The sequence below is a fragment of the Lathyrus oleraceus genome, chromosome 4 (genome assembly GCF_024323335.1).
Source record: "Lathyrus oleraceus cultivar Zhongwan6 chromosome 4, CAAS_Psat_ZW6_1.0, whole genome shotgun sequence".
Classification (NCBI taxonomy): Eukaryota; Viridiplantae; Streptophyta; class Magnoliopsida; order Fabales; family Fabaceae; genus Lathyrus; species Lathyrus oleraceus.
The window spans coordinates 225,965,815-226,037,903 of record NC_066582.1 but is presented as its reverse complement, the minus strand read 5'-3'; the positions used below and the strand labels follow the sequence as shown (position 1 = coordinate 226,037,903).

Below are 72,089 nucleotides of genomic sequence, written 5' to 3'. Positions count from 1 at the left end.
GTACATGAATAGGATTTTCCATCCGTACTTGGATCAGTTTGTTGTGGTGTTTATCGATGACATTTTGGTGTATTCGAAATCTGAAGAAGAGCATGCTGAGCATTTGAGAGTGGTTTTAGGAGTGCTGCGAGAAAAGCAGTTATTTGCTAAACTGTCTAAGTGTGAATTTTGGTTAGAAGAAGTTAGTTTTCTTGGTCATGTGATTTCAAGAGGTGGTGTTGCTGTTGATCCTTCTAAGATAGAAGCGGTATCTAAGTGGGAAGCTCCGAAGTCTGTTGCGGAGATTCGAAGTTTCCTTGGTTTGGCTGGTTATTATAGGAAGTTCATTGAGGGATTTTCTAAGTTGGCGTTACCGTTGACGATGTTGACTAGAAAGGGGCAAGCGTTTGTTTGGGACTCAAAATGTGAGGAAGGTTTCCAGGAGTTAAAGAGAAGGTTGACTACTGCTCCTATTTTGACGTTACCGAGTTCGTCGGAATCATTTGAGGTTTACTGTGATGCTTCATTGTTGGGCTTGGGTGGTGTGTTGATGCAGAATAAGCAGGTTATAGCTTATGCTTCGAGACAACTGAGAGTTCATGAGAAGAACTATCCGACACACGATTTAGAGTTGGCAGCTGTGGTGTTTGTTCTGAAGTTGTGGAGGCATTATTTGTACGGATCGAGATTTGAGGTTTTCAGTGACCATAAGAGTTTAAAGTATTTGTTTGATCAGAAAGAGCTGAATATGAGACAGAGGAGATGGTTAGAGTTTCTGAAGGATTATGATTTTGGGTTGAATTACCATCCGGGTAAAGCAAATGTAGTGGCTGATGCATTGAGTCGGAAATCATTACATATGTCTATGTTAATGGTTAAGGAATTGGATTTAATTGAGCAGTTTAGAGACTTGAGTTTGGTGTGTGAGAGTACTCACAATAGTGTTAAATTGGGAATGTTGAAGTTAACAAGTGGTATTTTGGATGAGATCAGAGAGGGTCAGAAATCTGATATGCTTTTGGTTGATAAGTTGACTTTAGTGAATCAAGGCCAAGGTGGTGAATTCAGAGTTGATGAGAATGGTGTTTTGAGATTTGGTGATCGGGTGTGTATTCCGGATGATACAGAACTTAAGAAGAGTATTCTTGAAGAAGGACATCGTAGTGGGTTGAGTATTCATCCTGGAGCTACGAAGATGTATCATGATTTGAAGAAGTTGTTTTGGTGGCCGGGAATGAAGAAAGAAATTGCGAGTTTTGTTTATTCCTGTTTGACTTGTCAGAAGTCAAAGATTGAGCATCAGAAGTCGTCTGGGCTAATGCAACCGTTGGCTATTCCAGAGTGGAAGTGGGACAGTATCAGTATGGATTTTGTTTCTGGTTTGCCGAGAACAAGTAAGAATTTTGAGGCTATTTGGGTGATTGTTGATAGATTGACGAAGTCGGCTCATTTCATTCCGATCAGAATGGATTATCCGTTAGAGAGATTAGCCGAGTTGTATATTGAGAAGATTGTAAGCTTGCCTGGTATTCCGTCGAGTATTGTTTCGGACAGAGATCCTAGATTTACATCGAAGTTTTGGGAAGGTTTGCAGAGGGCTTTAGGAACTAAGTTGAGATTGAGTTCTGCATATCATCCGCAGACTGATGGTCAGACTGAGAGGACTATTCAGTCACTAGAGGATCTTTTGAGAGCTTGTGTTTTGGAAAAAGGAGGTGCTTGGGATTGTTATTTGCCTTTGATTGAGTTTACCTACAACAATAGTTTTCATTCGAGCATTGGTATGGCACCGTTTGAAGCTTTGTATGGTAGGAGATGTCGGACACCTTTATGTTGGTATGAGTCCGGTGAGAGTGCTGTGGTTGGACCGGAGATTGTTCAACAAACTACGGAAAAGATTAAGATGATTCAGGATAAGATGAGAATTGCTCAGAGTCGTCAGAAGAGTTATCACGATAAGAGGAGGAAGTCACTTGAGTTCCAAGAGGGAGATCATGTGTTTCTTCGTGTTACTCCGATAACTGGTGTTGGGCGAGCCTTGAAGTCGAAGAAGTTGACACCTCGATTCATTGGTCCTTATCAGATTTTGGAGAGGATAGGAGAGGTAGCCTATCGTATCGCTTTACCGCCGTCGCTTGCGAATTTGCATGAGGTTTTTCATGTGTCTCAGTTGAGGAGATACATTCATGATCCGTCGCATATAGTCCAAGTAGATGATGTACAGGTGAGAGATAACCTGACTGTTGAAACATCACCTATGAGGATAGAGGATCGAGAGTTGAAGCAGTTGCGGGGTAAAGAGATTGCCTTGGTGAAGGTAGCTTGGGGAGGACCAGCAGGTGGCAACGTGACTTGGGAACTGGAGAGTAAGATGAAGGAGTCTTATCCAGAGTTGTTCGCTTGAGGTATGTTTTCGAGGACGAAAACTCTTTTAGTGGGGGAGAGTTGTAACACCCCGATAATAATAAAATAATTATTTGAATTGAGTTAATAATTTAATTATTAATTTAATTAAATAATTGGAAATTTTTATTATTATTATTTTTGGATTATTATTATTGGAAAGTATATATATGTTGGAATAAGGAAAAGTTCTCATTTGGAAAAGCATTTCACGTGAAAACAGAACAGAGAAGCATCGTGAGAGAAAAGGGAAAAAGGGCAGAGAAGAGGAGCTGAAGAGCAAAGGTTGGAGATCGAAAGCTTGAAGCTCAAAGATTCTGCCGGATTGTTAAGGTAAGGGGGGTTTATCGTCGATTAATGGGTATTATGGGATAATATGTAATGGGTAGTGAGAAACCGTTGAATCGACCCTAATTGGGATTTGGAATGCTGAAAATTTGTGATGAATAGGTTAAGTGAAAACCGTAATCAAATTGATAATTGTGTGTGTAATCAAACCGATAAATTGGTGATGAATGGCGACGAGTAAGTTTGAGTGGGAAGGGTCTGGAATGGGCACATGAGATCCCTGCCCAAAGAAAACGCGTCTGGTGAACTGTCATGTTCGCCTAGCGAACATAACCTTCGCCTAGCGAAGGAACGCGCCTCAACCTCGCCCCAGCGAGATTGAGAGGTTTTGCTACTGTAATGTTCGCTGTGGACTCGCTGGAGCTTCGCCTAGCGAGTGAGTGCTAGCTGTGTTTTTCACCAAAACAGAATGAGTTCGCTATTACCTTCGCCTTGAGCTCGCCTAGCGAATTAATTTACCAATTTCCTGGAGCTGTTCGCCTTGAGCTCGCCTAGCGAACCAGAGCTTCGCCACTGCCTCGCCTAGCGAGCAAGGCAGAAGAAGTGTTTATACATGTGTTGCTGAGGTGTTTCATACATGTGTTGAGAAAGTGTTTTATACCTGTGTTGATGATGTGTTGATACATGTATTGATGATGTATGATGATATGCGAAATGTTGTGAATGTATATATTATGCATGTATTTGTGAATGGACTGTTGTATGGCTTAGAGTGTGAGCATATGTCCATTGTGAGTTGTTGTTGATGCTGCATTGCTAGATGATTAGTGTGCATGGCATAGCCTGTGGGGCTGTAGCTAATTCCCATTGTGAGGAATTGGTGAGTGAAATGTTGTGAATTGTTGTTGATGTTTGCATGCTAGATGATTAGCTTGCATAGTCTAGCCTTTGGGGCTGTAGCTAATTCCCATGGTGAGGAATTAGTGAGTGAGTCATTAGATCTCAATGAGTGGGACTAGTGAGCTTAGTAGCCGTATCCAGAGGGATCGGTGAGCTTGAACTATATGTTCAAGAATAGTCGGTACCGCATGTGTAGAGTCTCATTGCATAAGAATATGTATGGCGTATAATATGAATGGATGTGTTCCAATATTATACGTGTGTTGTGTTGTTGTTAAATATGATTTGAGATTATACTGGTATTGTATATTGATGTTGAGAATGATGTTTAAGCCAATGAGCTATTACTGAATGTGTATTGCAATTAGGGTGATTGATGTGTTAATTACTTGGCATTACATGTTGTTTTATAATGCTTATTATATTGATTGAGGAACTCACCCTTACAACTATTTTTCAGGTAACGAGAAATGAGTTGAGTAGAAGCAAATGCTTGGAGTCTAGTGTAGTCTCCCTAGTGGGTCATGCTCTGATAGATGTAACATCGGGCGGGAAAACTTTGACTATTGTTGTTGTTGTTGAACTAAATTACATGTGATGTTACATGTTTTGCATGATTGAGTTGATCTCTATCCGCTGCGTAATTGTGCAAATACTTTATATTTAACTTTAAATAAAAGAGCATGATGGTTATATTGTTTAAATGGTGTGGAATGTTTGTGTGACACCCTTGGTGCACTATTACTCTGATTATATGTTTATTATTTTAATTAAATTCTTGGGGTATTTTAGAAGGGTGTTACAGTGTTCCCCTCTTCCCGTTATCTTGAACGGAGGTCCCGTCAATAGTCACAATTATAGCTTGAAATTCTTGTCCCTTGAGGAGAGAAGGATCATTCTCTTTTTAGGGTAGTTCGAGGTTATAGATTGTTGTAAAGTGATTAAGCTTTGGCGAAAGGGTGGTGGTCATCTGGCTGCCTATATAGGTAAGTGATTTTTGTTCTTTCTGCCTGTGGGCTCTCATATCCTTTTCTAACCCATATTTTTTTTATGTAGCTCAAAGGGCCAAGTCCTCAGTCCAAAAGAACATGGAGAGATGGGAGAGGATCAAATCCTCCAATTCAGGCATTAATAGTCCGAAGAGCCATCCCGGGGGGCTGACCATCCGTGGGCAGAAAATAGTGGTTGAGACATCTGCCATGGGGTTTCCAGAAGCTAAAACTAAATGTTTAGTGGATGAGCTCTCTTCTATTAAGGATCAGAAAGTAGAGCCCACTAGAGGCGTAAATCTTACGCCTTGGTCGAGCGATGTCAACCCGAACATGCTTCGCTTCAAAATCTCACACCTCCTACTTTCTAAAGAGTTCCTTGCATAGTACCAGACGCTTTGTTCAAAAACTTCTTCCGTTATCAATAATATGTAAGGCACGCTCCTATTAAGGGCGTTGATGCTTCAGGATGTTGAACAAGGGTGGTGTGACAAGGATGTGAATGACTTAGAGGCGAGGCTCTATGAGAAAATGAAAGCCTACAATGAGAGTCAGCGGTTGATGTAGTCCCTCCGACAAGATTAGGAGAAGTTGGAGAAAAGGCTGAAGGATGCCCATGCTAAAGCCAATGAGGTCTCCGCAGAGAAAAATATTTGCAGGACTCCTTAGATACAACTCTCCTCCGTCAAGAAGGTTTGGAGAATGAGGTCTTAGATTTAACTGACAAAGTGGTGTCGGTTGTCAGGGTATCCTTCAAGTGGGCCAATGAGTAAGTCATGTTCTTATACCCTTATCTCGATTTGAGCCTTTTGGATCTCTTCAATGTTGTGAAAGGTGGGGTGTTGTTTACCAATGTTTTTGGTAAACAATCACTTAGTTTTAAATTTATTGCTTGAATGACCAAACTAGTAAACCATGGGGGCAAGGTATGCTAAATATCCGGGAAAAGGAAGTGTGCATTAATGTTGTCGGATACTTGCGTTGAAATGTTGTCGGATACTTGCGTTGAAATGTTGTCAAATACCTATGTTGAATACTGACTATTATGTAAAAGTGATTAAGTTTGAAAGTAAACGCATCAGTGATTTTGACTAAGTCGAAATTAGGAACTTGAATAAGAAAAAAAACATAGATGAAATAAAAAGAAACTTTACTTGCATCAGTAAAAATTGGTAGGCAAGTACTTTTTCTTCTAAGACCCGCTTCTCGCTTGCATATGGGTACTTTGAGTTGGTATTAAATTTTACAATGATTTTTCCACCCTGAATCCTAACAGTAGAACCTCTATTTATAGTTCTACAAAACTATCAATCTTCAATATTCAAATGTTTTCCATCTGACACGTCGCATATGCATGCTCTACCTGCCTTCGATTGATCTCCATGTGTCTTTGGTTTTTGGATAGGACCAAAAAATAGTTGTTTGGTTTTGAAATTTGAATCTGCTTTAGTCGAACCTCCTTCGACCTGTCGAATTGATGAATAACCAAACCTTTGAAAAATTTCCTCCAAGGTATCTTGTCGAAAGGCATGTAACATTTCCTTATGTTTGTGCATAAATTCCAGCTAATTCCATTGTCGAATTTGTACATAGGAATTTATTGGCTACAAATTTCCCCCCAAAAATGCCACTTTCGATTCATCTTTGAAAGATAAGTGGCGTTTTTTAAACTTCACCACTATTCAAAGTTGTACGCTGATGTCATTGTCATCACGACTACTACCTATAACGTCCTTTCGAGACGTGCAAGTTCAGAAAAATCCACCATGACTCTGAGTTCCTAGGAAAATCGTGGGCCACACACACACAATCCCAACTTCCCACTTTCTCACCCTTCGCGGGACACTTGTTAAAAAAATCCGATTTTATTTTCTTTTAAAGGAAAAATAAGAAAAAAAATAAAGGAAGGATGATTTTCTCCCCAAAGACATAAATATATTTCTTCCCATCTTCTTATTCTTTCTTCCATTTTTCTTCATCTCATACAAAATTAAAAGTTTCTTTATGCAAAAATTCAAACTCCACTCACTCCAACTCCAATGGAATCAACACCAACTCTAGACTAGAAGATAATCAACTCCATACTAGAAGATTCCTCTTGCTGCCTCCATCACTACACCTATTCTTGCTGGAAATCAATTGCATGTCCCTTAACCTCCTCTTTAGGAAGAAAAAACCATTATTTGGAAACCTCATGTATTAATTCATTTTACCAATTCTAACATCACTAATGCCTTTTCTGGTCCTTTCCCTAATCTTAACGTGAATGTAGAAAGGGTTAGTGAGTTCTTCCCTTGTTACCACCATACAAAACCTCTTGCAGCAGTAGATCAACCCCTAGATTTTATTTATATGTCTACCTGTATCTTTTGCTCGACTCCGTATACCAACCACTCGAACTATCTTAATTGGTTAAATAAGGTAGAACCCAAGAAAGAATAGGTTTGGAAAGATCAAGGTCTTTTCGACCTGATCCAATTATCTAGGGTAGGTTATGTATACAACCAAAACATGTATCTCAAGGAACTTCACATTTGGTAGGGTTTGACGAACACCTTCCAACTATGTTGTGGCATGATTACATAAACATTTTTTGATGTGGCTGCCATTATTGTTATTTGACCAATGGGCGAAGTCTTTGGCTCGTCTATCCAAAATGAAGATAATATTGGCTTTAACTCAAAGTGTGATAGATTTACAAACTTCATCGTTGATCATTTCGACGAGACATCCAAGGAATTTTTTGAAAAAGAACACATTGCCTTTTTGTCCTTGTGGCTGTCACACTTTAATTTTTGCTTGAGTTCTTTGCAAGTATCTAAAACATTCGTCACTCTATCCAACCAGCTACATTCTAGAAGAAACGTATGTTTAAGCCAGTTAATATTAGCATCACTTTATGAAGCTTAAAATTTGGCATCTAATGCCATGAAAACATTTAGCCTCACCAACAATCCCAAAGGCACACTTCTACTGTTTGTCCCTTATGGCTCCTCTAACTCTGGCTTAATGCCACGTTTGAGTCATATTTGATGGCTAACAAACCCAATAAACCTGCGAAGAACCCCAAGGACTGACCAATTAAAGGAAGTAAACTAACCTTGCTTACTCATGTTGACAAAGGGCTTTCGACACAAGAGAGCTTCATTGAATATTACATGATGTTTGCAAAGCGTTACATGTTTACTTCCCACATGGATCCCTTCTTGGAAAGAAGTTATGGTCCTGCATGGTTCAAAAGAGAATTCCATGCACTCGATGTTGAACACCAAGTTAAATCCAATGAGATCTGTAATGCTTTTCTGACACGAAAACTATTTTCAATAAGGTTTTCGACCAAATAAGGACAAACGGGTTTTGTTGGGTATCAACCCAACCTTATGGTCGACAACATGCTTTATGTCATCTCAAACCCAACTCCTACTTCTAGCGCAAGTAGGACCTATGCCTGAGCACTATCGAAATGTATGAAGAGACATATTTTGAACTCCTTACCGAAAAATCTGAAGAAAATTTAGAGCTTACCCTTTTCAAAGTCCAAAAATCCTTCTATTGCACTCGAGAGTCTGACACCTGGTTGAGGGACTATCAAACTGAAAAATTTGTTGATGTGATGACCAAGACACATCATCTAACTGAAGCTTTAATTTCTTTATAGACCAAGTTTAAAAAAGGTATAGGTACGTACATTAAAGAAATTTGCATTTTCCAATGCTACTTCGAAACTGTGTACACTCCTCGTGACCTTTGTTTGACGATCTCTGAGGTAGCTTCTACTTTAAAAGAAAAACTTATTCATAAAATACCAAAGCTAAAACTTCCTTCCTATGTTAAGGATAAATATATTTTTGCTTTGTTTTTCCATAAGCCAAAGTTTCCACTCTTGCCTTCGTCTGAAATGGACTTGGCATTTTCGCCCATATTCCCAATATGGTTTGTTTGTGTAAATGATTTAAACGACATAGAAAATGGTTATAAAAACCCTGCCCAAAGAGTGGTTCCGACCAAGAACGATATACACAGCTATCGGGTTCACCTTCATGTCGACATCAATCATGTTGAAGTCTTACCTGACATTGATGATGGTGAGGCATCAAGGTATGTTGAATTAAACTTTTCTTACCTTTATGTCTCTTGGTCTAACTATGTTACACTTCTTTACAGTTGTTTCTTTGAGGAAAGCCATGAGGGATGTTGTTGTCGTAGGTGACTAATCTTGCCAAGCGTCACGGGTAATACTAACATTTTCTTCTAATCTTACATTTTTAGATAGAAGCAATCTAACTAATATTTCAATTTATAGAGTAAAAAAAGAGACTGTTTCGACTACTGGTTCTCCCAAAGGGAAGGCAAAGAAAAAGGAGGAAACCCTATCGAAGAGGAAGTTGCAAACTAGGTTTCTATATCTCCTCTTTTTATTTTCAATGGCAAGGCTCAAACATTTTATATGAACGATACTTCTCTCTTTTTGGGCCGAAAGCATACGAACACTAAGACTGCTTCTCTTCATTCATCGAAGAAAAGCAAGAAGGGCTCGCATATTGAAGCGTCAAAGAAAACTCATGTTTAAACCTTAGACTCGTTATTTCTCCTTTGATTGTGCTTCTTCATTTATCTTAGTTCATTTCTCTTTTTTTCTAGGAAACTCAAGAGATGGAGTAAGATGACACCAAGTCATCCCTGAAGTGTAACACCTTGTTTTCCATATAGGATATTTTACCGTATTCTACTGATTAATTGTGTTTATTTGTTGATTTATTTATTTGTTAGAATGTTGTAGGGCTGTGAGTCCTTAAGCTAAGGGCATGGTAAAATAGTAATGAGTGTATAGAATAATTTAGAATTATTTTTATTAAGTAAAATAATAGTTTTGTTATATTATTTAGTAAAAATAAGAAAAACATAATGATTAGGCCAAATATGATATTCTAGGAAAATTAGTAGGAGGAAGGAATAAGAAGTATTTTAAGTTGGGATAATTTCATAATTTTGAGAAGGTTAACCCTAAGTATAAGTTTATGAGATAAACCTAAGTTTAGGGATAATTTTTACCGTACATAGGATTTGGAAACAAAAGAGAAGGAGGAAAAGTTGGCTAGAAGTACAAGGAGAGGAATTCAAGGGATAATTTCATTGCTTTCTAGGGAAATCAATGTAAGGGGGGAATTGTAACACCCCGAATAAAATAAGAGAATTATTTAAATTAAGTTAATAATATATTTATTAATTTAATTAAATAAATTGAATTATTGGATTATTATTATTATTATTATTTGGAATAATAATTAGTGGAAAATATATAAGTTGGAATAAGAGAAAAGGGTTTTCATTTTTGGTAAAGAGTTTTCACGTGAAACAGAGAAGCGGCTGAAAAGTGGAAAGTGGAGAAAGGGCAAAGAGGAAGAGCTAGAGAGCAAAGGTTGAAGAACGGAAAAGCTTGAAGCTTAGAGATTGCCGGATTATCTCAGGTAAGGGGGGTTTATCGTCGTTTACTGGGTATTATAGATTAACATGTCATGGGTAGTGATAAACCGTTGAAGTGACCCTAATTGGGATGTTGAATGCTGAAATATTGTGATGAATAAGTTGTATTAAAGCTGTAATTGAGTCCGTAATTGTGTGAGTCGCGTTCCCCCGAACGTATAGCTTTTTACGGAAATTGAATCGGAGGTCCGGAAGTCCTCCAACGGCGGAAAATGCGGAGAACTCTGCATTCTGCCTTGTGTTAGCGCAGGAACTGCTGTTTTGTCTGCGTTAACCGGTTAACCCAAGGCGTTAACCGGTTAACACTGTTATATTTTGTGGAAATGTGCTGTTTTGCCTGCGTTAACCGGTTAACCCAGGGCGTTAACCGGTTAACACTGTTGCGTTTTGCCAGAAAGTGTGTTTTGTCCTGCGTTAACCGGTTAACCCAGGGCGTTAACCGGTTAACACTGTTGGAAATTTGAAAAATTGATATTTTTAATGTTGTGAACCTAATTGGTGATTGGCCTATTATAGTTAATTGTGATGAGTAATTTTGTTGGATTTATGTTATGAAGTGTTGATACAAGTATGTTGCTGAGTTGTTCCGTGTACGGAAAGTTGTTGAAAATACTGAGTTGTAGGCTTGGTGAGCCAAAGTTGATTATAAGTTGATGTTGTTGAAAACATTGTTGTATTTCTATTATTATTATGTTGTCGACAGTTTAAAGTCGTGTATGCCATGTACATTCATATGCATTAAGTCGGAGCTTTGCTCACACCACGTTGGCCTGGATTGGCAAATTTTAAGTTGAAAGTTGAAGGCTTATGCCTTGATGCCCAATAAAATGGCAATGATTTTAAGTTGGGAGTTTTACTCCGAATGGTACCACATGCATGACGAGTCAAGTCTCATTAGAGTTGCATTGTGTTGGCTTGTTGTATGGATATTTAATTTAATTGAGGAGTGGAATTGTGTTGATATTAAGTATGATGTTTGAGTTGATGTGCCGTTACTGGATGTATGTTACGATTAGGGTGGTGAAATGTGTGAATTTACTTAGCATTACATGATGATTTATAATGCTTATTATATCGATTGAGGAACTCACCCTTACGACTATTTTTCAGGTAACGAACAAATGAGTTGAGTGGAAGCTTATGCTTGGAGTCTAGTGTAGTCTCCTAAGTGGGTCATGCTCTGATAGATGTAACATCGGGAGGGAACATTTTTAATATTGTTGTTGATGATTGTTGAACCAGTTTACATGTAGTATGTTGCATGTTTTGAATGATCGATCTGATCTCTATCCGCTGCGTATTGTGCAAATGTTTTATGTTTTGAGTTAATGAAAGAGCATGACAGTTATTATGGTGTGAAATGTTGTGTGACACCCTTGATTGCATATTTACTCTGATTGATATGTGTTATTTTAATTATATACTTGGGGTATTTTAGAAGGGTGTTACATTAGTGGTATCAGAGCAGGTCGGTCTGTCCGGCCAGTTGTCGTGTCGTTACTGTCTAACAATTGTGTATTGTTACTAATCTAACTTTTAAGTTGTGTTGTATTGATAAGTTGAAATGGCTGGAAGGAATGACGCTGCAATGGCTGCCGCAATGCAAGCGATGGCACAAGCTGTGCAGAACTTGCCAAATGCTGGTGGTGATGCTGGATCACGTAGCTTGGCGACTTTTCAGAGAGAGAATCCGCCGGTGTTTAAAGGGAAGCATGATCCAGATGCAGCCTTGGGATGGTTGAAAGAGATTGAGAGAATCTTCCGTGTTATGGATTGCACTCCAGCTCAGAAGGTTCGGTATGGTACTCACATGCTAGCAGTCGAAGCTGATGACTGGTGGCTAGAGACTTACGAGAGGTTGACCGTGGCAGGTGAAGTCATTACTTGGGATGTATTCCGTAGGGAATTCATGAGAAAGTATTATCCGGAAGATGTCCGTGGTAAGAAGGAAATTGAGTTCCTTGAGCTGAAGCAAGGAAACATGTTTGTCACTGATTATGCTGCGAAATTTGTGGAGCTGTCCAAATTTTATCCTCATTACACTGGTGCTGGTGCTGAATTTTCAAAGTGCATCAAGTTCGAAAATGGACTGCGCTCTGAAATTAAGAAGGTTGTTGGGTATCAGAAGATACGCATTTTTACTGAATTGGTTGATAGCTGCAGGATATTTGAAGAAGACAATAATGCTCATTACAAGATTGTCAGTGACCGCAGGGGCAAGCAACATCAAAACCGTGGAAAGCCGTATGATGCTCCAGTGGGAAGAGGGAAACAAGGAGCTGCTCCGGCTCAGAGGACCAGTAGGGGAGGTGCTCCTGCTGGTATAGTTTGCTTCAAATGTGGTCAGGCTGGTCATAAGAGTAATGTATGCACTGCTGAAGTAAAGAGGTGTTTTCGCTGTGGTAAGACTGGCCATGCAATAGCTGATTGCAAGCACAAGGAAATGATTTGTTTTAATTGTGGCGAAGAAGGGCATATTGGAAGTCAGTGTCAGAAGCCAAAGAAATCTCAAACTGGGAAGGTGTTTGCATTGACTGGAACTCAAACCTCCAGTGAGGACAGACTTATCCGAGGTACGTGTTATATTAATGGCTTTCCTCTTGTAGCTATTATTGACACAGGTGCGGCTCATTCCTTTATATCTTTGGATTGTGCTGTGAAACTTAAGTTAGAGATATCTGAGATGTTTGGTAGTATGGTAATTGATACTCCTGCGAAGGGTTCAGTGACTACTACTTCGGTTTGTTTAAATTGTCCTTTGAGTATTTTTGGTAGAGACTTTGGGATGGACCTAGTGTGTCTTCCACTAGTGCAGATTGATGTTATTCTGGGTATGAACTGGTTGGTGTTTAACCGAGTTTCTATCAACTGTTTTGATAAGACGGTGGTCTTTCCTGAGATTGAGGAGGGAAAGAGCTTGTTTCTATCAGCAAGGCAAGTGAATGAGGAAGTAGCTGATGGGGCAGAGTTGTTTATGCTGTTAGCGACTTTGGAGGCTAAAGATAAACTGGTGATTGGCGATCTAGCCGTGGTGTGTGATTTTCCTGATGTGTTTCCGGAAGAGGTGAATGAATTACCGCCAGAGCGCGAAGTGGAGTTCTCGATTGATTTGGTACCTGGTACTAGGCCGATATCGATGGCTCCGTACCGTATGTCTGCTGTTGAGTTAACTGAATTGAAGAGTCAGTTGGAAGATCTATTGGATAAGAAATTTATTCGTCCGAGTGTGTCACCGTGGGGTGCACCAGTGCTATTGGTTAAGAAGAAAGAAGGTACTATGAGATTGTGTGTGGACTACAGGCAACTGAATAAAGTGACGATCAAGAATCGGTATCCTTTGCCGAGGATTGATGATTTGATGGATCAGTTGGTTGGTGCAAGTGTGTTCAGCAAAATAGATTTGAGATCTGGGTATCATCAGATCCGTGTGAAAACCGAGGATATTCAGAAGACTGCTTTCAGAACAAGGTATGGACATTATGAGTATTCTGTAATGCCTTTTGGTGTGACTAATGCGCCTGGAGTATTTATGGAGTACATGAATAGGATTTTCCATCCGTACCTAGACAAGTTTGTTGTGGTGTTTATTGATGATATTTTGGTGTATTCGAAATCTGAAGAAGAGCATGCTGAACATTTGAGAGTGGTTTTGGGAGTTCTACGAGAAAAGAAGTTATTTGCTAAATTGTCCAAGTGTGAATTTTGGTTAGGAGAGGTGAGTTTTCTTGGTCATGTGATTTCAAGAGGTGGCGTTGCTGTTGATCCTTCTAAGATAGAAGCGGTATCTAAGTGGGAAGCTCCGAAGTCTGTTGCTGAGATTCGAAGTTTCCTTGGTTTGGCTGGTTATTATAGGAAGTTCATTGAGGGATTTTCTAAGTTGGCGTTACCATTGACGATGTTGACTAGGAAGGGGCAAGCGTTTGTTTGGGACTCAAAATGTGAAGGAGGTTTCCAAGAGTTAAAGAGAAGGTTAACTACTGCTCCTATTCTGATATTACCGAGTTCGTCGGAATCATTTGAAGTTTACTGTGATGCTTCATTGTTGGGTTTGGGTGGCGTGTTGATGCAGAATAAGCAGGTTATAGCTTATGCTTCAAGACAGCTGAGAGTTCATGAGAGGAACTATCCGACGCACGATTTAGAGTTGGAGGCTGTGGTGTTTGTTCTGAAGTTATGGAGGCATTACTTGTACGGGTCAAGATTTGAGGTTTTCAGTGACCATAAAAGTTTAAAGTATTTGTTTGATCAGAAAGAGCTGAATATGAGACAGAGAAGATGGTTAGAGTTTCTGAAGGATTATGACTTTGGTTTGAATTACCATCCGGGTAAAGCAAACGTAGTGGCTGATGCATTGAGTCGGAAATCATTACATATGTCTATGCTAATGGTTAAGGAATTAGATTTAATTGAGCAGTTTAGAGACTTGAGTTTGGTGTGTGAGAGTACTCACAATAGTGTTAAATTGGGAATGTTGAAGTTAACAAGTGGTATTCTGGATGAGATCAGAGAGGGTCAGAAATCCGATGTGCTTTTGGTTGATAAGTTGACTCTAGTGAATCAAGGTCAAGGTGGCGAATTCAGAGTTGATGAGAATGGTGTTTTGAAATTTGGTAATCGGGTGTGTATTCCGGATGTTATCGAACTTAAGAAGAGTATTCTTGAAGAAGGACATCGTAGTGGCCTGAGTATTCATCCTGGAGCTACGAAGATGTATCATGATTTGAAGAGGTTATTTTGGTGGCCGGGAATGAAAAGAGAAATTGCGAGTTTTGTTTATTCCTGTTTGACTTGTCAGAAGTCAAAGATTGAGCATCAGAAGCCGTCTGGGCTAATGCAACCGTTGGCTATTCCAGAGTGGAAGTGGGATAGTATCAGTATGGATTTTGTTTCTGGTTTACCGAGGACAATTAAGAATTTTGAAGCTATTTGAGTGATTGTTGACAGATTGACAAAGTCGGCTCATTTCATTCCGATCAGAATGGACTATCCGTTAGAGAAATTAGCTGAGTTGTATATTGAGAAAATTGTAAGTTTGCATGGTATTCCGTCGAGTATTGTTTCGGACAGAGATCCTAGATTTACATCGAAATTCTGGGAAGGTTTGCAGAAGGCTTTGGGAACTAAACTGAGATTGAGCTCTACATATCACCCGCAGACTGATGGTCAGACTGAGAGGACGATTCAGTCATTGGAGGATCTTTTGAGAGCTTGCGTTTTGGAAAAGGGAGGTGCTTGGGATTGTTATTTACCTTTGATTGAGTTTACCTACAACAATAGTTTTCATTCGAGCATTGGTATGGCACCGTTTGAAGCTTTGTATGGTAGGAGATGTCGGACACCTTTATGTTGGTATGAGTCCGGTGAGAGTGCTGTGGTTGGACCGAAAATTGTTCAACAAACTACGGAAAAGATTAAGATGATTCAGGAGAAGATGAGAATTGCTCAGAGTCGTCAGAAGAGTTATCATGACAAGAGGAGGAAATCACTTGAGTTCCGAGAGGGAGATCACGTGTTTCTTCGTGTTACTCCGATAACTGGGGTTGGTCGAGCTTTGAAGTCAAAGAAGTTGACACCTCGATTTATTGGTCCTTATCAGATTTTGGAGAGGATAGGAGAGGTAGCCTATCATATCGCTTTACCGCCGTCACTTGCGAATTTGCATGAGGTTTTTCATGTGTCTCAGTTGAGGAGGTACATTCATGATCCGTCACATGTGATCCAAGTAGATGATGTACAGGTAAGAGATAACCTGACTGTTGAAATATCGCCTATGAGGATTGAGGATCGAGAGTTGAAGCAGTTGCGGGGTAAAGAGATTGCCTTAGTGAAAGTAGCTTGGGGAGGACCAGCAGGTGGCAATGTGACTTGGGAACTGGAGAGTCAGATGAAAGAGTCTTATCCAGAGTTATTTGCTTGAGGTATGTTTTCGAGGACGAAAACTCTTTTAGTGGGGGAGAGTTGTAACACCCCGAATAAAATAAGAGAATTATTTAAATTAAGTTAATAATATATTTATTAATTTAATTAAATAAATTGAATTATTGGATTATTATTATTATTATTATTTGGAATAATAATTAGTGGAAAATATATAAGTTGGAATAAGAGAAAAGGGTTTTCATTTTTGGTAAAGAGTTTTCACGTGAAACAGAGAAGCGGCTGAAAAGTGGAAAGTGGAGAAAGGGCAAAGAGGAAGAGCTAGAGAGCAAAGGTTGAAGAACGGAAAAGCTTGAAGCTTAGAGATTGACGGATTATCTCAGGTAAGGGGGGTTTATCGTCGTTTACTGGGTATTATAGATTAACATGTCATGGGTAGTGATAAACCGTTGAAGTGACCCTAATTGGGATGTTGAATGCTGAAATATTGTGATGAATAAGTTGTATTAAAGCTGTAATTGAGTCCGTAATTGTGTGAGTCGCGTTCCCCCGAACGTATAGCTTTTTACGGAAATTGAATCGGAGGTCCGGAAGTCCTCCAACGGCGGAAAATGCGGAGAACTCTGCATTCTGCCTTGTGTTAGCGCAGGAACTGCTGTTTTGTCTGCGTTAACCGGTTAACCCAGGGCGTTAACCGGTTAACACTGTTATATTTTGTGGAAATGTGCTGTTTTGCCTGCGTTAACCGGTTAACCCAGGGCGTTAACCGGTTAACACTGTTGCGTTTTGCCAGAAAGTGTGTTTTGTCCTGCGTTAACCGGTTAACCCAGGGCGTTAACCGGTTAACACTGTTGGAAATTTGAAAAATTGATATTTTTAATGTTGTGAACCTAATTGGTGATTGGCCTATTATAGTTAATTGTGATGAGTAATTTTGTTGGATTTATGTTATGAAGTGTTGATACAAGTATGTTGCTGAGTTGTTCCGTGTACGGAAAGTTGTTGAAAATACTGAGTTGTAGGCTTGGTGAGCCAAAGTTGATTATAAGTTGATGTTGTTGAAAACATTGTTGTATTGCTATTATTATTATGTTGTCGACAGTTTAAAGTCGTGTATGCCATGTACATTCATATGCATTAAGTCGGAGCTTTGCTCACACCACGTTGGCCTGGATTGGCAAATTTTAAGTTGAAAGTTGAAGGCTTATGCCTTGATGCCCAATAAAATGGCAATGATTTTAAGTTGGGAGTTTTACTCCGAATGGTACCACATGCATGACGAGTCGAGTCTCATTAGAGTTGCATTGTGTTGGCTTGTTGTATGGATATTTAATTTAATTGAGGAGTGGAATTGTGTTGATATTAAGTATGATGTTTGAGTTGATGTGCCGTTACTGGATGTATGTTACGATTAGGGTGGTGAAATGTGTGAATTTACTTAGCATTACATGATGATTTATAATGCTTATTATATCGATTGAGGAACTCACCCTTACGACTATTTTTCAGGTAACGAACAAATGAGTTGAGTGGAAGCTTATGCTTGGAGTCTAGTGTAGTCTCCTAAGTGGGTCATGCTCTGATAGATGTAACATCGGGAGGGAACATTTTTAATATTGTTGTTGATGATTGTTGAACCAGTTTACATGTAGTATGTTGCATGTTTTGAATGATCGATCTGATCTCTATCCGCTGCGTATTGTGCAAATGTTTTATGTTTTGAGTTAATGAAAGAGCATGACAGTTATTATGGTGTGAAATGTTGTGTGACACCCTTGATTGCATATTTACTCTGATTGATATGTGTTATTTTAATTATATACTTGGGGTATTTTAGAAGGGTGTTACAGGAATCACCTTCAATAAGTGCTTTTGAAAGAGGGGTAGGGTAGAGGAGTCTTTAACCTTCAATAGGGTGTTTTGAGTTAATCATTTCCGAATTTGATGTTATTATAATGTTGTTGGTTGAATTGATGATGAATTTTCATGCATAATTATGTGTGATTTTCCTGTTCTGGAATTGTTAATGTTTTCCTCCATTGATGGACTTTCGAAGGTTTTTGAGTTAACATGATTTTGGGAATATGGGGTTTTAATGTATGAAAATTGATGAAATCTTGCAATGTGAATATGCTATAATATCTATGTTATGTTTTGGGTCGATTTTGGATCGAAACTCCATATCAGAATTTGTATCATGTTTGTCTAGATGTGCTTAGCACAGGATTTTATGCTCAGCACACTTGCACTTAGCATAGTACTGCATGCTCAACGTTGTTGTGCTTCAGACCTGTGCTCAGCACGAGCATGGCTGGTTTCTTCACCTGTTACGGCCAGGCAGATTTGAGGTCAAATACAGTTTTTATTGGAAATCCACCACAACCTATGGAGAATTTTTATCAATCTTGACGAACAAGATTGTTATCACCACATAATGACAATGAAAAGAAAAGAATAGTTGAGAAAGAAAAGAAAGAATGAAGGAGAAGAAGAATATTTTCTACAGAGTTTCTCTCTGCCGACAACTTGTGGAAAACTTCTTTATTCACTTTGCAACTATAAAATTTTGTGAATACAATGTTATGACTTCTCTATTACAAGAATAAGGGTCACTCCCTCTATTTATATATTTAGGTTAACTTACTCCCTAAGTCAAAGCCCAAAACTATAAAAGCCCAAAATAGTTAACACTACTAAAAATATGCCTAAGTTGAAATCATGTGTGAAATAACATGCTTTGACACTTTGATACACTAATATAACTCAACACACTAGGTGATTCGACACTTCCTTATTCTGTTGAGCAACCTGCTTTGACACAAGGAATTACAATTCAACACACCACCTAATTTATTGTGTCTAAGCTACCCACATTCATCATAGCTCTTAGTCTTCTGAACACTTTGACTTGCACTCCCTTCGTCATGATGTCTGCAATCTGATTCTCAGTTTTGCAGTGTTCCATATTCATCTTCCCAACTGCTACCTGCTCTCAAAGATAATGGAACCTCATCTCAATGTGTTTTCTTTGACCATGTGCTATCGGATTCTTCACCAGATTGATAGCTGACATGTTGTCGGTCCTCATGGTAATTGCTCCATGACTCTTCACTGTTATCTCTTCGACCAGATTCACCATCCATGTTGCTTGACATGCACAAAAGGAAGCAACTATGTATTCTACTTCGCACGACGATAATGTCACTACTGGCTCCTTTCTCGAACTCCAAGCAACTAGTGCATGACCTAGAATAAACATATAGTTAGCTGTGGATTTTCGATCCTTAGCATCACTACACCAACTTGAGTCAGTATATCCCACTAGTTTGCATTCTTTTCCTTTGTCAACTGCAGGAAACAAAATGCCATAATCGAGAGTTCCTTTCAGATACCTTAGTATCCTCTTCGCCGCTGCTAGATGTGATACCTTTGGGTTATGCATGAATCTACTCACCATACCTACACTATATGCTAAGTCAGGCCTTGTGTGGCAAAGGTATCAAAGTGACCCAATAAGTCTTCTATATTTGGTTGGGTCGACATCATCTTTATCTAAATCTTTCGACAATTGTAATATGGGCTCAGCGGGAGTCAAAGTTTGGTTGCAATCTTGCATTTCAAATATCTTGAGTATTTCACCCGCATACCTTCTTTAATGAACCATCAAAACTCTTCCACTCTTGTAGAATTTGATGCCAAGGAAATATGAAATGTCACCCAAATCTGACATTTCAAATTCCTTGTTGAGATCACCTTTGAAGTCTTCGATCTCCTTCTTGTAGCTACCTATTATCAACAAGTCATCAACATAGAGACATAGTATAACAAATTCACTCTTACTTCTTCTTACATATACTACATGTTCAGTTGTGCACTTCATAAATTCCTTCTCCCTTAGAAATCCATATATCTTCTTGTTCCAAGATCTTGGAGCTTATTTAAGTCCGTACAGGGCTTTATGCCGCCTGTACACCTTTCTTTCTTTGCCTTATTTCAGAAACTCAATTGGTTGTACAACATAAAATTCTTCTTCTAAGGGGCCATTCAGGAATTCACATTTCACAGGTGCAAAAACTTCGTCAAAGTCGATTCTTTCTTTCTGAAGAAATCCTTTCTCCACAAGTCTCGCCTTATGTTGAATCACTTCTCCTTTGGTATTCAACTTCACCTTGTATACCCACTTCACATCGATTGCCTTCTTGTCTTGGGGAAATTCGACAAGTGACCAACTGTTGTTGACTTCGATTGACTTCAGTTCTTTGTTCATTACTTTCATCCACTTCGAATCTTTCAATGCCTCAGCTGCATTGACTAGCTTGACATCTGCGTAGAAAGCATAGTGTACCAGCTCACCTTCTTCATTGACCATATCATCTTATGTAATCATATATTCTTGCAACTTTGTAGGCATGTGTCTTATTCTTTGAGATCTTCTTGGACCTGCTTCACCTCTGACTTCTTTTTGAATTTCTATTTCGACGTCACTATTGCTTGTTCACTAGGGCGAGCAACTTGTATCCTACAGTCGAATGATATCCTATCAGGATCATCTGACTCAACTTGTCATCAAGTTTTCTTCTCAAATGATCTGACACATGTCTATATGCTATAGATTCAAACACCTTCAGATGACTCAAGCTAGGCTTGACACCAAACCAACATTCTTCCGGCGTGATTCCTTATAGCTTCTTCGTCAGACATCTGTTCAGGATATATGTTGCAGTCGACACAACTTCTCCCCATAATTCCTTGGACAGATGCTTGCCTTTCAACATACTTCTCATCATATTCATGATGGTTCTATTCTTCCTTTCTACGACTCCATTCCGCTGTAGAGTGTAGGGTGGCCCCACCTCATGCACAATCCCTTATTTCACACATAATACATTGAAGTCTTTTGACACATATTCTCCACCACCATCAGTCCTCGGAATCTTGATCTTTCGACCGTTTTGTCTTTCGACCATAGATTTAAACTTGGCAAATACCTCAATCACTTCACTTTTCTTCTTGATCGGGTAAGTCCATAGTTTTTGACTGAAATTATCTATGAATGTAACAAATTATTTGTTACCTCCAATCGAATCCACCTGGATAGGACCACATACATTAGAGTATATGACTTCAAGAATTGCCTTTGAGTTGCTTCATGCATCCTTACTGAAGTTGTTCTTATGCTGCTTCACCTGCACACATTCTTCACACACTTTGTTTGGAATGTCGATTTTTGGTAATCCCGAAACCATATTTCTACTCTTCAAATCTATGATATCTTTGAAGTTGAGATGGCCAAGTCTATAATGCCATATTCATTCATCTATGTTGGCTACTGTTTCACTTCTAATTGTGTGTCAAAGTATAATAGTTAACTTATCTAATAAACAGTTTGTTTAAAGTAGAAGAAGTCTTTCTCCTACGTTCTTGAGGAATGAAGTCTTAAAACGAGGGTTTAAGCAGGAAATCTAACTCTAGATAGATTGAGCAAGGAAGTTTTGAACCATAGGGTTTAAGAAATGAAGTCTTGAGTTAGAGGGTTTAAGCAGGAAGTCTTGAGCAGTGGCTTAAGTAAGGAAGTCTCATTCATAGTTGATTGAGCAGGAAGTCTTAAGCAGTGGCTTAAGAATTTGTCTTCTGATTGGTTATAGTGAAAAGCTCTTGTTGAGGCAATGTGACTGGACCACTCTCAGTTGGGGAGAGGAGCCAGGATAACTTTTATGTGTTGACTGCATTTACTTTTGAACTTTATTTTCCGTTGTTATTATATATATATATATATATATATATATATATATATATATATATATATATATATATATATATATATATATATATATATATATATATATATATATATATATATAATCTGTCAACAGACTCTGAACATAGTTAAGAATTTGAATCTTTGAATTCAAAAGCGGAACGATTTTTTTAACACATAATTCAACCCCTCTCCCATTCTTGTGTATTTTTCTCACCCTCATTTTTTGTTATTGTGTATGCTGAATTAAATGGAAAATAATTAAAAAAAATTATGTGATGTCATGAAAAGGTATCCAAAAGTCATTGGGTACAGTTTTGAGGGTGTCAAGAGAATTAATCCATCAATTTACAGGCATTGAATATTACATGAAGAGGATTATAAACCCTTTATTGAGAACCAATGGAGATTGAACCCAAAATGGAAGAAATTGTTAAAAAGGGAAGTACTTAAGAGATTGGGTGTCAGGGTGATATATTTAATTTCTAATAGAGAATGGATAACTCATGTTCAAGTAGTACCTAAAAATGGAGGTATCACTATTGTGAAAAGTGATAGAATTAATATGATGTTACTATGACATTTATAGGGTGAAATTGTGTATTTGTTGTACAAAACTAAATAAATCAACTCATAAAGATCATTTTCCTATACACCTGATAACTCACTATCTATGAGAGATTCAAGCATATAAAAATTGATTTTATTTTGTTGTTATCAAGATTTATTAGATTAATTCAAGTTCATTTTATTATTTTTGTTCATTTTGTGTAGAGCATAATAGGTGCTCACTTTTGTAAGTTTTATGTGTTTCATACTTGTGTAGGACTGCTTTATGACAAGTTCTAGCACGACAGAACTAGAGTATCACTTCAACCTAAATTTCTAATAGGTCTTAGAACCAAGAGAGGTTATAAGGAATGAAGGTATGTGGCATTAATGAAAATGTGACATAAGTATGAAGAATGAAGCACGAGTGAGATGGAAAACTGAATGGATAAGATCAAATACTATAAGAAAAATTATACATAAGTTGTTGCACACAAAGTTATGCGTGTTAGACGATAGTACCAATCTAGAAGGGGGGTTGAACAGATCAGTATTTAAAATTTAGCGCTTTTTAAAAATGTTTTCAAAGGTTGCGAAAGCTTCCTAGATCACAATCGTCTAAACGATTCGTTAATGGAAAGATCGGATATGCGTGAAACCAAATGGAATGACTAAGATAGAGATAATCAACTACTATCTTAACCAATCTATTAATCACCCCAATCCTTGATATAGTTACCACTAATGATGAGTTAACACAATAAGAGAATAAGTAAAATATTGATAGACTTATGTGAGGTTAAGTTTATCAAACACTTGGTGTGCACTTCACACCACGTCTCAATTTCACTCAAATTGAATGTGCAGAATTTTACTTAGTTGCAATCAAAGTCATTGCACCAATTTATCAAACAACTTCCATGCACAACAATTAAGCGAGATTAATTTTACTATTAAATTCACACAAGACTCAATTAAGGCAGAATTTAAAGAGTTAAGAGAAAGAGAGAACAACACCATATTTGTTTAGGCAGTTCCTCTTTCTCCCTCGCTTAGGGTACGTCTGCCCCCACTTCCAAAACTAGAATTGAGATATTTATTATTAAATAGCAAAGTTAATACAAGAGAAGAAATTATCACAACCAACCAACCCCAAGTGTTGTTGCAGATCCTATTCACTTCTCTCCCCTTGATTCGAGTTGAACCAAGTCCTTCAAGCGTTCCAAACATACCTCCGGTTGTAGCTACCTTATTGCAAGAACTCCACGTTCTCCAGAACTCTAGCTCGACTGATTTCGACCGGATCTGCGTGAAACCTCCGGTTGTAGCTACCTTATTGCAAGAACTTCACGTTCTCCAAAATTCTAGCTCGGATGACTTCAATCGCAAGACGCTTGAACCCTAACCTTCCTTCACAATCCTCAGGTTACTGTTACTTGTTTGAACGAACCCACCATTCTTCAAACCTTTCACTCAGCTGAATCTATGAAGTAAAGATTAGTGCATAAACCCCCAATTCTTGGAGGACAAAATCCCAATGGTTTTATTCAAGAAAAACCCACTCAAAGCCTCTACCCAAACTAAGATTACACTATCCTATTTGGATGTTTTCACCATAGCAATGCACAATGATCAACAAAAATTGTTATGTGTAGTTGTTGAGAAATGCAATGAAGAATGAAGATGAAGGGAACTTTAGTGTATATCTTTCACTTTTATTGTTGTTTTTTAAAGAAGAGACTATAGAATATTTATATGATGCATGGACCAAGTAACATACATAACATCATAATTTTGCAAAAATACACGGCAGAAAATTGAGTACCAACAGCGACCACTCAACTTGTTCACACAGGTCACTCGACCTGTTCAGACCCAAGGTAAAACTACTCAAGTGAAGCAGGCAATGAGTCGACTCAAACAGGGGATGAGTCGACTCAAACAGGGGTTTCCAGAGTTGAGTCGACCTATGACTCAACATGTTTAGACTCGTGGCAACATGGTTCAAATAAAACAGGCAATAAGTCGACTCAAACAGGGGATGAGTCGACTCAAACAGATTTTTCCAGAGTTGAGTCGACCTATGACTTGACATGTTCAGACCCGAGAGTTACGCTCCAAGTCATGAGTCGACTCACAGGCTCGACCTGTTCAGACTCGAGAGTTACACTCTAAGTCATGAGTTGACTCACAGTTCTACCGCTCCAAGTTATGAGTCAACTCAAAGTTCTTAAACTATCAAAAATGAGTTTTTGAGATGTATTTTGGTCAATTCAAGCCATTCTCTTATAAACCAAGGTACTAATGATGATCAAGTGCATTATTTACATCTATGATATGCTCCTATATGCATGGACACATTTCACTTATACTTTGAGCATGTTGGAGGATGAATGCATTCTATGATATGATGACACCGTCCAAAGCACACATTATGAACAACTAAAAAGGTTTGACATCATTAAAATAAGCACACATATATAAGTTTAAAATAGATCTGAGATATCGAGAAACCAAGTTCCATACGGACGTGGAAGAAAGGCTCTATCGCAAGTGGTTTTGTGAAAATATCGGCAAGTTGATTTTTGTTATCAACATGTTCGAAGATAATATCACCTTTCTCGACATGATCCCTAAGGAAGTGATGCCGAATTTCAATATGTTTAGTGCGTGAATGTAGTATAGGATTTTTGGTTAAATTGATAGCACTTGTGTCGACTCAAGACCCAAGGCAAAACTACTCAAGTGAAGCAGGCGATGAGTCGACTCAAAAAGGGGATGAGTCAACTCAAACAGGGTTTTTCCAAAGTTAAGTCGACCTATGACTCGACCTGTTCAGACCCGTGGCAACATGGTTCAAATGAAAAAAGAAATGAGTCAACTCAAACAGGGGATGAGTCGACTCAAACAGGTTTTTCTAGAGTTGAGTCGACCTGTTCAGACCTGAGAGTTACGCTTCAAGTCATAAGTCGAATCACAGACTCGAGAGTTACGCTCTAAGTCATAAGTCAACTCACAGTTCTACCGCTCCAAGTCATGAGTCGACTCAAAGTTCTTAAACTGTCAAAAATGAGTTTTTGAGATGTATTTTGATCAATTCAAACCATTCTCTTATGAACCAAGGTACTAATAATGATCAAGTGCATTATTCATATCTATGATATGCTCCTATATGCATGGACACATTTCACGTATACTTTGAGCATGTTGGAGGATGAATTCATTTTATGATATGATGACACCTTCCAAATCACACATTATGAGCAACTAAAAAGGTTTGACATCATTAAATAAGGACAAGGGATATTTGCCCTCACAATACGCACTGCTTGCGTGTCTGTGTAGTAGACTTGCCACATGATGTGTTCTCCCCTGCATGTTGGAGTTGTACTACGTGAAGCAGATTTGAAGGAAATGAGAAGGAATATGCTAACTTTATTGGGCCAAAATAATTAATGTTCATAAGGCCCATTATCCAATGACAAGACAAACCCCTAAACTTTAGAGGGTATAAAAGCAACCTCTTGGACAAAATGGAAATGGGTTCAGAAGTGGAAAAGACTTAGGAAATCACTCAGAGAAACATGATATTGAAGAAAAATAATTTTTAATCATTAGTGAAGAGTTCCTTCCATTCTCCCTCCATTGAAGAAGTTTTGAGCATCTCGGCGTGACAAAACTCGCCTCCTGTTGATTGAAAGGAGTAGAGTGTCATACTTAGGTTTATATTTTCTTTTTATTTGTGTTTAGAAATGTTGAATGTAAGAACTTGTGTTTTTGTATTTCTTTTGCTCATCATGAGCTAAACCTCTTTATGTTGAGCAATGCGGAGTTTAATGAAAAATAGTATTTTGTGTTTAAATGGCGTGGTTTGAAGTGATGCATTTTACTATGTGAAATAATGTTATACATATATTTATTTGCTTGATAACCTTGGAAATAGGTAAAAGTTTGTTAAGGATAGGGATAGCTATTAACCAATGAAATTAATAAGTAAATATGATTGAAAATTATAGGATAGACATATTCACTATATTAGTCACTTTAGAGATAAAGTACTACAACCATAGAGAAAATCAAGAGTTAGACATGCTTTAATGTTATTATGAGACCTCGAGAGTTGTTCCCTTGACTTAATTCACATGCTTTAATGTTGTAGACATATACCACTATATAATTTTCAGCCTCATCTATCACGACAGATCTCATAAGATACACATAAAATCCTAACTTCATTAGATGGATCATTGCCCAACATGTCTCACTATTGAGTTAACTTCTTCATTATTACTTATTGTATTTCAACCTAAATATGTGACAACCCATTATTATTGTTACTTTTTCTCATGGATATTCACAAGATTTTATTATGGGAATAAATTTAAGTTATTACAATCTATGTGGGGTTGATACTCTTACATTTACATCAGTTGTTACTATTTGATTGTGTATACTTGCACATATCAATAGTTTTCACAACACCCCATGAACGATCAAATGTTATAGAGGCTAGAAAATCATTCACATTTTTATTATTTGGATAGTTCATCCTAGCGGCCTAGATAAAATGAACTTTATTTGTCCCTTTGGAACTTTTTCCTACAAAAGAATGTCATTTTGTTTATGTAATGCTTTTGCTACTTTTCAATGTTGTATGGTGTCCATTTCTTCTTACTATTGTTAATAAATGATGGAAGTTTTTATGGATGCTTTTTTGGTGTATAGTTCTATTTTTTTATATAATTGATTGGCTAATTTAGTCCAATTTCTTGAAAGATATGAAAAATTTAATGTTGTATTAAATTTATAAAATTTCATTTTATGGTAAAAGAAAATACTGCCCTTTAACATTTGGTTTTCGAATAAGGTATTGAAGTAGACAAGAAAAAATTAGAGATAATAGAGATAATTTTAACTCCTTTAATTATGAAAGAAGTGAGCATTTTCTTAGGACATGAGAGAATCTTCTGTTGGTTTATAAAATATTTCCCTAAGATCTTTAATCCCATGAACATATGCTTCTTAAAGACGCATTTTTTTATTTTTTATAAGTCTTGTCTTGAGTATTTTTTCAAGTTAAAATAAGCATTTGTATCAAATCTAATTATGCAACCATTGGATTGGATCATTCAATTTGAGATCATGTGTGACGCCAATGACTTTTCTGTTAGTTAAGTTTTGGGTTAAATGAGAGATTAAAAGGTTCATGCAACTCACTGTGCTAGAATGACCTTAGATGATGCTCAAATAAACTATGCAAGAATATGGAAAGATTTGGTAACATGGTATTTTCCATCCACATATTTTGTTCTTATTTGGTAAGGTGTAAAATAATTTTCTACATATAAGAGACTAGAAGGAGACAGAAAATGTGGTGGTCGACCATATTTCAAGGTTGTAATGAAAGGTTAATGATAAAAATAGAATTGATTTACATCTTGATGATTATTTTTTGGATGACTAGTTGGTTGCACTCCCCTAGGTGAAATATCCATCATATATTGATTTTTCTAACTACTTAAAAGTCATGGTTTTACCACCCGATTTGAATTACCAATTTTTAGGAGGTATTTGTTAGCCTGATAATTTAGGTTTGGTATTTAGATGAGATTAATAAGTATAAAATAACCTAGCTATGGTCTTGAAGTTTTGATAAGTTTGACTGAAGAGTTGAGTTCGACTCACTTATCAGATGTTTTGGAACTTGGTCTATTCTTTAGTTCAAGTGTTAGATAACCTAAAAACATTCCAAACCTGGTTTGGAAGAGTCTTGGGAATAGATCCACAAGATTAGGATCACTCTTTTTTTAAAACATGTTTAGAATCCCGAAAAAGTTTATGGTGATTCAACATATTTGATAGAAGCTGAAGTAAGGTAAAGTCACATGCTAAGTACACCTAGCTAAGCCATTTCAATGTCATGCCCCAATGTTCGAAGAAGAAACTTTCTACATAAGTAGTTAAAAGATTTAGAATACAATTTGTAACAACAAGGTGTCGCATCCGCGAAAAAACAACCGGCGGGCTGAAATAAAAACACAACACAGAGCCGCCACTGCGCGTTATTTATCCCAAAATAGGGAAAGGAAACGCTCAGAGAAACCTGGAGAAAGCATGGTCTCGCGACCAAAGAGAAAGGGTAAGGGAGTCGGTTACGCAAGGGGAAGGTATTAGCACCCCTCACGTCCGTCGTACTCGACGGGATCCACGCTCTAAGAAAAGAATAGGTTGCTAAAACATCACACACACACACACAGGGAACGCAGGTGGGGTTAAGAGAAGGGAGCTCGATAGGACATCGCATCCTATGCCTACATATCTCGTCTGGAACGAGAATCAGAGCCACTGTAGTTCGGCTTACGCACGCCAAACAACACAAAACACACAAACAGATGGCAAACATGGAGCCCGACAACCACTTGATGGAATTACGTCGGCATCCGAACCAAAACACACTCATAAGGGCAAACGTGGAGCCCGACAGCCAATCACTGGACTTACGTCGGCATCCGAACCAAACACACAATCAGATAACAGGTAAACACACACAAAAAGAAAAAAAAGTGCCCGGAGAGGTCTCGCACGACCTCCTGCCTACATACCTCGTCTGGAACAAGGATCAGGGCGATGTAGTTCCCCCTCAAGGGAAAGAAAATCTAGCCAGAAACCGAGGGAAGACACACTACCAGGGAGCTGGACTCGAGCCTAGTGTTGTCATGCATCGTTACCCTACGTTCAGGTTTCTACCTACTTGCACAACTGCAAGCTAATCCTATCCAGGAAAGAAGCAAGCATACAAGCATACAGATCAAAACAGAGCAAACACAAGCATTTCAAGCAAATATTCACATAGCACACACTATAACCAATCAAGTGAGGCTCACACAATGGGTTTGACTGCCGAAGCAAGTCATCTGTACATGGGTATTATTCGCTCTTAACCTTGCCATTACGAGGCTAAGGTGAAGCGGATGAAAAGGTGAAGTGAGGATGAGACCTCACAGCTCTTATCCCTGACCAGGGAGAGCTTCAGACAAAGGAGCGTGGGTCCAGAACGGAGGGACCCTTCTACGCTCAAAGACTCTGACTCGATTGTGCAACAGCACGAGATCTTGGGTTTGTGTCCCAATGCATCAACACACAGCCGTGTGAGCAGAGGGACGACTCACAGAATAGTGGGGGATAGATTGCATATCCCTTTGATCCACCAATTGCCTCATAGAGGTCTTTCACCTGCTTGGCACAAATGTAAACAACCACAAACATCGCCTCTTAAGGAGGACTTCAGACAGTTGCCTGGCCAAGTAACAGGCCAGGTCTTCCAGACTACATGAAGATTAGAAGTCCTACCTCAAGTGGTTTAAAAACCAAGCAACAACAAGCAAGTTCTTAAAGAACTGTAAGCGACTAAATGTACCTGAAATCAATCAAGTATCATCAGTACTCAGACAGACAACAATAAACAGCAAATGTTAATCAGTCAGACTATACAGATTAAGCAACACAGGTTAATGCACATAAGTGTAAGCTATAAGCTCAAGCCCAAGCTTCACAACCTACAAAACAAAATCATGTTAGTTCTCAACATCAAACAATCTCAATTTAATTGACTTGAATCATTCTCCTTAAGCATCATGCATTTCATCCTGAAAATCCACACCAAATGTGAGAAACTAGACCACTAGGCCAAGCCTAGGGTCCAAAAGTGAGAAAAAAATCTAAACAGCAAGTAATTCTCAACCAAAACCAAATTAATGCAAATAGAAAGCAAATGCAATTGATCCCATACTCATATCATTCACCATATTCATTTCATGACCAAAACAAGTCAAACTAGGTCAAATACAACATCAAAAGTCCAAACAGAATAAGTTCAATCAAAAGCATATCAAAACAATTCCAAAAATCCTCAAATAATTCACACCTAAACAGGATATATTCAAGGTATAGCATGTCAATTTTCAGCTCAATTGGACAAAAGGAACTAGGCCAATGAAAATCAAGAAATCCAGACACAATTATCCAAGCCAATTCAAGGTATCAACACATGCATTCACTTCAAAAATTCATAAATCAATGAAATCAATTAAGAAATGAATGGGACCAAAACAGGGATGTCCTACAATGTGTCTACAACCAGCATACCAAATTTCACATTCATCCAAAACCATATGAGAATTTCACACAAGATATACAAACATGTGTCATACAAGCTTGCACAATGAGCCAACAGAGAAGAAAAATATCAATCAAATTGAAAATGCCATAGAAAAATCCAGAAAAATTCTCATGATCTCTCAACATATCAATGATCATCCATGCAAAATTTCAATCCAATCCAACAATCCTAGGTCATGCAAATAAATTCATGAAGTTGACCTAGCTAGGTGTGACACAAATTGTCACACCTAGATTCAAAAAATCATAACTCAATCATCAGGTATCCAAAAATCACAAAATTTACATGTAAATCACCATCAACATGTCTAGAATGAGCATAAACAATTTCAATCATTTCTTTAAATGTATGAGCATTTCATGATGAAAATGGCAAAACATGCAAAAATATGATACAAGTCAAAGATCCCTAGGCAAGGTCAACATTTTATCATGCACAACTTCTAAAATCATGCTCATAAAAAACTAGAGGAAAAATGGGATCCAACACAAAAACTCTCATAATTTTCTGACTTTCCATTATTTTTTTATGAATTTTTTAAGATTTATGTGAATTATGTAATAATTATGTAATTGTTATTATTAATTAAAATGTTCAGTGGCAGTTTAGTAATTATCCGCTCCCAGGATCAAAACGCAGCGTGCCATTTATTCAGTGGAGGCACGCGATTGGTCAGCTTTGCGCGGTAAACAGAGTTCAAACTTGGCAACAAGCTTCAGCGGATCAAACAAGAAATATTTCCAGATTTCATCTTCTTCGCCGCGTGGCTTGTTCTTCAACATCTCAAAACCGGTTTTGCTCATTCCTCAACCAAAACTCACAAACGAATATCCATTGGAAAGGTCTAAGTGCATGGATCATGAATATATAACCTAATCAACCTAAATCTAACTGTATAAACCGGATCGATCGAATTAGGTTTTGCATATCAAGTTTCGAATTCAGATTACTCTCTCAATACTTAACCAATCCACAAACCACAACTAGCATTGCATTCTACATTGAACACTCTTCAAAACGCACCTAATAATTAAAGGAATGGTAAGATTCGAAAACTTACCAATTGATGAAGGCAGCAACGATTCTTGAAGCTTTTCGATCCAATTGCCAAAAACAGTTGAAGACGAGGCCTTAGGAAGGTGATTAGAACAATTGCTTCAGCTCAAAGTCGCTTCTAATGGACAGAATTCCAATTTGCCATTGATGAACATCACTTGGACAGTCACGATTTGGTGTTTGTTTGATGATGAATTGCTAAAACAGTTGAGGAAGAAGATGAATGGAGATTGAAGCAAAAAGAAAATCGTGATTTGGTGGAGAATTGGAAGAGTTATGCTTCAATTTGCTTGATGTGTTCTTGAGAGGTTTTAGAGAATTTGGAGGGAAAAGAGGTTGAGATCTTGTGATTTGTGATTATCTTCAGAAGTTTGTTATGATTAGTGATTTATACTTCCCACTAATCAAGCTTTTTAATCACTAATTAACAAAATGAAATGTAATTAGCAAAGTGTCACTTTCAAAGGCAAGGGCAAAATGGTATTTTCATATGGGCTCTGTGACAGCTCATTGCCAGCTCACACATGCTCTAAATATCTGTCATGAGCTGTTGCAACTTGTCCCATCTTCATTAGCCATGTAATTTTGATTTTCACCATGCCATGGCACTTTGTTCATTTTTCAAGTTCATTTCAAAAGTGAATTCTTCAACCATTGCACCTTGACCTGTTATGATGATCCCAACAATTTTCAAATAGCATTTGTGAGGTGTTGCAAAAATCCCCATTCAAAAATTCTCATTATTTCTCAAGTTGGACCATTTTGCCCCTGGATTTTTAACTGTACACTTGAAATTTGACTTTTTGCATTGACCATTTTTGATGAATTCCAATTATGCACCATGAAAGTACATGTCAAATGGAGTTTGCACATAAAAAGAACACTCAATTTGGACACTCCATGTGGAAGTTATGCCCCTCTGATTATGGGTCATTTTTGAAATTGAATGGACCATAACTTGCCAACCATACATGGGATTTTCAAGTTCTTGGACTTTTTGGAAAGGTGAGACCAAGATATACAACTTTCATGTTGAACAAATTTTCATTTGAAGCTTTTTTGGACACGTAATTTTGAGGTCAAAAACTTTCCATTTTTGGAAACTTCCATTACAAGTCACTTTCTATTTTTGGCAATTCTTGTCCTGACTTGATTTTCTCCATTCTTGAGTTTTGAAATGTCAAATAACACTTGTTCCAACATGAATGAAGTGTATCCAACTCATTTCCACCTCCAAATCCATAAAATCAAGCACAGTTGACCGCAGTTGACTTTTTCAACTGATAGATGAATTTGGCAATGCATAGATCAATCTGAGCTCCAGTTCTCTGATGAAATGGCCCAAGGATGAAACCCTAGCCTCAATATGCTCCATAAAACCATAGAATGATCTCCACATACATCATAGACCCCATCTCCTGATCATGCCCTGATTGGCCCAATGCAACTGATTAGGGTTGACCAGTGGTCAAAACCCTAATCTCAAGGAATATACTCCAACACTTGATGATGACAAACCATGATGATGATAATGAATCATTGTAATCAAGATGAAGACCAATATCCTTTGAGGATCACAAAACCCTAAATTGGACTTGCACATCCTCAGATGATCAATGACCAGCCCAATGAAACCCTAGCTTGCACATAACCTCCTCATCTTCTGATCAAGACTTGGGAAGATGACTTGCACAATGTAACCACATGATATGCAATATGCAATGCCTAATGACCTAACAATGATATGGAATATGTTATGCTAGTCCCAAGAGAGGAGGGCAAATTTTGAGGTGTTACACAAGGGAAGTTCAAAGTAGTTCAAATATCGAAGACGCATGGAAGCAGACTAGAAGGCTAAAGCCCCTGTAAGGGAATATGGGTCGAATTATGTGAAGATAACTGTTATCAATGGTTAACATTGTAATAATATACAAGAGTATTAAATATTCATTAAGTATTATTTGTAGAACTTAAGTATCCAAGTCACAGATAGAAAGAGTTTGTGAGAAGATGTATGAATTTGTGTCCTTTCTTTTAATATTTTAAATTCGAAGCATATACTTAAATGATTTTTATGTTCTTTGTTTATTCCTTATTTTCAAAGCAATTCTGCATTATTTCAGTTAGACTTTATATTCAAAATTTTAACATTCAAGCATCAATATTCAAGACACAAATATATTTTCTCAATTTTTTTGCACAAATATGTCCTATGATTTTTTTCGAGTTTAATCCTGTAAGTGAACAAAAAATTATGATTTGATTTACCAAAAATAACGGTAAACAGACTCATATATAGGTTTAAGGTAGAAATAGAGTCTCCCTCTTTTGTGAATCTCGAGCATTCCCATGTTACTTTCAATGCTCTTTTGAATTTCTCAATAAATTGGAATCAGAATCTTAGTTCGGCTTTCTGGAAAAGTGTATCTTGGATCCTATGTTGAATTTGCTCAATATACTCTTCACACTTATAAAGAAGAGTGTTGGTTTAAGAGTGAATAGTCAAATTTCTCTACTACTTTGACAAAGCATTGGATCATTGACACTAGTGCTAGTGGCCAGATATGTCATTCTTTGAGCCTTTATTACTCCTATCATGTTATTAATCTTGTTAGAATTCTTCAAATATTTGTGATTATTCTCATATATGATTTTCATGAGTAATACAAAGAACGATTTTTAGGACATATATGATTCTTCTCATAATATTTGTGATTTTCCACTATTATAAACATATTATATTGTTTTTCTCTCTAAGCTTCATTAAAATCATGTGTTCTTTTGAACTAATACACATGGACATTTGGGGGGCCCTTTTCCACTCCACTTGTCCATGAACACTCTTATTTCCTTACTATTGTAAATGACTTTACTAAAACTTGGATCCACCTATGAAATGAAAATTTGAGACAACGCCTCTAATTATGCAGTTCATTATTTATGCCCAGACACATTTTAGCAAGAAAATGCCCATCATCAAAGATGAAAATTTCAATGATTCTTCCTGACATATTTCTAAAACACTCATGGCATTTTGAATCAAAGATATTATGTGGAGACTCTATAGGAAAAATGCAGTTGTAGAGAGGAAAAATAGGCATATCATCAATGTCACAAGGGCACTAATGTTTCAATGTAATTTACCTAAGGTCTTTTAGAACTATGTTGTCAATCATGATGTTTTTCCCGTTAAAGGACTCGTATCTCCTATGTTGGACTTCAAATCTCCTTATGAACTCCTTCATAACATTTCTCCTAATTGTATTGACATCAAAGTTTTTGGATCCCTAGCCTTTGCATCAACCATTTCCCAAGTTCGCCTCGAAATTTACCCTCAAGCCAAGAAATGTATATTTAGTGGTTACAAATAGGGAATCATAGGTTACATCCTCGTGGTTCTAGATACTGGAGAACTTTTAGTTTCAAGAAATGTGTTTTTTATGAAGACTTATTTCTCTTCATAATCAGCAATGCCTCTGGCACCTTACAACATCACATTCTTCTTAATCAAACTTCACTTTTCCTTGCCACCAGTAACCCTGATGCCAATATATCTTCTCAAGCCTATCAACAACACACTCATCACTCACCTTCCTCTAGATAGTCCTCAAACTTGTATCCCTGATTTCCACACCCATCATTTCTACATCGACATTTGAACCAATGGTCACATCTGACACTCCACATGCACATGTTGCACCCTCTTTTTTATAAACCACTACCTATCATAAATGAACAACCCCAACCCTACCCGTCAATAATCTCCAACATAATTATTCATGAACCTAATAAGTTTGATGACTTTATTTGTAATAATCTCACCTCCAACTCTGTCCTTTATCTTATTTGATCCAGCATTCACCAATTCAACCTCTCTTCAACATATAACCATTACATTATATCTCTCACAACTCAATATGAACCACAAACCTACAAACAAGCATGCAAGCATGATTTTTGCTTTCAATCCATGTCTTATGAACTTCACACCCTATAAGATAATAACCCTTGGACTCTCATTACTCTACCACCCAAATAAAGAGTCATTGGATGAAAATGTGTCTACAAAATTAAGAGATATGTTGATGGTTCCATTGAGAGATACAAAGTATGACTGTTGCAAAAGGCTACAATCAAACTGAAGGCATATATTATATTGACATTTTCTTTCTTGTGGCAGAAATGATGATAAATCAACTTTTATTAGCCATTTCCTCTACACATAATTGGCATCTTCTGCAAATAAATGTAAATAACACCTTCCTTCATAGTGACCTTGATGAGGAAGTTTACATGCAACTTCTACCAGTATTCAAGTATACCTCTCCTAAAAAAGTCAGACGCCAATGGTTCTCCAAATTATCCACATTACTACTTACCTTACACTACAAGCAATCCAGTTCTGATCAGTTATTATTTACAAATCAATATACTCAAAAGCCTTAATGTTATCAGCTATTGATCTTGACAAAATTGATTTAATTAAAGCCCAACTCAACAGTGATTTTAAGATTAAAGACATTGGGAAACTATGATTTTTCCTTGGCATAGAAGTTGCTCGATCCAATCTAGGCATTACCATTTTCTAAAGGAAATACGCCTTAGAATTACTTCACGACTAAGGATAGTAAAACGGGCTCGGCTCGCTGGGAATGCCCATTTTGCCCGCACTTTTTTTGAGGGGATGTCCAAAGTTTTAAGCTCGCAACCTCTAAAGTGTTTGCCCCGTCATGCCCCATTTTTTACAGAATTTTTCGGGCGTAAGTATTAACATAAAGTTTTGTTTTTTTTAGGCTTAAAAAGTGCATTACCAGTTTGCCAGTCCCACCCCACCCTAATATTTTGCGGGGGTGGATCGAGGTTTTAGGCCTGTGCCCTAACTATGCCATCCTTGCCCCGTTTTTTACGGTCTTTTACATGGCGGACCTAAACGGGACTAACATGACCGTTTTCCACCCCTGTTCATAATACTTGCATGCTCACTATAAAACATGTCATGATTCATATGATTTGATCCTTTAACCTTACCATGCAAACTGATTTTCCACCATCTGGTCTTACTAAGTACATGAGACTCGTTGGTAGATTACTTTACTTAACCACTACTAGACCCGACTGTAACTATATTGTACAACAATTAGGCCAATTCACTTGTTCTCTTCTTGTAGCTCATATGCAAGCAGTCACTCATATTTTAAGATGCAACAAAATATCCCCTTCTTAGGGATTATTCATTCCATCTTCCTCAAAGCTTCCGCTCAAGGCATTCAGTGATTTGAAATTATCTTTTTGTCCTAAAATTCGAAAGTTTTGACAGGCTATTACATATTTCTAGTTGACTCCCTCATTTCATAGACATCAAAGATACAAAGCACCATATCAAGATCGTCTTCAGAGGCTAAATACATAGCCCTTGTTTCAACTGTTTGTGAACTATAATGACTTTCTTGTTTACTACTTGATATTCATTTCTCTTTCATTTGACCAACTATTCTCTATTGTGATAGTCAGTCTGTCAGATATATGGCCACAAACGTCACCTTGTATGAAAGAACAAAATATATGGACATTGATTGTTTTGTTGTATGAGAGAAGCTATATGTTAAGTTGTTTCACCTTTTTCTTATTCTCAAGTGAGCATAAATGACATCTTGATTGAACCACTTGCTCCACAACCTTTTTTCTATTTTACTGATTAAGTTGAGAATTTCGAGCCCATCATCCACTAGTGGGGACATTTAAAGTTAGAGTAAAACTTTATATGAACTCTTCTAACATAAGAATTGTTAACACCTAACGAGATTTGAACCTAAAATTTTGAGAGGAATACACTTTTAGGACTTAATAAATCTTCACCAACCAATATTGTTATAACACTTATAACGCTATCAATCTTATCAATTTTTTCTTGAGTCTAACTCCCTTTTAAGTGATTATCTTACATTATATAAATATGAGTTTTTTTTCTTGTGCAACATTAACAAATAAATGATATTCATTCAATAACTATATGATTATATGATCTGTTAATATGCATGTAGAATATATTTCAATGCATATGTATAAAAGTTTTACATTTTACATATAGATAAATTTTGAGGAAAACAAAAGTAACAATAGTGGAATCAACATGATAACCTCTTAAAGCTTATCAAGGAATTTAATATAAGAAGACTCTCATTTGCTTTTCTGTAGTTGAATATAAATCATAACAGTATCGACATCTTGGTCCACTTCATTGATTCTCTTACATGTCGTGTCGTGTAAAGTAGTGATGTGGATAAGATTTCTTTCCTTCTTTTTCAACTTTATTTTATCGTCATCTTTGCTATATATATATATATATCCCTTTTCTTCTGGTTTTCCATGCACTCTTCATTCTTTAATAAAGTTTTGCATCAGCAGCAGATCAGCTTGTTTAATTTGGTAGCAAAAGTAGAACATAGCTTTTATAAAATAATTAATATGGTTAGTTAACCTAGCTAATGTCATTGGTTTAGTTAATTTTTAAGTTTATTCTTGGAAAAGGAATATATATGAGGATGGGGACGATGACAAGAAGTACAATATGATCGTGATTTCTATTACTACAAAATACTAATTTTATTTAAAAATACCAGTAAGAAATAAAGGAACAAGAGACAAGGTGAAAAGTAGAGTCAAAGGAAATGAAAAGGTGAAAAAGCAAAAATAGAGGATATGGAAAAAGTTGCTTCGATTAGTTTTTTCATATATTACCTCATAAAAGAAAGAAAAAAAATTATCAGGATAGTGTTGTTCTTCTTTAAACTACCCTTCATATGATTCTCCCTTTTCTTCGCAAATATTTGGTTATTATATCATAAAGATTTTACTGCATGCTCGGTTGAAGATATAATTAGCCAATATGTGTAAATAAATTATAAATGGTTAAGAAGATTGCCAAAATTGTTAAACGAATTTTTCTTCTTCTTTATATTCGTTTGATATTGAAAATATCAAAATAATTGTTTTTATGATTTCTAAAAGTACAAATCTTGAACAATTATTTCATCTTTCTTTGTTATAATAATAATAATTGATATTATGAATTTCATATCTTTTTTTTTGTGCATTTTCTTAAACTGAAAAGAAAAAATATTTTCGCAAAGTAAAAACAGTCACTCACAAAACCATTTTGGTTGTATATATAGAAAGATACAGTTTTTTTTGTGTGTACCGTTTGAATATATTCTGGTCAAACTACTTTTAAATACTTTTTGAAAAAATTTCAATTTACTACTTATATATTCAAATTTGTTAAACCCCATACCTAACTCTATTGATTGAGCATTATGTTTTTTAAATTTCGAAGTAATTATAATTAAAAAATTGTACAATTTTTCTTATATTTACATTAAAAAAATATTTTTAAAATACATCATTATTATAGAAACTAAATTAAACATAGAAAATTTATTTCATGGGTACATTATGATTAAATTTAAAATTTTAAAATAAGAACTATTTTGTACTCCTTTGATTTTTATTATAAAAAAAAACATTTTTTAAATTCATTATATGATAAATATATTCGATCTACATATAAATCAAATACATTTATAATTGAATGAATATAAAAAATGAATTTTCTTTTAGAAAAAAGAACATATGAAATATATACTGAAACTATTTGACATTTTTTATAAATATTTATACACAATATTTTTTTATGAACATTTATAGGAACTATCTGCATTTTTAAACTACGTATTTTAACAACATATTTACATTGAATATGAAAAAAAAAACATTATTCTTTTTAATTAAAGGATAAAAAGTCATAATAATTCGTTTTATTAAAATGTGGAGGTGAAAGGTAAAAAGGTAGGGGTGGCAGGGCAAATGTTGAATAAAACAAGCTAGCTTTAGAAATGAGCCCAGCCCAAACTTATTAGACATTTGGAAAATTTACCTCACACCCCCAACGTTTATCCTTCCACCTCTATATTTAAATCATTTATTGTTTTACCCCTATATTTTATTCAAGTTGATTAATTTACTCTTGCATATATATTTTTTTTCAATGAACAAGTGAGCAAGGAAAGAAAATTAATACGATTTGCACCTATCAAATGTTAAAAAACATTAATTTGGTCTGTGTAAAAATAAGAGATTACATATATAATATATCGGTGTAAATTTTACACTGTCATTTAATAAAAAAGTTTTTTATTCAATCATATTGATGTATATTTGATTTTTTATTAAAACTAATATTTTTTTGATAAAAATAAAGATATATCATATAATTTAAATATAAATAATAATGAGAAAAAATTGTGAGAAAATAAAAAATGTACCGACAATGTAAAATAACTTTACATTATCAATCAATGACCATCGTATATTTTGTCAAATTAATTTGATATTTTTATGTTAGTGATAATGAAATAGCAGAATAATAAATTTTTAAGTTAATTGCAACGATGGTGCCTCTATTTTGCTTTTTTTTTTATCGTCATTTTAAAAATCATGATTTTGGTTATTTTTTAAGTTTTGTGATTGATTTTAGTCTCATCTCCAATTTTGGACTTATTATTAGTGATGTGGCGCCCAGTTTACTGATGTGCCAATGCCAAGTCATTTTAAAATTAATCCAACTCTATTTTTTAATTTAATATATATGTTAATATTTTTTTATAAATTTTCAAAATTATTATCTAATACCATTATGTAAAAAAATAGAATTATATATGTTAATGGTATTTTTTTTCATAAACCCATCGCCTTCTTTACAAAAACAATCGCTCAAGCACTTTTGGTTGGGGGAAGAAGAGGATTGACATGTTTCCGTAGTTGATAAAGGTGATTTGTTGTGTGGTTGTTGCTGAAGGAGTGGAGGTTGGTTGGAAAGTGATATGAAAAGGAGAAACGGTGAAGAGGGCGGCGGTCGGAAGTTGCGAGTGAGAGAGAGGGGGTTCAATTTTTTTGGTCTTTTCTATTTTCTAAAATACACGAGAAGAATGGAGTGTTGTGGGTGGCGGTGTTACACGCGGTTGTTGCTGAGGGAGATGAAGATTGAGAGTGACGGTTTTGATTGGGGGAGGAATTGGAATAATAGTTTAATCCCAAAAAAATCAGCAATCAAGACCAACAAAAAAAACTAAAATGAAATCCTAACAAAAAAAACTAAAATGAAATCCTAACCTGAACCCCTAAATCTTGAGAACACAATGACTTTTTTCATAGATATGAACACTATTATATTGTCGCTTTACACTCTAAAATCTCATAGTTTTCATCTCTTTAGATTATTTTTCTTAGATGCAATCACGGAATTTGATGTGGTTTTTGAGATTTGAAGGTGAAGAACATGGGTGTGAGGAACAAGGTTTGAAGATGAGGGATATGGGGTGAGAAGCAAAGTTTTCAAGGATCTCATATCATGAACTGTATTAATATCTTGTAGCTAGAGAAGCAATGTTTTTATTTTCTTTTCCCCTCTTTTGAAACCTAGTTTTGAATTATTGGTGATTGTCCTCTCCAAATCTGGGACATTCTTGAGCCAGGTTTCATCATGAATGTATTATTGACACTACATCGATTGATAAATCAATTAAGGTTTGGGATGTTAAGAGTTTTAGGGTTCCCATTTTAGTGCTTAATGGGCGTGCGGAATTTGAGTGTCGTGTTCTTATGATGTGTATGTTTGTGTTTGAGATTTCATGATGGATCTCTCTTGCTATATCAATATTGAGGAGGAATATATGTGATGTCAAGGAATCCATAAATAGATGAATTGTGACATAGCCGATTCGAGAAATATGAGAAGAAGGAGAATAAGTTCAATGTCTCTTTAATGTTCTATCTATTATGATTTTTAATTAATTGATTTATAAGAATAATTGAATTAAAATTAAATTAAATGAAATAATTTAATTTTAAATAAATTGATATGAGATAGAAATATATTTGGGCAGATAGAAATTGACACATCATCAGAATATACGCCACATTATCAAAAATTATTTTCAAATTGTTCATGGGACTAAAATCCAAAACAAAACTTAAAAAAGTGACAAAAAAACATGATTTTTAAAATGAAATGATTAAAACTATAAAAAAAAATAGAAGGAACAAAATTACAATTAGACCTAAATTTTTATTAGATGATATTGCACTAGTCTTAATTTAAAAAATTATATATGAAAAATAGATAGACATAATCTAAATAAATATAATTTGGTGAAAAAAAAATATATATGGAATAACTTAAATGTAAGTAATCCGATAAAAAAGATTATATACCAAAAAAACTTAAATATAAGTAGATAAACAAAATTTACATTCAAAAAATACATACCATACTACTCAAATATAAGTAATTCGGTGAACAAAATTTACTTTATTTTTTACTTAAATATAAGTTAATTCTGCGGAAGAAAAATCAGATAACTTCAATGTAAATATTCTGATAAAAAAAATCAAATTACACAGGGAAATTTGTGTAGGGGTGGACTATCTCCAATTTCGAAAAGATTCAAAAAAAAAATGGTGAAAAGTTAACAGGTAAACACTTATTTATAAAAGATGTTAAAATGGAGTTTTTAAATTTTGTAGGAGTAACATTATAACGGTAGGAGTATAAGATAAATTTTTCAACACGGATCAAAATCTCAGCTTTGTCTAATTATATTTATTTTTGGTAAATGATTATCATACATTCCTATTCTTATTATTTCTAAAAAACATATAGTCCTGCTTACCAATATATTTTTAACTACAGTTAAAGTTTTAAAAAAGAAATAACATAAGCTTAAATCTAATTCCAAAAACCTTCTGGCCCTATAAAGTTTTTCTTTAGAGAACAATAAGCAGCCAGAGGATTAAAAAAAAAACATAACAACTTTTTCATCTGATCTCAATAGATTTATATTATTTATGAACCCTACCAATGATCTAATTTGAAAATGAATTAAAATTCTAAAACACATTACTTTTTGTTCTTTTCTTTACAGTAAATTGTAGTGAATATACATGAAATGGTTTGTTGTTGGTCACAAAATTGTCGTTAGAACAGCGCCAATTAATAATGTCATCATCACCTTGCTTGTTGATTCATCACCATGCCCATTCCCGTCGCCTGCCCATATGTCCACTCCAAATGGGAATTTTCCATTCCCTCCTGACTTTATCAACTTACTGCACTCATTTATATTTTTTTTTATTTGTTTATTATACTAAAAATATAAACTTTGCTAAAATTATATTAATTAAAGTATTAAACTACATTATTACCTTTTGGAAGGTGTAGAACAGAAAGTAATGAGGTAATCCGCGGAAGAACAAGTGAAGGTGCTAGTTCCATCATCGTAAGCATAGCTATAAGCGCGTGGGCACGCGTTCTTGAAGTACTGCCCGTACGCACTTGGTTTACATGTCTGTGGTGTTGCATAAGCGCCACTGCAGCAATACAACGGATCTCCAAAAGCTTCACACGCGCTTTTACACGCCACGCTCTTCTCACCGCTCTCTTCTTCTTCCACTGAAATTTTCACTTTCAGCTCCGTCGGACACGCTTCATTCAAGTCCGCCGTACAACCCGTCGTCGTGCAGTTGCCGACGCCGCCACGCGGTTCAATAGTCATGGGAAGGTTGTAACCGTCTACAAGGCTGACGTCGTAGAAATCCATCCCTCCTGCACCGTTTAACGTGAACTCCGCAAGTGTCGCTGGTGGAACTGCGCCACTACCAGTGCATTCTACTTTGGAAGAACCGCAATCTCCGGTTGCGCATGAGAATTTTCCGGCGGAGTCTGTTGAGCATAATGTTCGTCCCCATATGCGGCCTGACCAAGCCGTCGGCACAGCTATAACATTGGTTTCGCCCGATTGTAGGGCGAAACCAGTCGTTACTAACTGTGCCGTCCCGGCACCGGACAAAATCCCCGGCCAAACGGGGTAGCTACACTTGTTTACAATTGTAAATGTGGCTGAATCTGAACCTCTTATGGAATGAAAGAGAAACAGAAAGAGAAGAGTGAAAGCAAATTGAGTTGAAGTCTCCATTTCATAAAAGTAGCAAATAATAACAAGATACCATGCACAATATTCTTCACTAATACTCCTTTTTATTATAGCTATGAAAAGAGGTAAGATATATGAAGAAAGAAGAGAATATATATAAAGATTATATGATGGGAGCCATGTGAATTTGTGGGGACAGAAGATACTTCTACTTTAGCATTTTCGCACATGCATACATGCATATAACTGTCACAGACACGTACAGTCTGAGGTTGGCAAAGTGTTTGTGTTTGGTGCAAGATCGAAAGAAAGAATCTTTTTATTTTATAAAAACATAGATCAAGTATAGTGCTGTTTGCTGACGAACAAAGCAGAACAAATGAACCTAATTGTGAAAGGATGGTTGGTAATTTACTATACTTAGGGAAACATCCTCAACAATATGAACTATGCTGAATGGGACGACATTAAATTTATGGGAATCTAAGTTGGAACAAAGATTCCGTTCTAAGATAAAGTAGGAGCAAAGATTCATGTCAAGGTAATGTCGGTTTGGGAATGTAATGTCCTTTTTATTTACTTTATCGTTATGAGAGAAGCTTTGCTAGTAATCTGGAGTTTACTGAGAGATATGTAAAGTGTTTAGATTATTGAAACTAAAATTCAAACTGTTGATTTTCTTTGGAACTTTTTCACTCTTCATGTGGGAAGTTGTTGAAATATACTACTCCCTTCGAAGAATGTCATGATTCATGAAATATATCTACCCAATACACTGCATTTAGCAATCATACATGCCTTTTTAAAATTAAACAATGTAAAGATTGATTTAAAAGCTTATGTTTGTGAAGGGGGAAAACATTGTTTGATTGTAATGCTACTTCCATGACATATTAAACAACACAGAAAATATAATGCAAAGATTTTATGCAAGCATCTATTGCTAAATTTAAATTTTTATTCATCATTATCATTAGTATTTTGGATCGATCTTTATAGTCTCGTCAGAGGAAACTTCATGGTTCAATTGGGTTGTGTATGTTGTAGTCGAAGTCAATTCAAGCAGTAGTAGTCGAAGTTATGCATGTCGTAGTCGAAGTTGTGTATGTTGTAGTTGAAATCAGTTCAAACAGCAGTAGTCAGAGTTGTGCATGTTGTAGTCGAAGTTAGTTCAAGCATGTAGTAGTCGAAGTTGTGTATATTATAGTCGAAGTCAGTTCGAGCATGCAAATGACTTAAATTAGTTAGGTATTTTATTATATAATAACTATGTATGCATGTATCAGTGATATCATCATACATGACATGCATACACTAAGAGTCTATAAATAGGTTGTACTCCAGTATGTTAGAGTAGTGGTTAAGTTGTTATTCACTTATAATATGTAAACCCTAATTTTAGAGAAAGAGAATCGAAAAACTATTATAACCAAATCTCTCTCTTCTCTCTCTTTATCTCTTCCCCCTCTCTCTCTCTTCGTAACTGAATCATTTTTCTTGTGTTTGTTAAAAAAAACTCTCTTTCTCGCAGGACTACTTCGTTCCTGTTGCGCCGTTTGTCACAACAAACGGGTGGAGTGAGCGTGGATCAAGATGTCGTCAACGAAGTATGAGATTGAGAAATCCACCAGAATGAATGATTTCGACTTATGGCGAGATCTTCTGCTTCAGCAGGGTTTGTTAGAAGTGTTGAAATGATCGGAGAAGATGGATGTTACCTAACAAAGAGAGAGAAGAGTTCGATGATGGAGAAAGTCCACATTGCATTCATCTTAAGCCTTGGCGATAAGGTTCTGAGACAGGTTTCAAAAGAGAAAACTGCAGCAGGTGTGTGAAGCAAACTCGAAGGGTTATATATTACCAAATCTTTGGTCAATAATCTCTTTCTGAAGCAAGTTTTGTATTCATTCAATATGAGTGAAGACGAATTCTTGACTGCGCAGTTTGATAAGTTCAACAATCTGATAAGTAATTTGGAGAATATCAATGTCAAGATTGATGATGAAGGTCAAGCGTTGATGTTGTTGTGTGCTTTACCCAAATCTCATGCTCACTTCAAAGAAACTCTCTTGTATGGAAGAGAGACCTTGACCTTTGAATAATTTCAATCAGCCTTGTACTCTAAGGATTTGAGCGAACGAAATGAGCAAAAGTCGTCGTCTGTTGGTGAAGGATTATCTGTTAAAGGGAAATTCTTGAAGAAAGATGATAAGTTTGAGAAGAAGAAGAGTAAAGGTCGGTAGAAGTCTTACAGTGGTGATTCTCTTGGAATTAGGTGTTACCAATGTAAGAAGGAGGGTCATACGAAAAAGGTGTGCTCTGCTCGTCTGAATAGTCATAGGGGTAAAGATAATGGCAACACATCCATTGTGCAAGATGATTATGAATCATCTGATGTCCTTGTGGTTTCAAGCAACAAGTCTAGTAAGGAGTGGATTACAGATTCAGGGTGTACTTGGCACATGACTCCAAACAAATATGTGTTTGAGGAATTATGGATCAAGATGGTGGATCAGTTCTGCTAGGAAACAATAGAGATTACAAGATGGCAGAAGACTAAGGATGAAATTTTTTATAATTTTAAAAGTTAGAAAACTTTGGTCGAAAATCAAAATCGAAGAAAGGTCAAGAGGTTGAGAATCGATAATCTCCTTGAGTTCTGCAATGAATCTTTCGACAGTTATTATGCAATGTCTAGTATTGCTAGGATTAAGACTTTAGCAGGGACTCCTCATCAAAATGGCATGGCTGAAAGGTTCAATTGAACTATCCTTGAAAGGGTTAGATGCATGTTGGTTAGCACTGGATCGAAGAAGGTGTTTTAAACTAAGGCTACAATGACTATAGCATACCTGATAAATAGGTGTCCCTCGGATGCCTTGGGGATGAAGATGCCTGAGAAGTCTAGTCGGGGCATCCACCTAATCTCGATAGACTTAGATTATTTGGTTGTTTAGCATATGTTCATATTAGGCAAGAGAAGGTCGAATCTAGAGCTCTGAGATGAATGTTTCTTGGATACCCATAAGGAGTCAAAGCTTATAGGTTGTGGTGCCTAGAGCCATGTCACAAGAGGTGTATCATAAATCGAGATGTAGTTTTTAACGAAGTTGAGATGGATTTCAAGAAAACTAATAACGTTGGTCGAAGTACGAAGATCTCTGTAGAGGAGCTGGAACAGGAAGAGATTCAGGTTGAGGTGGAACATAGTAATGTTGAATTACATAATGAAGGTGAGAAAAACAAGAAAGGGGGGTTTGAATTGTTTGAAAAATAAGCGCTTTTCCAAAAAGAAAATCACACAATGATTTTATACTGGTTCGCTTATAACACAAAGCTACTCCAGTCCACCCGGCCAAGGTGATTTCGCCTTCAACAAGGACTTAATCCACTAATCTTGAAAGATTACAAACAACACCTAAGAGAGAAGAAAATCTCTTAGTCTTCTCAAGTATACTGACTACAAAAAGTCACTTGAGGAAATCAAATAAAAATTAGATACAAGATATGTAATCTAGAGTGCTTCTAAGAAAGCAAGTATTACAAACTTAAGAACAGATTTTTCACTTAATAAGCAAAAGCTTAGTGAAATTCTTTGGGAGCAAAGATGATTTTCTTGAGCGTGAAATAATTCAGTATAGTTTTGGCTAGTTGATTTCTTGCCTACTGAATGTTGATTGCATCTCTATTTATATATGAGTTGGAGTAGAGTTGAATCTGGTGGATATTAAACTGAGTTTACTCCATCACTTAAATAGCTTCTGCAGTTTAACTTTTCATCTTTGAAGTGACTACTTACCACAAGTAGTATCTTTTCTCTTGGAAGCGGAGATTAACGTCTCTTTCTTAATCAGGAAATCCAATTTGAAAATCTTTACTTGTCTTCAACGTTACTCTTTCATGATTAGCAAATCCATAATCAGAGTATTTGTGTTTCTGGAGAATCTTGGAATCTTGCTTCTGATGTTGATCTCTTGAGAGTTCAGATGGCGCTGATAACGTTTCTCCAGAATCAGAGCTTCTAGACTTTACTTCATGTTCAGATGCTTCTGATACTTTGCAGTTTTGTCCAGAGTCAGAGCTTCTTGAAACGAGATTCCACTTTAGATGCTTCTGATACTTGATAATTTGTATCTGATCTTGTTGTGCATCTGATGACATCATCAGATTTATTTCTTCTATCTTTAGAACCCTGCACACTTAGAAACTTTTCGTTAGGGTGCCATTTTTGGTTTCATCCTTTGTTATCATCAAAATCAAGGAATCTGTTGTAGAACAATTTTTGTTCTTACAATCTCCCCCTTTTTGATGATGACGAAACAACTTAAAATAGCAGATGAAACATGAATAAAATAAGATCAGATAGACAGAAGCTCCCCCTGAGTTAGTGCTAGGGAGTTCAGAAGTTCTTACCAGAGCTTTTCAAGTAATGAGATTTCTGAAACTTTCTGCAAATTCTTAAATTTAATGTTAGAGTTATTTTTATCAGAGCTATTTTTACAAATGTTGCAGAGTGCTTAAGGTTTTAGACAAATTTTCATCAGAGCTATTTAATGATTTCTCCCCCTTTTTGTCAGAATCAAAAAGACATAGTAAAAAAATAACTTAAAGAGAAAAACACTTCATTAAAAGAGAAACATCAGATTCATTAAAATCAAGAGCAAAACATTAGATCCAAAAAGAAGACAGAAGCAAAAACAACAAAAGGCAAACAAAACATAAAATCCTAAGTGCCTAAGGGTTCTGAGGCAATTTCTGCAAGATCATGGCAAGCATCTTCTGGATATTCTCATTGACCGTATCTTGCTTGTCCATTCTGTCTCGGAGGATGTTCTGATCTTCCTTAAGATCCTTCAAAGTCTGAAGAATCATGGGAACAGCAGTTGAAGACTCCCCCTGAGTCAGAGCCTGCTGGGCTTCAGCTTCTGCAGCAGCTTGAGCTTCTGCATCTGCCAGAGCTTTAGCTTCAGCTTCTTGTTGCCTTAGGATTTCTGCTTCTTTTGCCAGTCTTTCTTCCTCTAGTCTTTTTGCTTCTTCTTCAGCTTCCTTAGCCAACCTCTCCGCTTCTAGCCTTCTGGCTTCAGCTTCTCTGGCAAGTCTCTCCTGGAGTCTTGCCTCAGCATCTCTGATGTAGCCATTTCTGACTTGTTCAGAGACACTCTTCAGCCTAAAAGACTCAGATGTCATCCAGCCAATGACTCTGTTCCAGTGTGTCCTTACAGATGCAGGATCATCACTGATTTCAGAGTTTGTGACTAGAGAATCTATCTTTTGAGCTGAAGCCTCTGCAATCATAAAGATGGCTTCCTTAAGGGTAGGTTTAGAAAGCTCAGGTTCAGGTTCTGGTTCAGAGGTATGAGGTGGAGAGTTTTGAGGGCTGAGATTTAGAGTTTGAGGTTCAGATTCTGACTCAGGTTGGGGTTTAGAATCTGCTTCTGGTTGAAGACTGGGGGATGAAGCGTAAAGTGGGTTTAAATCTAAAGGTTCGGATTCTAGTTCTGGGACAGCGGGAAGGATTGGTGGAATGATATTAGAGGTGAGAGGAGCAGATGGTTGAATTACAGAGGGTATGGTGGTTGTTTGTTGTAGTGGTGAAGTTATTTCAGGTTCTGTGGTTTGTGTTCGTTGTGAAGCAAGTCGATGGGCATAGAGTGTTGCTATGGTTGGGGAGTTTGGGTCAGAGTGTTCTTGGTCAGAGGACTCTTGGTTAGAAGAAGGGGAAAGGTAAGGAGGTGATTCATATTCAGAGGATGAAGAAGAAGAAATGCTTTGGTGGGTTTGTATAGGTTGGGAGGTTCTGGTGATTGAGGGTGGTATTTCAGAGGTGGTATATATTGGTTGTGAAGAGAGAGGGTTAGAGGAAGCCATTTTAAATTCAGAGGAGACAGGAGGAATAGACTTACCAGAAGAGACATTCAGAGGTGCTGAAGTTTTGCTTCCAGAAGTTTCTTCAAGTCTGGCTTTCTTTGCTCTCCTTGCCTCAGCAGCTATCAGTTTCTCAGAGACACCTCTCTTGTATCTGACCAGATCTTCTACTGAATCCAGACAGTCGTCGAGACTGAAATCAGAAATATCAACGCCTTCATCCAGACGATCCTGAAGGTAGATAGCAATGGCACTCTTGGGTTCATTCTTGAAGAACCTGGCAAGGCCATGAGGCATCTTCCTCTGATCTTTTAGAGATTCCCAGGATACATCCAGAGTTGGCTTGACTCTGATCTCTTTGATGATTCCCATGCTCTTGAGGTTTTTGGCATTTAAAGCTCTCCCTACATCAATTGCCAGATCATCCATACATCTGGTCTTTTCCAGATCATCTACCAATCCATGCTCAATGAAGATGTCAGAGAGCAATCTCCCCAGAGGGATGTAAGACCTTGGCTTCATGTTGTTTCTGGTTTCTCTGACAGAATCCCTCAGATATCTGAACAGGAGAGTAGGGAGGTTGATCTTGATACCCTTCTGAATGCAGTACAGAATGCATTTCTGGTCTGCATTGATATAATCTGAAGAGTTAGAGGCTGGACGGTGATGGATTGTTCCCAGAATTATCTTCAGCCAAACTCGGAGGTTCTGATGAAGCTCCTTGTTCTTAGAGGGGTTTCCTTCAACATTAGGTTTGAAGATTGTTGGGTTGATGACTTCAGTGATGCGCTTTGACCTTGGAGGAATGTTGTAAATCCTTTTACCTCCAGTTTTCTCCATGTTCAGCAGGGAGGCAATTGAAGCTTCAGTGATTACAATCTTCACTCCCAGAACAAAAGAAACAATGAACTGGTCATCTGCATCTGCATGTCTCCAGAACTCCTTGACTAGAAGAGGGTAGATTGGACCATAAAGCCTGTCGAAGTAGGTTTCCCATCCTTGTTGACGAAGTTCCCTAGTGAGATCAACGTCATTTCTTCTTAGGTTGTCAAAATCAACCAAGGATTCACACAAAACATCCAAACCTTCAAAGGGAGTTGAAAGGTTTATGTGGCTTTCTCGGTCAAGAATGTGGGGTTCTTGATAAACAGGGGTTATGGTGACGCCTGTAACAGTGGGTGTTTGAGTGTTTGAGGTTTGGGGATTAGAACTGGCTTCCATCTGTTGGGAGAAGTTAAAAACTTCTTGCTCTTGAGCATTCATGAAGAAGATTGAAGAAGAAGATGAAGAACTTGCAGAGAACTTGCAGAGAAGGGTTTAAGGTTTTAGAGTGAGTGAGAGTGATAAGTGTGTGAAATGTGAGAAAAGTGTTTATATACCTAAGTAAAAACGCATGCAAAACGACACACATACCAGCGTTAGCACAAAAACCAAAATAGCACGTTTGGGGGAAAAATGATTACAGCTAATAAATGAATGTCTAATCCCACAGTTTGCACACTGCTCGAGGAAAACTCAAACGTCTGCCTTTTGAATTTCTTGACAGCTGTCTAGAAGTTCTAAGGTTTGACGCTCAGAGCTCCACGTGTTTAATGTATCTGATCTTCAGGAATACCAAGAGATTGGTTCTGAAGATTTCTGATTCAGATATCTTCTAAACTTGTAGAAGTATCAGAGTCAGAGGCAGAAGTGTATTTGTTTTTATCAGAGTCTCATTTTACATGTTCAGAGCCAAATTTTACTCAGGACAATTTTTAATGTTCAGATTCTCTAAGATAAAAAGAAATCTATCTTCAGCTAGAGGCTTAGTAAAGATATCTGCCCATTGATGTTCTGTATCAATGAACTTCAGCGTTACTATCCCTTTCTGAACATAGTCTCTAATAAAATGATGTTTAATTTCTATGTGTTTAGCTCTGGAATGTAAAATAGGATTCTTACTCAAACAAATAGCAGCAGTATTATCACAAAGGATAGGAATGTTACTCTCAAATATCTGAAGATCTTCTAGCTGATGCTTCATCCAGAGCATCTGAGTTGTGCACAGTGATGCTGAGATATATTCTGCTTCTGCAGTTGATAGAGCGATAGTTGACTGTCTTTTGCTAGCCCAGGAGATTAGATTGTTTCCCAGAAGCTGGCAATTTCCAGATGTGCTTTTTCGTTCTATTCTATCTCCTGCATAATCTGCATCACAATAACCAGAAAGCCTATACTCTGATGTTTTCTCATACATCAGGCCCAGGTTAGGAGTTCCTTTCAGATACTTAAGAATTCTCTTAACAACTGTTAAATGAGATTCTCTAGGATCTGATTGGAATCTGGCACAAAGACAGACGCTAAAGAGAATATCAGGACGAGTAGCAGTCAGATAGAGAAGAGAGCCTATCATACCTCGATAGAGCTTCTGACAAACCTTGTTGCTTACCTCTTCCTTTTCCAGAATGCAAGTTGGATGCATGGGAGTCTTTGCAGAGTTGCATTTAGTCATGTCAAACTTCTTCAGAACGTCTTTAATGTACTTGCTTTGATGAATGTACGTGACTTCTGGAGTTTGATTGATTTGAATTCCCAGAAAGAACTTTAGTTCTTGCATTAGACTCATTTCAAATTCTGCCTGCATTAACTTAGAAAATTCTTGGCAAACAGAGATATTAGCAGAACCAAAAATAATATCATCAACATAAATTTGGCATATCATGAGATCATTATTAAGGTTTTTACAGAAGAGTGTAGAATCAACTTTCCCTCTGATAAAATTTTGTTCCAGAAGAAAATTGCTTAAGCGTTCATACCAAGCTCTGGGAGCTTGTTTAAGTACATATAAGGATTTCTTAAGTTTGAATTTTCAAAACCTGGAGGTTGATTGACATACACTTCTTCTGAAATATAATCATTAAGAAATGCACTCTTGACATCCATTTGATATAGTTTAATAGAATGATTAATAGCAAAAGATACAAGAAGACGAATAGATTCTAACCTCGCGACTGGAGCAAAAGTTTCATTATAATCAATACCTTCTTGTTGACTATAACCTTGAGCTACCAGTCGTGCTTTGTTTCTGACAACTTCTCCTTTCTCGTTCAGTTTGTTTCTGAAAACCCATCTGGTTCCAATGACATGAGTTCCTCTGGGTTTAGGAACGAGATCCCAGACATCATTCTTGGAGAATTGATCTAACTCTTCTTGCATAGCTGCCACCCAATCGTTATCTTGAAGAGCTTCATCACAGGACGTAGGCTCAATCAGAGACACTAGTCCCAGAGGAATATCTTCAGAGGTTCTGAAGGTAGATCTGGTTCTAACAGGTTCATCTTTGTTTCCCAAAATCAAATCTTCAGATACGTTAATACGACTTTTAACTTTCCTTGGAATTTCTGGAGATTTAATTTCTTCAGAGTCTGGAGTGACAGTTGCTTCTGGAGTTTTCTCAGATTCTACCAGAGTGATCTCTAAATCTGCAAACTTTTCAACTAGCTTTGACTTTTCAGGGTCAAGCTTATCATCAAATCTAACATGAATTGATTCCTCCACAATTTTGGTTTCTGTGTTGTATACTCTGTAGCCTTTAGAGCGTTCTGAGTATCCTAACATAATACCTTTCTGTGCTTTGGAATCAAACTTGTTCAGATGTTCTTTAGTATTTAATATAAAGCAAATGCATCCAAAAGGATGAAAATATGAAATGTTGGGTTTTCTTCCCTTACACAGTTCATAGGGAGTCTTTTCCAGAATAGGTCTAATAGAGATTCTATTCTGAATATAACACGCTGTATTTACAGCTTCTGCCCAAAAGTGCTTTGCTACATTTGTTTCATTGATCATGGTTCTGGCCATTTCTTGGAGTGTCCTATTCTTCCTCTCTACAACTCCATTTTGTTGTGGAGTTCTAGGGCAGGAGAAATCATGGGATATTCCATTAGAATCAAATAATTCTTCAAAATCTTTATTTTCAAATTCTCCACCATGATCACTTCTGACTCTAACAATTTTAGAGTCAAATTCTTTTTGCACTTTAGAACAGAAACTGGTGAATACAGAGTGAGACTCACTCTTGTGCTTTAGGAATTTTACCCATGTCCAGCGGCTGTAATCATCAACGATTACTAGTCCATACTTCTTTCCATTGACTGATGCTGTTTTCACAGGACCAAATAAGTCAATGTGAAGAAGCTCCAGAGGCTTAGAGGTAGAAACAACATTTTTCCTTTTAAAAGATGTTTTTGAAAACTTTCCTTTCTGGCAAGCTTCACACAGAGCATCTGAAGAAAACTTCAGTTTAGGCAGGCCTCTGACTAACTCAAGTTTAGTTAGCTGAGAAAGTTTTCTCATGCTAATGTGGCCTAAGCGTCTATGCCATACCCATTGCTCTTCGTGAACTGACATTAAACATTTAACATTTTGATCTTTTAAATCAGAAAGATTTATTTTATAAATGTTGTTTTTCCTCTTGCCTGTGAAAAGGACAGAGCCATCGTTCTGACTAATGGCTTTACACATTTTTTGATTAAAGATTACATCATAACCGTTATCACTTAATTGACTTATGGATAACAAGTTATGCATTAATCCTTCTACATAAAGAACGTCAGATATAGAGGGAAGAGTACCATTACCAATAGTTCCGGAGCCTCTGATCCTTCCTTTCTGATCTCCTCCGAAGCCTACAAATCCAGCGTCTTTAAGTTCCAGGCTTTGGAACATAGACTTTCTTCCCGTCATATGTCGCGAGCATCCAGAGTCCAGGTACCATGACTGGTGTCTGAACTTTGCTGCATAGGATATCTGCAACATAGATAATCTTATCTTTCGGTACCCAGAATCTCTTGGGTCCTTTTAGATTAGTTTTCCCAGAGTTTCTCACAACTTTGGGTCTTCTAGCATTTTTAAATTTGTGTTCTTGTGTGTGTGTGTAGTGATATGAAAAAGGTGATTTAATTTGGTTACTGGTAGAGGTTTTATGTTCCTCAGAATCATACCCAATTCCCCTTTTATTATTCTGACTTACTCCATAAATCATGGATGCCATAATACTCCTATCTATTCCATTCTTCAGAAATTTTTGAAAGGCTTCTTCATATTTATAAATAATTTCATTTGAAGTTTGTGGTGCTTGAGACAACGCTTCTTCTAATTCTAAGCTTTTGGTTTTAGTTCCATCTCTTTCTAACGTTAAAGATCTGATAGTATCTTCTTGTGCTAGAATTGTTGTCTCAAGTTTACTACATTCTTCAGATTTTGCTTTAAGAAGGCCTTTAATGCTTTTAACTTTTTGTTTTAATTTCTGAAGAGAGGTAAGAGTTTCTGATAAACATGATTCTAAGTCAGATCTAGAAAGTTCAGAAAATACCTCTTCAGATTCTTCATCTGAGCTGCTGGATGTGGTAGCCATAAGTGCTACGTTGGCTTGTTCATCAGAGTCAGATTCTGATGATCCTGATTCACTATCGTCCCAGGTGGCCATTAGTCCTTTCTTTGTTCTGAAGGTATTCTTCTTGAAGCTTTCTTTTCTAGGGTTGTCTTTCTTCAGCTTGGGGCATTCATTTCTGTAATGACCTGTTTCTTTACATTCAAAACAGGTAATATCTTTATTAGGTTTACCTTTTGAAGTTGACTCTGATCTATCCCCTCTGGGTCTTGATCTTCTGAAGTTGTTGTTGTTCCTTCTTTTCCAGAGTTGCTTAACTCTTCTGGTTAGTAAGGACAGTTCTTCTTCATCATCAGAGTCTTCAGGTTCAGAGTCGTCAGTATCTGCAGTTTCTGCCTGGAGAGCTTTGGTTCTGTCTGACTTCCGTCTTTCAGGTCTGGACTTCAGCGCCACTGACTTGTTTCTTTTCTGAGGCTCATCCTCCTCTAGTTCTATCTCATGACTTCTGAGAGAGCTAACAAGTTCTTCAAGGCTGATATTGTTCAGATCCTTTGATAACTTCAGAGCAGTAACCATTGGTCTCCATTTCTTTGGCAGACTTCTGACTATCTTCTTAACATGATCTGCAGTCGTGTATCCTTTGTCAAGCACTTTAAGACCTGCAATAATAGTTTGGAATCTGGAAAACATAGCTTCTATAGCTTCGTCATCTTCCATCTTGAAGGCTTCATATTTCTGGATCAGCGCCAGAGCCTTCGTCTCCTTGACTTGGGAGTTTCCTTCATGGGTCATCTTCAGAGAGTCAAGTATATCTTTAGCCGTCTCTCTGTTGGTGATCTTTTCGTATTCGTTGTATGATATAGCATTTAGAAGTATTGTTCTGGCCTTGTGGTGGTTCTTGAAATCACGTTTCTGATCTTCTGACATTTTGCTTCTGGGAACTTCAGCTCCATTTAAGACTGGAGGTTTGTATCCATCTGTGACAATGTCCCAGAGGTCAGCATCATAACCCAGAAAGAAACTTTCGATTCTGTCTTTCCAGTAATCAAACTTTTCTCCATCAAAAACAGGAGGTTTAGCATTGTAAGAATCTCTTTCATTTGAGTGAGCCATTTGTTTTTCTCGCACTGGATCTCTCTACACGGTTAAGTGTTTGATTTGAAAATCAATAACAGAGCCGGAGCTCTGATACCAATTGAAGGTGAGAAAAACAAGAAAGGGGGGTTTGAATTGTTTGAAAAATAAGCGCTTTTCCAAAAAGAAAATCACACAATGATTTTATACTGGTTCGCTTATAACACAAAGCTACTCCAGTCCACCCGGCCAAGGTGATTTCGCCTTCAACAAGGACTTAATCCACTAATCTTGAAAGATTACAAACAACACCTAAGAGAGAAGAAAATCTCTTAGTCTTCTCAAGTATACTGACTACAAAAAGTCACTTGAGGAAATCAAATAAAAATTAGATACAAGATATGTAATCTAGAGTGCTTCTAAGAAAGCAAGTATTACAAACTTAAGAACAGATTTTTCACTTAATAAGCAAAAGCTTAGTGAAATTCTTTGGGAGCAAAGATGATTTTCTTGAGCGTGAAATAATTCAGTATAGTTTTGGCTAGTTGATTTCTTGCCTACTGAATGTTGATTGCATCTCTATTTATATATGAGTTGGAGTAGAGTTGAATCTGGTGGATATTAAACTGAGTTTACTCCATCACTTAAATAGCTTCTGCAGTTTAACTTTTCATCTTTGAAGTGACTACTTACCACAAGTAGTATCTTTTCTCTTGGAAGCGGAGATTAACGTCTCTTTCTTAATCAGGAAATCCAATTTGAAAATCTTTACTTGTCTTCAACGTTACTCTTTCATGATTAGCAAATCCATAATCAGAGTATTTGTGTTTCTGGAGAATCTTGGAATCTTGCTTCTGATGTTGATCTCTTGAGAGTTCAGATGGCGCTGATAACGTTTCTCTAGAATCAGAGCTTCTAGACTTTACTTCATGTTCAGATGCTTCTGATACTTTGCAGTTTTGTCCAGAGTCAGAGCTTCTTGAAACGAGATTCCACTTTAGATGCTTCTGATACTTGATAATTTGTATCTGATCTTGTTGTGCATCTGATGACATCATCAGATTTATTTCTTCTATCTTTAGAACCCTGCACACTTAGAAACTTTTCGTTAGGGTGCCATTTTTGGTTTCATCCTTTGTTATCATCAAAATCAAGGAATCTGTTGTAGAACAATTTTTGTTCTTACACATAACCCAAATGAAGTTGAAGAGTAAACACAAGTTATTGATGACGATAAGGAGACTGATAATGACTACCTCCTAGAAAGAGACGGGTCGAGAAGTTTCATCAAGCCACCTCAGAGACTTGGTTATGCAGATCTCATAGCTTTTGCCTTAATCTCTGCAAGTGGGGTTCTTGATGATGAACCTAGAGACTACAAGGAAGTTGTGATGAGTTGAAATAAGACTGAATGGCTAAAATCCATGAATGATGAGATGAAATATCCTCATGATAATAACACTTGGGATTTGATCAAGAAACTTGTAGGGGCAGGATAGTCAGCTATGAGTGGATTTGCAAGGTTAAAGAAGGAATCGAAAGAAGTAATGTCGAAGTGATTTAAGGTAAGGTTGGTTGCTATGAGGTTCACTCAGAAAGAAGAAATTGACTTCAATGATGTGTTATCACCTATTGTAAAGCATAAATTAATTAGAATGTTATTAGCCATAGTGGCAAAGTTTGACCTAGAACTTGAACAAATGGATGTGAAGACCTCCTTCTTGTATGGTGATCAAGATGAAACAATCTTGATGAGGTGGCCGGAAGGGTATGAAGAAAGAGGACATGAAGATTATTTATGAAAATTGAATAGGTTGTTATATGGCCTAAAACAATTTCCTCGATAATGGAATGGGATATTCGACAAGTTCATGGCATACATAGGTTTCACTATGAGCCATTTTGACCATTGTGTTTACTTCAGATTTCGACCTGGAAGTTCTCTTGTTATTTTGTTAATTTATATGGATGACATCCTCATAGCAAGCAACAGTTTCGAGGATGTAATGAAGGTGAAGGATGAACTCGATAAGGAGTTAGACATGAAGGATTTGGGAATTGCCACCAGGATTCTTAGGATTGACATCTAGAGAGATAGAAAGCAGTCGAGATTATGATTATCTCAAGAGACATACCTGAAGAAGATTCTCGACAAATTTGGAATGTTGAATTCAAAGCCTGTATTAACATCGACAAATCCTCAATTAAATTTGAGTACTACTCAAACTCCGAGTACTGAAGTCGGAAGAGAATATATGAATAGAATTTCATATGCTAGTATAGTAGGTTCTTTGATGTATGATATTGTTTGTACGAGGCCATACATAGTGTACGGAGTAAGCCTTCTAAGCAGGTATATGGTCAATCCTAGGAAGGCACACTAGCAACATTTGAAGTGAATTCGAAGATACATAAAAGGATCCCTGAGTAGGATCCTAGTTTATGGTTGATCCATGAGTGATGTCGAAGTCAAAGGATTTTTTTACTCTGACTATGTAGGATGTATGAATACCATAAAATCTATTTCTGGATATATTTCCATAATGTTTGGTACAATAATTAGTTGGAAAGCTTCTCTTCAAAAGGGTGTTGCCTTATCATCCACTAAAGTCGAATATATTACCCTCATTGAAATTGTGAAAGAAGTATTGTGGCTTGATTGGTTTATCAAGGAATTGAAACCTTCATGGTCAAGTTATCACTCTTAAATATGATAGCCAAAGTGTCACTGTCATACGGTGAACTGGACTTTTTTGTGGTTTTAATCGCAATGTCGCGGTTAGCAAGAGTCGCCACCGACTTTTCTTTTATCCAATAAGGAAAGGTGGAAAAGAACAGGAAAAACCTTAATTTAGATTTTGGGTTCGGGAGGTACATTATACAAAGGGAAGGTGCTAGCACCCTTTGTATCCATGGTTATCCATGGGCTCTTAATTGCTCGATCACTTATATTATTTTTGTCTAAAAAAAAGTGTTTGTGAATTGTTTAGAAAAATTGTTTTGAAAAGAGAATTTAACTTTGTAATGATTCTTGTATGAATGTATACAAAGTGATTATCTCGTTTAGTTTTGAAAATTGTTTAGAAAAATATAACTCGGTAATGATTCTAGTATGAATGTATACCAAGTGGTGATTTTCTGAAGGTATTTTGAAAGGTGTGAGGTGTGAAAAAATGTTTTAGGTTGTGAGCCAGCAATTAAGAGTTATACCGACCCAAGGTCTTTATGAGTATTTCCTATCCTTATGAGGGTAAAACTGTCCTTATTATTGAGAAATAAGTAGTTTTATCCTTTGGATGTAAAAGGGTCATCGTAGGGTCATCGATTGGTCATTGAAGGCAACAGTTATGAGGATACCTTAGCATTCGAAGGGACTATCATCATTTAACCGTAGGCAACATCGGAGGGTCATCGAGGGACAAAGTTGTATATTCGAAGGCAACATCCGAGGGACTATAATTTATTTTATGATGATTTAACCGAAGGGTCTTTGCTAAGGGTATCCCCACGTTCGCGGGACATGACCGTAATATCGTAATCATAAGGCAACAAAGAGAGGTCCAAGATCACTTATTCAAAGGCAAAGTTTTACAATTAATTATATAATTAGGATGAAACTCCACATTAAAATTATTAAAAATAATATATTAAAAAATTAATACATTAGAAATTAATACATTAAAAATTAATTTAGGGTGAAACTCCACAAGGGTATCCCACAAATAAAGTGGAATACCTAGCCAATAACCTTTTCCTGGGATATGTGAACCTTTACAAAACTCAAAAAAAGAAACATGTCAGAACACCAAATCAGGGTGCAATCGAAGATTACACCGGAGAAATATCACAACAATAAATAGGATAGGATAAATAATGCATGGCTATGATAAAAACATAAAAAAAAACAGACTAGAAGAATCAGGTACTGTCTCGTTCGCCTCTGCCTCGCCTAGCGAAGGCCACGGATTTTGAATTTGAAAACAGCCCCATGTTAGGAACTTTGAATTTTATGGCATTTTATCACAGGAATAACATGGTCAAACATTCAGGGTATTCAGGCATATTTAAATTCCCATACGAAAGCAAATTATATATCAACATTTAATCATGATGCATTATATATGTAGATATGGCCAATTGAAAGTATAAACAATAGAGATACGCAAACCTGTTTGCCAATTCAAGGTTGAAGGGATTGACCACTTGTAGTATCGGAATAAGTTAGGCAGCGGGAATTGGACGGCGATGGCTTCGGTGCAGATGGGCTGCCTTCAGGGTTTCTTTACTCTGAATTCTCCGGGTAGGCAGGGTTCCTATGCCAAAGTTTCTATCCGTCCTTCTCTGTTCTCTCTCTTTCTTTTTCCTCAAGGTTTTGTTCCAAGGAAACCTCAGAGTGTTTTGCTTCTCTTCCTTCTTTCTCCAGTAAATCTCCCAGTGTAAACTCCAAGTGTCAACTCCCCTACTGAAACTTCAGTATTTATAGACTAATTTCGTGGGTAATGGGCTTGGAATGAGGGAGACCCAAGTCCAAAATAATTTGTTATATTTTATTTATTTATTTATTTTAATTATTTAATTAATTAATTAATTAATTAATTAATTAATTAATTAAATTTTTTTTTTTTTTCGTTTTTTTTTTTTTCGTTTTTTTTTTTTTTTTTTTTTTAGGAAAAATGATGGGTAATTTTTGGGGTATGACAGTCACACATATGTCAAAGAATTCGGCCTATCATGAGAGAGCTAAGAATATTGATGTTAGGTTGTATTTTGTCAAGGAGAAAATAGAGAAAGGATAAGTGAAAGTTCTAAAGGTTTCGACTGAAGATAATGTTGCAGATATGATCATTAAGTCATCGCCGAGTAGCAAGTTCTTTGATTGTATGCAGTTGATAAAGCTGCATGAAGATAGCTAGCTTGTTCCCTTGATGTTGTAGAGTTTGTTCCAAGGTGGAGATTGGACCGAACTCTAGTCTCGATAGGGGAAGCTTCATGGTTCAACTGGGTTGTGTATGTTGTAGTCGAAGTTAGTTTAAGCATGCAGTAGTCAAAGGTGTGTATGTTATAGTTGAAGTCAGCCCAAGCATGCAAATGACTTAAGTTAGTTATGTAATTTGTTATGTAATAGTTATGTATGTCATGTATGACTGCCATCATCATACATAACATACATATACTAGGAGTCTATATATAGGTTGTAGTTTAATGTGTTAGAGTAATGGTTAAGTTGTTATTCACTTTTAATCTATAAACCCTGAGTTTAGAAAAAGTGAATAGAAAACTATTATAACTAATTGTCCATCTCTCTCTCTCTCTCTCTCTCTCTCTCTCTCTCTCTCTATCTATATATATATATATATATATATATATATATATATATATATATATATATATATATATATATATATATATATATATATATATATATATATATATATATATATATATATATATATATATATATATACTCATTCATAGTACGGTGTTTGTTCAAGAAACCTCTCTTTCTCCCAAGATTACTTCGTTCCTAGTACGGTGTTTGTCACAACAAAATCATTATATTGAAACTATAATTGTGTATAATTTGCATCTACCATGTGTAGAACAAGTGGTTGACACATACTTTAATGAATTCAAATATGAGTGGTAAGGGTATATCATCTTTTTATCTTTCATGAGGTTCTCTCGACTTATAGTATAGAGTGTTTAAGTGGGTGAGGTGGTCTAGGACTTAGCAGAATTCGATTTTAAGGTTGTTTGAGTTGCTTTAGGGTATGTGTCAAAGCAAACATGTGTCTTTAACTCTAGTCTCGATCTAACATTATGTGGTTTGTACTTTCTTTAAAATGTGTAGTAAATTTATTTTTTATCGAGAAAGCTTGACGATTAATCGATGGATGTCTTTGATCATTAGTTTGGCGTTGAAGTGGGTTTATGTCCATGCTCCAGGTTTTGGAGTCTCTCTATTTGACTGGAGTGGGACCCACTTAAGTGGTTGAGAATTATGGGGTGTGTTGGATGGCCAATTGTCCTCCTTTTGTTTTGTATAGGTGGTTATGTCTTCTTCCCTTCAGTATGCTTTCTCTAGAGATTTATTGTGTCTAATACTTCAGTATATAACGATTTGTTTGATTGGTTGGATTGTTTTTTTCTTTTTTGGTTTTTATGTTGTTTTGTTCTTCTATTTTTTGTTTGGCCTGAACTTTGTTGGATTTATTGTTCTTGCACACTTATGGTGTGCTCTTTGGTTCTCTTGTATCTTTTGTAACTTTTGTTTCTCTTTTATATTTATATGTTATTCATTCTTTACTATTAAAAAAACAAGTGAGTGATTAAGTCTCATATGGATTAAAAATAGAATAAGTATTATATAAGAGATGTGACTTGTATACTTAATATTTTATGCTTCGTTTGCGAGTCGGGAAGAGATGTGAAGGGAGGGCTTTGGGGAAAGGAGGTTTGAAGAAAAATAATTTTGTATAAAATGATAAATGAATATTTGTCATTAATTTATTTTTAATTTTTTGTAATATTATAACAGCATAGATTGTAATTGAAGAATTTATTTAATCCCGCTAAAGCCCTATTTCAGTACAATTTTTTAGTTCGTCAAACTATGGAGTTTTTGTATTATGAATAAAATTAAGCCCTCCAAAATCCTCTTCACATAAATCCTTCAATTATTTTTACTTCATACTGTCGCATTACGCGAAAAACCGGCGGGAAAAGAAGAACAACAGAGCCGCCACCGTGCGTTATTTATCCCAAAAGAGGGAAAGGAAACGCTCAGAGTAAACCTGGAAAAGACATGGTCTCGCGACCAAAGAGAATGGGTTCGGGAGTCGGTTATGCGAAGGGAAGGTATTAGCACCCCTACGCATCCGTCGTACTCGACGGGATCCACGCACAAAAGGAAGGATAAATGGTTGCTAAAACACTGCTCACACACACACACTGGCTGAAAGAGACACAAGAAAACAAAACTGAAACTGACTCGGCAGGATATCGCATCCTGGGCCTACTTAGTCTATCAGGCATAGACATCAGAGTCGAAGTAGTTCGGACTGGGGAAACGACACATGCTCGCTAGGATATCGCATCCTATGCATACGTATCTCCTTGGACGAAGGAGAATCAGAGCATTCGTAGCTCGGCTGACACGCACACAAACAAACACAAACAAAGGCAAACGTGGAGCCTGAATGCCAATCACTGGACTTACATCAGCATCCGAACCAAAACACACACAAAGAGGCAAACGTGGAGCCTGACTGCCAATCACTGGGCTTACATCAGCATCCGAACCAAAACACACACAAAGAGGCAAACGTGGAGCCTGACTGCCAATCACTGGGCTTACATCAGCATCCGAACCAGACAAACTCACACTAGAACCCGAATGCCACTCGATGGACTTACATCAGCTTCCAAGCACACGACAACACAAAACAAAGACACAGGCGCCCGGAGAGATCTGCTCATCTCCTGCCTACGTACCTCATCTGGTATGAGGATCAGGGCGACGTAGTTCCCCTACGGAGGGAAAAAGGACTAGCCTAAACCAGATAACAGAGGGAGACACAACTAGGGAGACTACGACTCGAGCCTAGATGTTATCATGCAAAATCATCCCTAAGTTAAGATTTCTAGCTAACTGGCACAGGGAGCCAGCCTATCCTAATCATGACTTGCACAGGAAGCAAGCCACACACACACTTAACTTGCACAGGAAGCAAGCCAAGCAAAACCTAACTTGCACAGGAAGCAAGTCTAAACTAAACCTAACTTGCACAGGAAGCAAGCTAAAGCAAACACACAAACACAAGTAGCACACACTATACACAAACAAGGGGCTCACACAAAGGTTAGGCATTGAAGCCAACTGGAATGGGGTTAATGGTGCTCTTAACCTTGCCATTGAGGGGCTAAGGTGAAGCAGATGAAAGGAAATGAGGGGTGTGCCTCATTGCTCTTATCCCTGGTCAGGGAGAGCATTTGAATATCAGAAGGTGTGGGAGTTCAGAAAGTAGGAACTCTATCCACAAGTTAGACTCTATAGATCTTGGGTTTTTACTCACTATGCATCAACACAGGTAGTGTGAGCAAAGTGAGTGACACACAGAATAGCAGGGGATAGATTGCATATCCCTTGGGTTCTGCCAATTGCCTCTTCACTTAGGAGGTCTTTGAATATGTACAAGGACAAATTGTAAACATACACAAGCATTGCCTCTTAAGGAGGACTTCAGACAGGTGCCTGGCCAAGTAACAGGCCAGGTCTTCCAGACTACATGAAGATAGAAAGGTATACCTCAGTGCAAATTGCTTATCAAGCAAAGCAAAGCAAAAGTTCACAAGGAACTGAGCAACTAAAAGTATCTGAAATAGTCAAACAGACATTAGTATACAACTTCAAAATTAAAGCAAAAGGAAACAGATATCAACCAGTCAACACAAACAAGCTAAGTGTGCAATGCACAGAGCTCAAGGCATGTGAGCCAAGCAACCTACAAAACAAATGGATTAGTCATGATAAACAAACACACACAACCAATTTGTATTGGTCTCATTGGACAATTGTTGGCCAACCTGAAAACATGAGCTCAAATGTGAGTAACAGGACCACTAGGACAAGCCTAGGGTCAAAAGGGGATGAGAAAGTCAAAACAACAAATGAAATCCAATCAAAATCATATTCAAACAATCAAGAAACAAAATCAATTGGGTTCACATTCATATCAATCACCATCATCATTTCATGAGCAAAAGAAGTCGAAGCATGGCATTTAGAAGCTCATAGAAGTCAACAGCAAGACTTGAATCAAAAGCAATCTTAAACATTTCCAAAAATCATCAAATAAATCATGATCAATCACAACCCACAGCATGGTAAGCATGTCAAATTTCATCTCATTTGGACAAGTAGAAGGTGGTCAATGAAAATCAGAAAGGCAATGCAATTCCAAACATGCTCAAAGAAGTCAACCAAACATGCATCAACTTGAAAAAAGCATAAATCAGTGATAGCATATGAGAAATGAATGGGATCAAAACCAGGGCAAAGCTTAAGATGTCTACTAATCACATATCAAATTTCATGTCCATCCAATAAAGTATGAGAATTTCACAAAGGAAATGGGAACAAGTGTCACAAAAAGTCAACATAAGACCAAACAGGGGACAAAAATCTCAATCAATTGGAAAATGCCCTAAACAAATCCACAAAAAATCATATGTAAACTAGACATACAAGAGTACTTTCATGCAAAAATTCAATCCAATTTGAGTTCAAGAAGCATGGTATTGAAAATCATGAAGTTGTACATCAATGGTGTGACACAAATTGTCACACCCTAATTCAAAAAATCATAACTCACAAACCAGCAATGATAAATTCACAAACTCTACACCAAAACCACCATGAGTGTGTCTAGTTTAAGCACAAAAAATTTGGGAGCCATTGGATAAAGCATCATCATTTCACAATTGTTTCGGCAAAAGGTACAAAATATGGACACATGAACAAAACCCTAGCATAATTTAAAAACCACTCATCAAAAAAATCTGGAAAAAATATGATAAAAAACTAGAGATGGAGATGAACATTCCACAAAAAACCCCATGAATTTTGGATTAAAATTGGATGCGCAATGATTTTTGTAAGATGGCCATGGCAAATGAAATAAAATTGCAAAAATAAAATGATTTTATTAAATAATTAAATGAGAATGGCAAACTTGTAAATAATTGGAACTTTCAAAAAACACGCGCATAACCCTAATCCCATGCAGCCATAATCCGCAGGTAATTCCCAGTATCCGCAGGAAAATGCGCAGCTAACCCTATGAAGGCTGCAGGAAAATCCGCAGGTAAATTTCCAGCAATGAAGAACATCATGATGATCATCATCATCTTCAAACGCAAATTTCCAGCAAAAAACAAAAAGTTCCAGAAACGAAAATTAAAAAATGCACCGTGTAGATCCATCATCAAGCATCAACAAACAACAATCAATCCATCAAACAACAACATATCAAGCACAAATCGAGCAAATTTCATCATGAACATGAAACTTCAAAACCCTCGTTCTCTCTCATTTCTCAATGGTTTTTCACGATTCAAAGCTCAATACAACCAGCATGGAAAGATCTACATAATGCATAACATGGATTAGAGAAAAAAGGAAATCGAATCCTTACTTGATTTTGAAGAAAATGGAAAAACAGTGGTTGTGTGGTGATGCCTTGCTGAAACAGGTGCTCCAAAGTCCTTCAAATGATGAATGATGAAGAGGGTTTGGCTCAATGATGCTTGGAATGGATGCACACGAGTTCTGCCATTAGAGGAGCTTTGAAGAAACAGTCGAGCAACAGCTGCTACAGATGGTGTGTGATGGTTGCAATAGGCTCCAAATGGTGAGTAATGAGGAAGCAAACAAAGCCAGGCTCGTGTTCTCTTGAGGTTTTTTAGTAAAAGTTCAAAATGAGGAAGAATGAGAAATGAGAGAAAGAGTTTTTCTGCTTGTCAAAATGTGGCTGCTAGGGTTTCTTTCAGAGAGAAAATGATGAATATATACTCTGTTCAATGGTACTTAATCAAGGTTCATGAAAAAGTGGAATGGAGTTGGTGAAAAGTGTCCTTTTGCCAATTTTCAAGCAAGTTGGTAATGGGTGTATGTACTGCACGAAAATGGGCCTTGAACATGTCCAAAATATGATTTCTGAACATATTTGATTGGTAGAATTGGTTGGAAGTGGTTAATTTTGAAACTCATTTTTCAACCTCACTTGAAATTAATTCATGCAAGTCCAAAAATGCCATTTTGATTGGTAATGTTTTGGTGAATGATGATGACATATTTGGAAAGAGGGCATCAAATGTGACTTGTAGCAAAAAACCCCACCCAATTTGGCCAAATGGTCTGAGAGATATGGCCTTTTGAAGTTCAAAAATTTCTGAAAATGATTCGATCATAACTTGCCAACCATACATGGGAATTGAGAGTTCTTGGACTTTTTGGAAATGGGAGAACAAGATCTTCAACTTTCATGTTGGGCAAAAATTCATTTGAAGCTTGTATCATGATGTAAGTTTGAGGATCAAGACTTTCCATTTTTGGCAGTTAAAAATTACAGGTCACCTGCCATTTTTAGAAACTTTTTGCCTGACTTCAAATTCTTCCATGATGGTGTTTGACATGTTATATGAGGCCTATATGGACATGAATGAACCCTCTCAAACCAAATCCCACCATCAAAATCATAAAATCAAGCCCAGTTGACCAAGGTTGACTTTTTAGGGTTTCTGGTAAACTGTGCATTGACTGATGACTTCTGAACATCCAATCTTTGGCCAAACTACTTCAAAATGATCCCCGAGTCATGTGAACATGTTGGACCAACCCTAGGGCCTTGGCTCAATGAAAATTGCACTGGCTTGCTTGATTGACTGACCTCCTGATCAGTTTGACCTAATTCTTCTGAATGGCTTGCACTTGGGCAAAAGGGACAATGCAATGTTATGCAGTGGACCATGTTAATGTTATGACCTAATATGAGAATGTATGTACAATGATAGGTGCAAATTTGAGGTGCTACAGCTGCCCCTATTCAATCAGCTGGGAACCCGAATGGATGAGAGCAACGGCTGTCAGACTTTCAGGATAAACAGGGATTGAATACCAAGAACCGTAGAATTTGCACAATACAGGGATCCAACACTGGAAACGTCCACTGGGATTTTGATATTTATTACTGGGTATATATTTTTGGTTTTTGTTTTTAAAGGGTACGGCCACATCCAGACATCACAACGATGATGAATGGGAAAAAAAATCACAACTAGATGCCAATGGACAACTAGGAAAAACTCAACGTTTACCGGAACCAACGGAGAGGTAACCAGACATTAATGAATGACTGGAAGAGATACAACCATACGTCAACGGACGAAATGGGAAAAACTCAACGTTTACCAAGACCAACAGAGAGGTAACCAGACATTAATGAATGACTGGAAGAGATACAACCATACGTCAACGGACGAAATGGGAAAAACTCAACGTTTACCAAGACCAACGGAGAGGTAACCAGACATTAATGAATGACTGGAAGGGATACAACCATACGTCAACGGACGAAATGGGAAAAACTCAACGTTTACCAAGACCAACGGAGAGGTAACCAAACATTTACGGATGAATGGGAGGACTCGACCAGACATCGACGGATGAATGGGAGAAAACTCGACGTTTACAGACATCGAAAGATGATGTTTACAGACACCAAAAGGATCGACCAGACATTTACTGATGAATGGGAAGACTCGACGTTTACAGACATCGAAAGATGATGTTTACAGACACCAAAAAGATCGACCAGACATTTACTGATGAATGGGAAAAAGAGAAATACAACCAAACGTCAACGGACGAATGGGAAAAACTCATCGTTTATCGAAACCAACGGAGAGGTAAATCCACATGAGGAATGGTACAACTAGACATCATCGGATGACCAGGAAAAACTCGACGTTTATCGACACCAACGGAGAGGAGGAAACTCTACTGGGGAGAGTGGATACAACCAAATCATCAACGGATGATCGGGAAAAACTCGACGTTTATCGACACCAACGGAGAGGAGAAAAGCTTCACTAGGGAAGGGGGACGATGTTACGAACATCGAAAGATGATGTTTACAGACATCAATAGAGGACCAGACACTTACGCATGACTGGGAAAGCACCGAAAGATGGCGTTTACCGACACCAATGAAGACCAGACACTTACGCACGACTGGAAATCACCGAAAGATGGTGTTTACCGACACCAAAGAAACAAAACACGCGGGTGCTAACAGGATACTGCCATCTATCAAATGACAGGGCAAGGCTGAACACTTGCAGGGGGGTCTCACTGGGGAGAAACAGGCTTTCCTTTCACCAACGGATGAGGAAATAAACCTCTGTGGGGATTATCATCACCAAATGTTGACTGGAGCAACTGTAGCAGATGTGTCGTACAGGTTGAACAAGAATCCGCCTCTGCAGGGGATACGGTTTTATGGGGTTTCGAACACATGAATGCATATGTTTGAATTTTTCTATGGCGTAATGCTCCATTTATGAATGGAAATGCTACGCGATTTTTGAGGATGCAATGATCACTACATGCAAAATGCAAATGAACCCTGGCGACGGAGCCAAAATGATCAGATACTCCAACTCTGTGGGGAGACTCCTCTTGGGGAAAAAACTCTGCGGGGAACTCTGCTTGGGGAATGGTAAGGCGACTTTGCTGGGAGGAAGACTCAACCAATCTTCAGATAGGATAAACCCTGCTTTGGAGAGATATCTGTTACTTCACTGGGGGCGACCCATGCAATCCACAGGTAGAACCAACTCAGCTGGGGATGCAGATATCAATCTGCTACGGGAACTCGTCCAATCCACTGGTAGGATGAACTCTGCTGGAGAAATATATCATTGAAACCCGCTCCACTCGGGGAATTTGCTGAGGAAAACCCACATCTTCCTGCTGAGGAGAAGCACTCACGGCCATGCTGGAGATAATAGTATCACAAACCCAATTGCTGGGGAACACACAAACAGTCCACTGATAGACTCCGCTGGGGAACTCCCAGGGAAAATGACTGCCAGGCACTCAGCGGGGATTCTCAATTGGGGAAATCTGCAAGCACAGGCCTGCTGGGGATAAGAAATCCTTAGATCTGCTGGGGAAAGAAGGTACTGTCCACAGGCATCTCTGCAGGGGAAATAACTCTGACAGTTTCAATACTGGTTTGGGCTGGGGAGACGTCCTCCACCCTGAGAAACATTCTGCCCCTGACACTCCTACTGGGGACGTGATAACCTTCAGGCTTGCTGAGGAGACAACGATCTCGAATCTGTCGGGAAGATCACACTTCCAACCCACATGGGGAGATACAACTTGTTTGACATGGGATGCTGGTCGATTCGTCGAACACTGGTATTCATCGTCCACCCACAGTGTCGACTTTCCATTTCTAAGAATCTTCCGGACTCATCTGGACTTTTCTGCTCCATCATCTTGTATTCCCAACTCGTCCGTACTTCACGGGGATCAAACTCCTGGGATTTATACATACTTTCCAATCATCAGACTTTGAAGAGTCTTCTTGATTATCTTTCCAGGATCGTCGTCGTAACTTTCATCGTCTTTTCACCGTTCAACTATCCGTTGCCCCTGATCAGGCTCTGCACAAGAGATCGTCAGATAAAAGCGTGCCCCAGGTATGCCCCAGGTGTTCTGATATTTCAACACTTAGGTCATTCAGACTTTCGAGTAAGATTTCCAGATTTCAATCTCACAAGCATGCATCAGAAGGGACCTCTATGTTTTAAAATGCAAATATTCTTATCAAAACGAATGGATGTTTTCATAATCAAAGCGGTAATGACACAAAAACAAAATTTATTTGACTGAACACACGCTTTTTGACTGAAACACAAAAGGATGGCTCGAAACCGAGCAATACACAAGAAGCAAACCCTGAAAAGAGGTGATTGCGTACCAAAGGAAAAACTCTATCCTAATGGCAATGTGAAACCGTGATCTCATCGGGTTCCAACTCAGTTATACCTCATATGTCCTCAAGACTTTCCGCACTTTCTGTCTTCTGAACAAGACGCTTTCGATCGGTCTCTGTCGGAGATTCTCCAAGTCATCATAGCACAAACGATCATGCTAGACGCAGTTGCTCGTTTCATTCCCTCTTTTGCCTGGACCGCCCTTTCGGGTTTCAGCCCACCGGGATACCCCTTTTTGCCCAAGTCGCCCTTGCGGGTTTTCAACTTGCCGGGTGTACAGTTTTTTTTTTCTTTTATCCCTAACTTTTGCCCGAACCTTTTTTCTTTTTCTTGGTTCGCCGGGATGCCCCTTTTTGCCTGGACTTTTTTTTTGTTCTTTTTGTCCAGCGGGTCTCTCTCACGAAGTAGTTTCTAACTGCGTCCGCATTCGCAGGGAATGGAAAATCGTCGTCATTCGTGGCCGTCGATAACAAGGTTCTGTCAGAGGGGACCTTCTTGACCACGAATGGACATTCAGAACTGTTTATCCATTTGTCCCACAATTGTGTTGAGGAGGAAGGATCCTTTTCAACCAACTCTTCCAGGTGATACGCACGAGGTCACACTTCTCGGTCAATAATACGCTTCATTCCCTGGGCACAACTGCCCCATGATAAGTAACTGTCAGCCCTCTTCCTCAGTCAGACTCAACGTGTCATTCTGAGTCCTTATCCATTCAGGCTTCTCTGACTTCTCATACATCTGTGAGGAAGACGCTGCCCCAAGTAGATGCACATCCCAAGGTTCAGTACCCCGGATACAGACTTTATATTCAATCACCATTGTTGGTGCAACCAACTGTGATTCGGGAAGCACTACCTCATTCACTTTACCTTACCCTCCCCATCAGACATCAGAATCCGTTCGGATTCAGGGTCAGGCCCCTCCTCCGGGATCGGTCACTCCCAATCTTTCGATTTGAGTACCTCGAGATGTCCTCATCAGGGATCTCAAACTTCCTTGGTTGATAACCTTCCATGGGTTGCTACTAGCTTCTTGAACACTTACCTGATCAGATCCATTTGGACATCCACAAAGTGGTATGAATCAGCATACACTGTCTCAGTCGGCGAGCAGCCTATGCCAAAGTACATCAAGTTTTTTTTCGAACAGTGAGTGTATTGTTTCACAGTCGATAAACTTTTTGCTTAGGTAAATTGCATACTCTTTTCGACCAGACGAGTCATGCTGACCCAATACGCACCTCATAGACCCCTCGAGGGCTACTAGTACCAGATTAACAATCGTCCCCATGGGAAGTGTCGGAATCAGAAGTTCCTGCAATTTATCTTTTTTTTTTTTTTTTGCAGGATCAATCTTGATTCTTCTGATTTACTCACAACAAGCCTCGGTAGCTTGATGAACAGCACCCCCTAAGTGTACTGACTCGGGCTCAACAGTGTGAGTTATCTCAACCAATCAACCAACTTGCCCCAAGTCTACCGGATGCCCCTGTTCTGCTTGGGACTTTGCCATCATGTCATCAACATGGCATTTGCTTTCACGATGAATCATATCATGAAACAAAGTCACCGTAGACCTCTGATACGTGGCACCGGCCTCATGTGACGGAACGACATCAACTTAGAACAAGAAGGTGCCCCTTGTGTGATGGACCTGGTTTACTTCATATCATCTGGCAACAATTCAATCTGGTCTTGGCCAAGAAGCCATCCATGAAGATAAACACTGAGACCTGAGCCATATAATCAACCAACACCTC

General features: G+C 37.3%; 1 protein-coding gene across 1 annotated transcript; it reads right to left on the bottom strand.

Annotated features, from left to right (window-relative positions):
* Window positions 1-42,330: 42,330 nt before the first annotated feature.
* Window positions 42,331-43,589, bottom strand: LOC127074699 (thaumatin-like protein 1b). Its single transcript, XM_051016042.1, has 2 exons — window positions 42,722-43,589; window positions 42,331-42,625 (listed from the first exon to the last, which is right to left on the bottom strand). Exons 1-2 carry the CDS (start codon window positions 43,489-43,491, stop codon window positions 42,481-42,483), a joined length of 915 nt encoding a protein of 304 aa, XP_050871999.1. The 5' UTR covers window positions 43,492-43,589; the 3' UTR covers window positions 42,331-42,480.
* Between the last annotated feature and the right edge of the window lie 28,500 nt (window positions 43,590-72,089).

Bases quoted from the DNA above. Each gene is read 5' to 3' on its own strand.
- LOC127074699 (XM_051016042.1), bottom strand. From the start codon at position 43,491: ATGGAGACTTCAACTCAATTTGCTTTCACTCTTCTCTTTCTGTTTCTC. The intron at 42,626-42,721 runs GTAATAATGTAG...AAATGAGTGCAG, and splicing joins TGTTCTACACCTTCCAAAAG to TAAGTTGATAAAGTCAGGAG.